This window comes from Strongylocentrotus purpuratus, unplaced genomic scaffold, assembly GCF_000002235.5.
Source record: "Strongylocentrotus purpuratus isolate Spur 01 unplaced genomic scaffold, Spur_5.0 spur5_scaffold_7, whole genome shotgun sequence".
Taxonomy (NCBI): Eukaryota; Metazoa; Echinodermata; class Echinoidea; order Camarodonta; family Strongylocentrotidae; genus Strongylocentrotus; species Strongylocentrotus purpuratus.
In genome coordinates, this window is record NW_022145613.1 from 26726238 (window position 1) to 26798326 (window position 72089).

Here is a 72089-nt window from a genome sequence, read left to right on the forward strand (position 1 = left end):
AAAAAATGAAATTGTTCTCGGATTGGTCAAGAGCTCTTTGTGTAAAGTCATATTTCTGTTTAGAAAATTCTCAATGACCTAATTAGAGCCCAATTCGTTAGTTTCACTACTATCAGACCGATGCCTTTTACCCAACAATTGACAAATACCCTGCATCACTTTTTCAGACAAAAAGTCATAAAAATGCTTTTGAAAATATGCCAATCAAAGGCCTTTATCCCTCCTGCGACAAGTCTTTCAGCTCCTCACGTCTTTCTCTATAGACGGGACTATCCCTTTTTTTATACAAGATATCATATGAGGTTTATTAAATGCCAATTAGATACTGTGAACAGGGGGACCCCTTGTTGCTCTTTAGAGGCAATCTAAGCTCTCTGTTGCCCCCTGCAGATTTATTAGACATAATTATGTCAAGTTCATATCTCCTTTCCATGATGTCGATTGATTAGTCTCTCCATCAACAGTCTCAGTTCATATTTCTGATTTATGCATGAAGCATATGTCGGTTGTCAATTTTTACATTGACTTCATATGTGCCCTATCTTAAGTTTTCTTTTGGGATAGAGTTGTGTTTTTTTTTATGGGTGGGGGGGGGGGGGTGAGATACACTTTTGAACCTAAATTAGGTCAGCTATGAAATTTCCCATGCTCAATTAACTGCAGAAAAGGTTCCTAGCTTCCTATCTTAGGATATGCACTCTGTAGACTCACATTTTGATAAAAACATGTTTTCGCTTGATATTGCTGTATATGACGCACTTGAAGTACAATCGATTGGCCGTCTTGCTGTATTTATGTATCTTCTTTTTATTTCTCTTTCTCCCCTACCTATAAAAACTTGACTATGTTATCAATATGCTTCCTCCTTTTGTTTTCATAACAATTGAATATGGCATGGTTACAATCAGTCATTTTATTCCCTTTGATATCATTGTAAACATGGTCAATAACCACTTAAGAGGGCCTAATTATGCTTTCTGTACATGAGTTGACAAACTTAAAGTCAATTTCCCTGTTATCTGTAAGAGTACCAGGTACCGGTAATCATATATTCATAAATTGGGCAACTTTGAAGGTTTGAAACAGATAAATGGCGCCTTCTTGCTAGATTCATTTGTGTTCCTTTTTTATTATTTCTCTCTCTCCTGTTTACTTATTGAAAACTTGACTTTATATACCATCATCATATGTGTCATTAAAACAATTGAGTTTAATATTGGTTAAATCAATTAATTTTATTCCCTATGATATCAGTGTAATTAACGTGGTCATAAATGCAGCTCCTTTGAATGTTTGAAACAGACAAATTAATGGCGCCATACAAGTGCTATGGATCATCATCATCATCATCATCATAATATAATGATCATTGAATGTTGCATTGTGTAGATTGTAAAAAATGTTTGGAGCCAGAAGAGCAATAAAACTGTAAAATGATATAACATAATGCCTAACCTGACCGACAAAATGTGACTAATTAAGATATGATTCTGTCAATGATTATGAAATTTGATGAGTCTTGATATTAAATGTTTTATCATTTTTTATTGGTCTAAACAGTGAGAACCAGCACAGTCAACTACGGTGAGTCTACAGTGTGATGCCCCCATGCACCCTCTCCCTGTTTTACCTGTGTGATATTCTAACTCTATCCTCCTTTATAGCTTCATATACTTTCATAAGATCTGTTTGATTTACTGATGATAATACAGACAATTCTCCACTTGATATTCTCAATTGAGAAGTTTTCAAGGATATGAGGTAATTCTATCTCTATTTCTTGAGACTTTAATACTTCTTTCATCACAAAGATCTTATTCTTTCGGACAACCTTGTGCAAAGGAATAGATTCCTGATTATTTTTGATTGAGCGTGTTCTACTTAACTGATTTCTCTTTCCTCTCACTTCTGTGAATGTAGTGGAGTTTCTTACACTCATAGTGCATCTTTCACTTTATTGGGGGGGGGGGGGGTTCTGTAAAATTGTACCAAATAAGTTCTTTTTGAAAATATTGATAACTGAGGTATACAAATTTACTTTTGGATGCTTTAGGTTTGATTTTTTTTGTTTAATCTATAGTAAATTTCATGATGTTAAATTTTAAAGATGAAAGAAAACTAAATCTTCAGGTTCACTTCTTCCTAGACAAATGTGACCATCTTTTTTCTTTCTCTATTCTTTTAAATTTTAATTTGCATATTATACATTCATCACCCAACACATTTCTCTTCAATGATCATAGCTTTCATTTCAAAGCTAGTGTCATACTCCATATCATATTTTTCCTTGAATACATTTTTCCTCAAGTTTATCACGCCTCATTTGTGCAGGCTCAATACCTCTCATTTTTTTCTGACCTAAGATTTTGGGGCATAAACTGATTTATCACTATTTTGGCAGAATGTGGAACATGCCTTAGTTCCCTCTGACCTGGGAGTTGTTTGTCTAACATTTCATTCCTTCTTTTTCGTTGAAATCGGGCAAAGAAGAAACCTCAACGTTTTCATGCTCATCATGAACCAGAAACAAATACTGGGAAACCTTTATCCAAGTACTACAAGTTACTCCATTTTATTGAACTCGATTTGGAGACAAACACATATCGAGAAAAATCATAACCTCTTTTAACATTTTGTTAGAATTTCATGAAATTGAAATTTCCATTAAAAGCCACTCAAAATATAAGTCACAAAAAGTGAAAGTATTTCATGCCTACTTAAAAAACTACTACATGTAAAAGATTGATTTTCACTTTTCAATGATAAAATATAACAACATCTGTTGATTTCAAATATATCTGCATGATCTTAAGTATAAAAAAGCATCCCCTCATTTGAAAGTGTGCATGTCAACTTTTTACTGTTTATCTGATTTGCTGTGCCTTATATCTTTGATGATCGACATTTCTATAAACATAATATTGTGATGTTACTACATATATGATCTCAAGAGTCATTAAGATCTACTTTTTTCCTTTTTAGTCTTTACACAAACTGTGTATTCATTGGTGCTTACTTCAAATTGAAATACTTTTACTACATGACATGTTGCCTAATAAGATTGATTTTGTAAAATGGAATGTAGAGCACTTTTCAAAGAAATTGAGGTTCGATTGTACTGAGCTGCGGTTCGCTCTTGTTTTGGTGAAGTTTTATTTTCGGGAGGTGCTGGAGCGTGAGAGATCTCTACATCCCCCTTTGAAAAGGATGGAACACTTGATGACTTTAAGCCCTTTAAGGGGCAGACCCTCCAAAATAAGTATACCCATCCCTCCATAGATAGATCTCCACCCCTTGACTATTGCTGGAGTCTCCTTTTATAGCCCCATTACATTCTCTAGTAAATAGGCCCACAGAAAGAGAAAGAAACAGTGGGTGATTTTCCTCTGTCCTCTGTCTTCTATGTCTTCGGTGGGGAATGGAGAGGAGAGTTCTTTCACTGTGAACCCTTCAAAGCCAGGGGCGAAAGTTTGGGTCATTTGGAGGAATTAAAATGGGTTAGTGGAAGTGGATTTGCTTTTGTTCACCTTTTCTGTAAGTGGCCATTGTGGAGTAAGCATTGACTCAGCTCTAGCTCTTTCTCTACATTGCCCACTTATTCTATTCCTCTGTATATATCATCTTCTTCAACCTTCTCTCTCCTTTGCTTCCTATCACTATGTTGTTATTCTTCATTTTCTCTCTAAATTCCCTGCACAGATTTTCCTGTTTCATTTGTCAATTTCTTCCTCTCTTGGTCACACTCTTTATCAATCTTGATCACTTTCTGTATTTTCATGTTCTCTGTTTTTCCTAATTTTTTCTTTAAAGCATTCATGTTAGATACTTGTAAAATAATTTATTTTAAGTGTAGAAAGTCCTAAGCTATCAAATTGTAACATTCAAGTATGTCTGTCCCAAGTGCAATAAAATCTATACTTTCTGCAGCGTTTCTCTTCCATTTGAGCAATCATGTCTTCATAGTTCACAGCAGTGGCACAGTTGTGAAAATGCCATGGGTTTCAAAAACACATCATTCTGTCACCATTGTAATTGTCTGCCAGAAGCTATAAACAATTGATTTTTTGGGGGTTGGGGGTTGAGTTGAAATTATTATACATAAATTTGTTGTTTCAAGCAATTTTAAGATAAATATGGGAAAAGGTTCATGAGCCCTCATTCTCTCTTCCTGTCTGTCCTTCTTGAATGTTTCATTCTCAATTTCCTTTCTCTTTCTCTTTCTCTCTGTCTCTCCATCTCACTCTCTCTCTTTCTCCCATCGTTGTCTTCATCTCTCATCCTGTCCTTGTTTTTGTTGTCACCTCTCTCTCTCTCTCTCTCTCCATCTCTTTTCCTGTCTTTCCAGGAACATTTCTCTCTCTCTCTTCCTCCCTCCCTCCTCCCCTCCCTCCTTCCTTCCCTCCCTCCCTCTCTCTGTTGAAGATGGGCGGCATTGAAGAGAAAATAGACAAAGGGATGAGGGTTGGTGGAAGATGAATGGTCCTGCTTCTCACATGGGGGTAGGTTAGGGTCAGAGTGGGGTGATGATCATGGCAGTCATGAATTCATGTGAATGGGTGTCAAGTCTTCACACATGGACCCTTCAACCATATTCTCACCGTCAATGTCACCTTCATACATGTTATCTCCCAAAAAGGACCAGGCATGGGTTCCTCCAAAAAGTAGAATACGTTTAAAACATAATTACGATCTAACATAATGTAATTAAGTCTAAATTGTATTGTGAGTAGCAGGTTTTAGATGGTTGCTTACAGAGTCTGACCATGTTTGGGTCTGAATGGTAGAACAACTCAAGTTTACAGGTGTCAAACACCATAAGAATGATTTGCTTCAAATCAACATTTTCCTGATATCTTGGGTTGCCCTCTGTGGAAGAATTATGAGATGTTTGGGGCTAAAATTGTAGACAAATAAAGCTATAGTCTAGATATATGTTGCAGATGGCACATGACTCTATGCTGTGGGAATGAATATGTGTGATAGAAAAACAAGCAAGAGTTATGATTGGCTGATGAAAGCCAGAAGGGTGTTAGCTCTGTGTAAATCTATTGGAGATAGTGCCCTTTTGGCTCTCAACAGACAAGCTATAGATCACATGTATGTAATGCCCCCCCCCCCCCCCATTCCTCCAACTTGATAAATTCATAGGGCATATACATGTTGGTTGGTAGTCAAGGTTTTGAAGAGGTTAAAAGTGATATTTCATAAAACAATTAGTAATTAACCTTGCCTTTAAATAGCATTTTATTGCATATAATGATGATTACTAGATATTAATCATCTGCCAAAAGAGCCCTGTGTTTGAATTTTGGACACATTCTGTCATGAAATAGCACTTTTCTCTCAAGGTCCATTTCTTCCATGATGACATGTACCCATGCATAAAATCTATCTAATGTTTACAAGGAGTATGTATGGTGTATGTCTTTTGCCTTGAGACACCTTCCTGTCTATTGATCAAAGCATCTTAACCAAATATGTACCCAGAGTATAGATAGAGAGGTTGTCATAATTAGTTTGGAATTCATTACAACTTTGGAATACTCCCCATCCCCCCTTCTTTCTTAGTCCCATTATCACCAAGACAAGATCTTTACACTCCTCCTTCTTAAAACACGAGCTGGATTTAAATGGCCTGACAATGGTCAACAAAACAGGGGTTAGCTAGGGAGGAGAAAGAAGGAAAAAAAGCTTGTCAGTTAGCTGTGAACAAACAAAAACAGACACTGCCTTCTTTTAACGACAAATTTAGAGACATAGCGAGCCCTGGGCGCAGTGAAAGAGTGATAATACGTTGTGGACACTAACCCTTTGGTTAGCACTTGCTAAAACAAACTGGATATGTACTGAAAAGAGTGCAGTAAGTTCCATATCCTATTTGTACACATTCGTGGACCGGTGATCTTAAAGCTGTGTAATGGAGAGCTGAATCTGGCAGACTTTTAGTTTAAATGGTAAAGGGATTGATGGACAAAAGTAAGGAAAATGTTTTCGTTTTGGCTTGAGTTGCTTTTGTTTGCGAGGAATAGCCTTGAAGAAACAGGTAGCCATTTCTAGAAACATGCTATGCTCAAATTGACTTTCTAAAAGCTTGCATTGAATAACATACGTAACATAATGATGACTCATTGCCTGTTTGGTGACGAATGTACAAAAATTGAGAATCTATTTGTGCTTGTGTTTGTTTTTACTTTATTTTGGGGGTACCTTCTAAGAATTTAGCAATAGGACAGATTATTACCATTTTAAAGTGCTATGTATTTGTGTCTGAATGCATGTGTAGCATCTAAATAGGCGTGGATATGGTAGCTAGATTCTTTGAAATTAGGAAAAAGAATTTGGGAGAAGGATTGTATAAACAGCCTCCAAAAAAGGGACAGATATAGATTGAGATATTTAAAGAAGGGGGAGAAGAGTAGGGAAGAGAAATTAGAGGCAGCAGAGAGAATGAAACAAGTAGACCACAAGGGGTTATCATCAAAATGAGTGTACCTCAAAAAATAACTACCATTTCTTTCAAGCAGTGACTCCAAATGAAGGAAACCTGTTCCCACCATCTTGGGATGTATTTTAGATGTCATACAGTAGCACAAGTTGTGTTTCAGAATCAGAAACTAGCGACATCATGTCCTGACAAGCTACCAGTAACAGCTAGCTACCTTCGTCTGCATGTAGTCCACTATTTACCCAACAAATTGACAATAAAAGGATAAAAGAAGCGGACAAGAGCATTCCTTTGGTCTATACCTGTTGTCTCCTGATTAACTGACCACTCACTGGACAATGCTGGACATGGTGTGTCTCACTTGCATGGTCCAGTTCACATTCAAATCTTGATTCGGAATAAGTTTTATATGTAGACATTTTTCCAAGACCGGGAGTATAGTTGTCTCGCTTGCATGGGCCGGTTCACATTCAGATCTTGATTTGGAATAAGTTTTATACGTAGACATTTTTTCAAGAACGGGAGTATACATGGTGTGTCTCGCTTGCATGGTCCAGTTCACATCTAGGATCTTAATTTAGATTAATGGTAGAATTAGCATCATTTCTTCCAATTAAGAACAAGACTAGACATGGTCTGTCTCACTTTACATGACCCAGTTCACATTTGGATCTTTATTCGCAATAAGAGTTGGAGTAGCAATGGTTTATCCATGCAGAAACTGTCGTAAACATGGTCTGTGTATTTTGCATGGTTCAGTTCACATTTGTATCTTGATGTGGCATTAGGAAGATAAGTAATGGTGTCATTCGTTTAGGAACGGTTCAGCCTGTTTCTTCAAGTGAAAGAAGTAGGCTTAGAAGATGGATAACAAAAGATGTGAGGTATTGGAAGGAGATAGATATAAAAAGATAATAATAAAATAAAACTTTTATTGAATGGTTGTACTGAAAGGTGGTAATACAAACATTTCAGGGGTGACCATGTTTTCCTTAGGCACATAATGTCTAAAAATTATCTTTCAAATGCAAAATGGTCCCTGTCCATGGCTGTGTTTACTCCTCCTTAATATGACCCTAATCACATCTATTGTTCCATTCTTCCCTTACAATTTGTCTTTGAATTTGATGCAGAATTCTCCTCCCCGTTCTTTGTTTGTTATACTGACTGGACCTAACTCTTGTTTGATGGCCTTGTTTACTTCAGGGGCTGCTGGAGTGTGTTACTGGAAGACTGGCCCCTGTATATTAATAAGAGTTCTTGTTCTTGGACTTACGCCAACAAGAAAGGTCTACGTGTGACCGGAGGATAGTAAAATCTGTGATATATATATATATATATATCGACTATTAGATATATTCATGCTACCTTTGTTAAGACTTTGACTTCAGTAAGACTACTTTACTAATTGCGTAAAATTAATATGACAGTAACCACTGCTTCTCCTGCTTCTGCTAAAATTAAGATGAATACTGCTGCTCCTGTTCCCACTACTTCAACTCCTAAAACTGGTTTTACCACATCTACTACTTCTACTTCTTCAACGTCTACTACTTCTATATCTACTACTACTTCTTTTTCTACTTCTACTTAATTATCTAAGACTACTATCAGTACTGCTATTTTTACTCTTACCACTGCTGCTAATACCACCACCACTACTACCACTACCACTACTACTACTTGTACTGGTATTGCATCTACTACTTTTTGGTACTACTCTTACTTCTAATCCTACTACTTCTACTGCTACTTGCGTACTTCTACTTCTACCTCTGTATCTACCAGACTACTTCTACCACTTCTGCTTACACTAAGTGCATTTTTACAACTCCCTCTTCTCCCACTTTTTATTTAACTGTTAAAATCAACACTAGTGGTATATATATGTTTACCACTCATATTATCACAACTCGGCTCTCATCTTAAAAAGGAAGAAATACACCGTATAAGATGAACATTTTGTTTGCTACCCATCCCGCATGCCCTAAAGTGTTTACTCTTAATAATTGCACCCCTACATCATCGGGGGAGGGGTGTAACTCTTAAATGGGAAGACTTCAATGGGGGCTAATCCCGCTCTGTTTTCGCCCCATACACAATGGGGGTTGTACTCCTCTAGTGTTTGGTACCTGCTGGGCCTGCTTTATTCACTCTTTTGGATCTCAAGGCTCAGTTCACACTTGATAATCTCATGATTTTTTTTTCTTGAAAAATGTAAACCGGTGTTAGTTCTTAAATGGTGTAAAAGACTTATTTGCTTTGATAAGGCATGATTTATATGTACGAATAACCTGAAACCTGAACCTAAAAAGAGATGCATATAGACATTAACTATGAATACATTTCCTTTCTTGTCTTGTGACCTCAAATACCCATAATGCTTCATATTTTGACATCCAGTTGTTTGATAGAAATATTGCAGTGTACTTAACACTATCCCATTATTGTTGTACCAAGTACCTTCATGCTTGTTCATGTATAGCAAAATAGAGATTATGGGAGTGAATTATCACTTTAACTTTCTCATATATACATATTCATTTAATGAAGCAGCATAACAGAGAAATGTCTTTTTTTAAAATAATTTATTTGGAAAGTTTGTTTGGCATGATCTTGTCTCACTCTCTGAGATCAAATCTGAACTTGAATATGTAGAGCTATATATAAAAGTTTTACAATTCATTACTTATTTCTCTCCAAAACAAATTAACAGTGGCTGATATGACTCTTGTCCCAACTCTCAACACAAATTTTAAAAGTGACCCTTGATATGTTGCTGTGTGAATAAATCTTACAAGGGTATTACAAATCTCCTCCTTTCACAAATGATGATTGGATACCCATCTCCAAGACAGCTTTGGTTAATATCCCGAGGAAGAGCAAACATACCGCTTGCAAAGCGAGCGAAAATTTTGGAAACAAACTCTTTATCCTTCCCCCCTTCCTCATTCTCCCCCATTCTCAAAGAATTCAATAGAGGAGGCAGCTTTGGGAAGCTTGTCTGTACACACCTTATTAAACTACAGTTCTTTTTTCTTTCTTTCTTTTTTTCTTTTAAATGCTTTCCTGCTTTTTTTATCCTGGATTTGTAATCCTTCAAATAGTGAGGAAAACAAGAAAATACCAGCATATATTGTGTTTGGAACAACCTTATATGACGTCGCCTGGCCAAGCAGACAAATTAATAGACTATACGTATCAGGGAAAGGGGGGAAGGGGGAAATGGTTTTCTATCCTTAATAGGCATGTATGGTGGTCATTTTGGGGGAGAAAGAAGCGATTTCAGGAATGATTACAGTGCAAAGAAAGGGAAGGAATTTTTGTCTTTTTCACCCAAAACGGGTGCAGGCAGATTTGTTTTGCTTCTTTTAAGTTGTTTATGTGGAATGAGCGTAATGAATTAATGAATTGGCAGAACTGTGGGAAAAAAACTGCTTTTGAACAAATATACGCTATCTTGATTTTCTTCTCCTTTTTTATTTAAACAGAAACACTTATTTTGTTGTTGCCATAACAGAATTCAAGATTCACACAGTGTTATCTGATATGGGATTAAAATATCTCCCACACTCGCTATCTTTCTCCCCCCCCCCCCCCCTCTCTCTCTCTCCCTCTCCCTCTCTCTCTATCTATCACTTTGTCTTTCCCATTTCAAATTTGGTACTTTCAAGCAACATGTATACTATAAGGGGAAGGAAAGAGATACATTTACAACTATTTCATTCATACTAATCTAGATCACATGATCAGATATAATATCAGAATTCAAAAGCAATATATTTTCTAAGCTGGGAACCTATCTCTAGTATATTGTTTACCTATTGAGTCATTTTTTATTCTGGATCTATCTATCGACAAATATACGTTTCAAAAGAATTAGATATATCTGTCAAATGATTCTATTGTATTATAGCTCAGGTTGTTTAGAATTTCCAAATAGAGTCACTTGAATTGAATGATATTGTCTGCTGAGAGCAACAAGGGTGTTTACTCTATACACAGAGGTAAGGCCCTTCTGGCATTCAGCAGATGATATGTACCCTCCTATTTTATTCAATGGTCTAGATATATACTTCTGCTAGAATCCGCCCGCTGTGAGAAAGAAAAAACTCCATGGAGATATAAAGGCTACATGAACAATCATATCACCTGAAATCTCATACTCACAAAGCAAGTTTGTTTCTGCGGTCACAAATCAATACCTAAATACCCACAGTTTGCTTTTTTTTTTTAATAGCTATTTATCATTTAAATGGTATTGAGGTTCCGAAGTTAACTCCCAAGCTGGGAAAGTTAAATTTTTGTCCAAAAATCAATTTTTAGAAATGGACAAAAAAATTACATATTGACAAATATTCCCCTATTTTCAATTAAATTTCACAATCTCTTCACACATTTTTTTCTAGATGTTATTGTCATTTTCTTGATTATAATGATTTTAGCATATTTTCAGTTCCATTAGTTTTGTTGAGATTAGTTTCCACTGCATCATACAGTTTATATTAAAATATCAATATTTCTGTCATTTTTTTCCTCTTTCATCTCTGCCAACAATCTCTCAATGTCTGTCCACCAGGCCACCACAATATGTCATTCAATTATTTGTGTAAAGATGAGGTGAAAATAACCTTTTTCCTTTTTTTAGCAGAAAAAGATGCAACCTTAAATTTAGGACAAGATGAATAGATAGAAAGAGAATAAAGTGGAAGGATGGCTAGGTGGCATTCAGAATTCTTTTCTTTCTCCAACAAAATTTTAAAAGCAATTGCTCTCTTGTGAATAGGTAACGACTCTTTTAGTGTTTATCCCAAATATTTTGAAATAGTATCGTTTGATTTCAGTTTCTTTTTGGTGAAAAGTAGGAAGACTATTTCTCTTTGTGTAGCCCATTGCAAAAAACAATACCTGAGAAATATGACAGACTTTTTGTGGGACTGAATTAAGACTAGAGGGCTACCTGGATGGTGGCAAAGGTCAAAGGTCGGCTGGAAGCTGTCACAGGTGAGCGAGTTTCGTTTCGAATCCTCGCCTGGGCTCCAGACCACCTGCTTCTGCAATCCAGACACTCGTCTTCTTCGGGTGAGTTCAGCAGGAATGGAAAACAAAAATTTGAAAGTTGTTTGCAACGTCAATTGTTTACAGTTGCCGTGAATCTCCTCACAATAATGTGGAAAATTAGCAACTTTGCTGCGCAGAATGGCCTATTTTCCTTTAGTGTGGTCAGTTTTGTGGCTCCCAACTTTTATGGAAAGGAAGAGATGTAAACTTTTCACCCCTTTCACAAACAGGGGAAGAAATCCCTTTGACTCTTTAAGGTTATTGTGAGTGAAATTGTGCGTTTGTTTTCATCCGTCTGAACATCTGAGAAAATAGACATGTAGCAGATGTCTTCCTTGAATCATGTCTTGATATGATTTTGTGTGTATATTCATTTATTAAGCATTATATTATAAATTTCAGTCTTCTTTGTACAGGGTGGCCTCTTCGATAACAAATATTGTGCTGCTAATGGGCTATGTTTGTACAGTACAAAATAAAATACTGACAAATATGTATTAGTGAAAAACCACAACATGGTCATTCTATAAGAATAGGGATAAGGTAACTCTTAGATAAAATTCAATCCGTATATACAGCTAAAGCTACAGTCCCATACGTCCCGGACCGTCCCGGTCCGTGGCGGCTCCGTGCTGGGTCTGGAATGATCTGTACTGCTGCCGGGGCTATGCCCGGACGGTCCGGGGCGGTCCGTAGTGGTACCGTGTTGGGTCCGGGGAGACGGTCGGCGGTTGCGATTTTTTTAACAAAACGTCCCGGACCATCCCGGATCACCCCAGACCATGGTCCGGGATGGTCCGGAGTGGTCCGTGCTCGTCCGTGCTGGTCCGGCTTTATATGGGACTGGGGCTTTAATAATTATGTTTATATACATTTATAAAGATCTATTTTATTTCTTTGACAAGAATATTTTCTTCCCTGTGCATTAAATAAATATTTCAAGGAAGTGCTCATTTCTAGTAAAATTTATTTGCATTTGATTCCGCAAATTTTAAGGCTATGCAACAATCTTACTTGTAAATCAAAAAGTTCAATGTCCCTGTTCCTTTCCTTATATATCATTTTAATTGAGGGGGTCACTGCCCTCTTTCCTTATATCCTGCCTTTGATGTACGGGGGATTCCCTCTCCCCAGATAATCTACAATATATTTAGGATTTTTCTCAACAATGCCGAAAATGTAATTTTCTTTCGCATGTCTGCGAGCTGTCAGAATGATAAAAATGCTCTTATTCATTGAGCATTGCTAACAGTATTTTGTATTCATTTTGTTTGAATTAAGAAACCTTGAACTGAAAGCAATGCTGTACTTTGTAAATGATGTACTGAATCAGCGCTATTCTCTATTTTCATAATTTCTATAAATACGCACCAAGCATAGAACTTTGTTAGCCCCAGCACTTGAACCCCATCAATTAGTGATATTGTGTGATATATATAGTTCAAGCATTCAAAGTGTATGCACCTGGAAAGCCTTTGTTGTTTTCCAAGAAGTCTCTGTCCAACATCCTGTTTCATTTTTTTTAAGAGAATAGGGCATGGTCTTTAATCATTCCCTGGTTATCATTCTACTTTCATTTTTTGCTACTTGTATCATTTTAAAACTGCTTTCAAGAAGAAAGAAAGAGATGATATTTCAATCCAGTCATTGATGCTTTCATCAGAAATCTGCCCCCCTCCTAGAAGATACAAGCTTGGGAATTCCCCTCCCCCACTAGGTACAAATAGATGCTATTAATACTTTGAAACTATTTGAGGTATCACATATTGTATTGTTACTTAATATTGCTTATCTTAAAGAAAAATATAATCAGTTCTAAAAGAAGATAGAAGTAAATTCTAGGAGGAGAAGTATGTAATAGTGTATTCTGGGTCCCGGATTATGATTTGCTATTCAAAGAAAATCTTCCAAGCAACTTATCCCGTCTCTGGCCATTCAACTTTTATTGCTCACAGCATTTCTATGCTTATGTCAGATCAAATTACACTATTGATATTCATCATAATGTATTTGCATGACCAGTTTAATATGGATGATTATCTTGAAGCTGCCTCTTTTGTCGGTCTTTATCTTAGCTTTATGAGCCATCAAAGTTTCAATGCTCCTATATGCAACTTAGTAACCAGGTTTTGTTATTGTAAATATTGCTCCTGTCCAGGTCATAAAGTTATGAAGGGGCAGTGTTTTCTGAAGAAGTATTTTTCTTATGGAGTGGCTAAAAATATGCAGCTGGATACTTAGTACTTGAAATTAAGGCAAAAGTTATGTAAAGCAGTTTAGATAAGAATGAGTGTTTAATACAGCATCTATTGATATGAAATATTAAGGAGAAGCAGTAGAAGTAGAGGGTGATTAAATAAAAAAAAAAATGAAGATGGATATAATCATATAAACAATGACACAGAGAGAAAGAGAGACAGTGACAGAGACAGCAAGAAAGAGACAGGCAGGATAGATAGATAGACAAAGAGAGAGAGAGAGAGAGGTTCCTCAAACAGACCGACACAAAGAAAGAGAAACAATGAATGGAAAGATGAAGAGAGATGAAGAGAGGAGCTGCAATGCCATGGTCAAGGAAGGCATCATAAAATCCTTCGCTGTTTACTAGTGATGGTCTTTAGATATTCTGTCCTAGTACATCTGTCATCAGCAGTAGATGGACCATATCCCAGTATAGCTCGTTAGAATACCTGCAAAGAGTCAGCCTCAAATTCTTTCATTCTTCAGACCAATTTTTCCCCAGATCGTCTGCGATAACAAAGTTTGGCTGGACGACAAATCAAATCCGGTCCAGTTCCATTACCCTGGAAATACCTGTCCAATCTTTTTCCAATTTTTGTTGCGACGAAAATGATCCAAAATATCCCCATTTTGCCCCAAACTCTGTCTCGGTGTTGTCCATTTGAGGGCAGAGGTCCCAGGCTTGTTAAAGCCAGCGTAAAATGAGGATTGAAACTGCCCTCTCTGGGGGAGAGAGCCATGCTGAAAAGATTGGCTAGTTTGGAAGCTAAGGCTCGTAAACATTGTCAATTTGTTTTCCTTCTAGACCTTTCCACCCTTAAAACTACTTTTTATCCCTTTTACCAAACCATAGCTCCCACAAAGACGATGAAGAAAGTTTTAGGTCTGATTGGTCATCAGTTATTGGTATCATGCACACTGGTAAATCGATAAGTATGGGGTTTTGTTGAAGTTCAAATGGCATTTTTCAGACCCTATGTCTGATTAAGAGATGAATGATGTACTTCTTTATTAAAATGGAGAAAGGAAAAATAATATTTTGTTTCTGAACTATAAGTGTTTGTCCACTCCACAGAATATACTGTTGGAAATTATGATAAATTGTGATAAATTGTTTATTTGTTTGAGACTGAAGTATAACAGCTATGCTTCAGTATTGGTCTTTTATTGTGGAAATTGTTTAAATACAGTTAGCCGAAATGAACTTGCCATTATGGGGAATAGTAGTTTTGGTGGTATTTTGAACTAGTACTGGCACACATTTGTAATAATTCAATGAGCCATTCAAATTGTATCAATCTATATTCTTCCTGTTACCATTTTAAAAGTGATTTACAGCATAGACTTTTGACAGTTCTGCGTTCATAATAATGAACCAAATTTGACCTAAAAATTTGGCTTTTAATATGCTTCACAATAATAACTGTAGAATATATTCCTTTCATGCTTGTTTTCCCAGTTCACATTAACAATACAATCTTCTCTCCCACTCCCTCCTCTCTCTCTCTCTCTCTCTCTCTCTCTCTCCCTCTCCCTCCCTCTTTCTTTCCCTCTCTCTTTCCCTCTCTCTCTCTCTATCTATCTATCATTCTCTTCTCATTTTATCCTTAACTCAATATCTGCCTTTCTAATTTGCTTATATGCACTTTAATACAACTACACAATGCTTATATACATATATTCAACTTGTATAATCATGTTATGGATAACAAAGCTTGTTTTCCATCAAATAAATAAATACAACCATTCTGAAATTGGAAAAAAAAATGAACACATCACCAGTCACTTTCCAATGTTGTATTGTCTGCATCCAAATTTGAATTTTTAGGATGTGTAATCCTGGAAAAAAACAACATACATTTAGGACAAAGAGATACTACATCTCTTTGGTTAGGATACCTATTTCATATTCAGTGTAAAGAGCACCCCATTGTTAGGATGTCAGGCCTCATTGAACAGCATCAGAAAGGAAGATTAAAGTGATCCATCGCTGCTACTACTCTAATTTGCGTAATTGAATAGCTGCTTTCTCAACAGTTGTAGATCGAGCCATCATCCAGCTTTGAGGGTCGATACACTTTTTAACGCCAATTTAATTTCCCATCACAATGTCACGCTTCTTGGTGCAGTCCCTGAATGTGTATATTCCTGTCAGTAACAGTTTTTTTCCCCCAAGGTCATAAAATGCATGGATGCTAAGCAATTAATTACAATTTGTAATGTACCATATTTAGTGGGGTGTGTATTAAAGCCAAGCCGGAAATGGTGGCAAAATGATAAGATTAAAGTGATATTGAAGTGCAGTTGTGATCCCCTCTAGTTTTTATTTCATTCCCACATACCGGTACTGGATTATATTAAATAGTATAGGGAGGGGTTACATTAAATTAATCTAGATGATGATATTTAATTCTAGTTTTCTGATTTCAGAATTCAGAGAGGGATTAATAAGTGATTTCAAACTACTTTTGTATAAAACTATCAATATTTGCACAGTGGCCTTCAACTTCTACATGAATATTAAACTGGGAAATACAGGCAACTTTAATTTTGTAAAACTAGAAACTCTTATGACTGGGTAATATGATGCCAATTTGGGTGTCTAGAAGCTTTCATGAATTTAAACTTTTTTCATGATGTGTTTAAATCTTAATATGATATTTTTGGTGGCATGAAACTTTTCTGGAATGTTCACAGATGTTTCTGGTTTTACAGGAGATAACATATACATGTTCATGTGAAACGGATGGGCACATGTAATGGTTGTCATACGTGCCAGTGTGCTTCACGCTGGGACGGTGCACAGAGACTAGAAGAATGTTCCATATCTCCCGTAATACCCCAGTTGCGGCTGGGGTACCGGTATAAATCCAGCCCTAATTCAGCTCCTCCAGTAACAGAGTCAATTCATTCCTGATCCCGTAGTCTCATCGGGAGTTGATTGTTGGAAAAATATGGCTGAATTGGAGAAATCCTAGTGGGAAAATGGGTCTCCCTACGCGGCCGGCCTGCCAGGCTCAACCCTGGATATACCAAATAGACAGATGTATGTAGCTTTGATCTGGTGTGAGGTTGGTTGTAAGAGGGTTAACTTTGCTTTGGGTATGTCTGTTTGGAGTGCCAGCTGCTTTGTGAGCTAGCTGAGTCACAACATATAGGTGGGAGCAGTATCCAGGAGGGAGGGGAGGACGAAGGGTAGAAAGAGACAAACAGACTGAGACATGGGGATGGAGAGAGAAAAATATAGACAGGCAGGGAGAAAAACAGACAGAGAGATGGGCAGGAAAGGAGAAAAAGAGAGAGAAAGAGAGAGAAATATAGACAGAGAGAGACAGACATACAGATAGAGAGATGGAGAGATGAGAGTGAGAGACAGAGAGAAGGGGAGCAGGTGAGAGGGCTGATCATGAATGAATTAGTGATAGAGAGGTTTTAGTGTGAGGAGTCAAAGGCAACAAGGATAGTCGGTCAGTGCCTCTCTCTCCCCCTCTCTCTCTCTCTCTCTCTCTCTCTCTCTCTCTCTCTCTCTTTCTCTTGGTAATGATCTATTGTATGTTCAGTTCACAGTCATCCTTTACTCATTATTTTCTTTCACATGTGAAGAAAGCAAAAAAGCTAATGTAGGTCCAAGTTCTAAGAAATGAAGAGCTTTCCTGTAAAATGATGCTTAACTTTTGACCTACCGTATGTGGGACACAAGTCACAAGTTTCATGAAAGATAAAATTATTCCTTTAACTATCTTTGTTAGATAAACAAGATCTATTGTAACCAGTCAGTCTGTAGACACATTTCCTGGAAACATGCAGGTGTTCCGATGTGTCTTTATTTCCAGGTTTGGTTAGTTAACCCTCTCAGACTCCATTCAGGCTCTGCTTTCTTACCTTGCCGCTCTTGTCACTATTACCACACATTTGTAAGAATTCATGTTTCCCAGACTTCAATCGAAGACAACTGATTGGCGAATGGTTCTAATCCATAGACGTATTAGTCCTACCCCTTCAACAGGCTGGATCAAGTAATAAGGCTTTTTGTTTAAATTCACATTCATGGATCTATCCATCAATAACTGCCACAGCTTGCTTGAATTCATGTTGCATGTCAGCGATGATAGAAGCCCTCCTCCATGTTGTATGTGTGATACGTGCGACACGATGACGGGGCCAGAGCTTCTCGGGGACGGGCTCCCAAAGGAACGCCTGTGCAACCCACTCCAGGTCCCAAGGAGGGGGCCAAGGGCTTAAGCTGGTCTGTTGGACTGAGAAGCCAGCCAGAGTCGGAGAGCTTGTCTTAACGATGATTGGTCTTGACGGGATGGTGATGGGGCTAATTTTTGAGAGGTGTGAGAGGATAAACGAGGCCAGGAGACATCCCAGAAAATCAAGCTTTTTTTTTTCCTTTCCTCCTCGATCGTTTCACAGTATCTGCGTTGTCGTGGTAACTTGAGGAGCTTCATTAAACCCTAAGCCGCAGATGGTGTACATACGTGATGATATTGGGGCCAAACGGCCCGGTGTTAAGTGACTGAAATGTGGCAAAACTTCACACCGGTCTCAAAGGATTGGAAACAAAGTCTTCTTGTGAATGAAGATTTAGTCCTTTACCGTATATCTGTTCTTGATTCCAACTACATTCTCACTTGTATATCTTCATTCCTCAACTTCATTCCTCTTCTTTTATTTTCACTCTTTCCCTCTGTTTTCAATTCTCTTTGTGTTTTATTTGAATCTTTCTTTTCACCTTTATTATCTAATTCTCTAATATAATATACAGACCTTTCTCTTTTATATCCTTTTCTCTCTTTCTATATTTTTCTATCTTTTTCTCCTCATCTACTGCTATTTCAAGAACTGGATCCCTGATATTTGCTGTATAGTTATACCTCAAATGTCTGCATGTGACAGAAAAGGAGTTTCTTTTCAAACAATTTTTTTTCAAAGGAGAAACACTACTTTCTCATGACACAGAAACCTTAGAATAACCTTTTGTAGGTAAACAAACATGTTATTTTATATCTCCTGTGTCTTACACATGAATGTAAAAGATAAAAAGCATTCCCACATGTAGCTAAATATTTAGTTTGAAAACAAAAGGAAGCTCCGTCAGCTGGACATCTAGAATGTATCTAGTTCTGATGTAGTCTGTTGGACAGACCTATTGAACATTTTATGAAAAGAGCAGAGAAAGAAAATAAAATGTCTGAGTGGAAGAGATGAGAGAGAGAAGAAGGGCTTGAGACAGAGCATTTAGTTGCTACTTAATTCGTCACTGTTTCCAATTCGAGCATCTACTACAAATCTCTCCTTTTTAATTATATCCTGGGCTATGAAAACACTCCAAATCCAGCAAAAATAGATTGTATTTTGGAGACTAAAAACAGTCGTTGAATGCTACTTTTTCATGTGAGAAATGGTGCACTTTCACTATGGGATACCAGGAAATGTGATCCTCTATTTGTCTTACCCAATGTTAGGGTGCCGAAGACAAACTTTAGATGACTTCTGGACAAAACATGGCATAACTCTTCCAACTCGGGCAAATCGGAGAGCCCCCTCCAGCCGTCAATCATAGCCCTTTTTCTTCATGTTCTCAACATATGCGCCGATTTGAGTGACAATGTAGTGGGGGGCATGAATATACCCCCAATCCGTTATAAATGTTTCCTGTGCTATGTTAGCAGCGATCCAAAACATATTCTGCGAACCAAAGGCAACACGATCATGCATTTTATGTCAGCAGATACCTGGATTAAATCCATTATAGCGTACCCTGATACGCATCAATAAATATTCGTTTTGCTGATATTCCCAGGGAATGGGTGCAAAAAGGTACTAATGTTGAGCAGTCATTCTTCAAGGCATGTCGTGTTTCTTGGGGGTATCAAATGGTTGTTTATCTGCATTGTACATGTACATGTATTTCCAGATTTTATTTTTCAGAGCTAACAATTACTGGGAGTCTTGCTACTATGGTTTTCAGGTGGCAGGTGTCTTAAAGTGTCATTCATTTTCTCTATCTCAAAACCTTCTTCATGTTGTCCTTTTGAATTATCTTTTGCCTGAAATTCATACATGTATGCCCAGTGACATTTTAATGTTTATTCAGTAGTATCATTACGTCTAAATTATTGTTCTGATTGTATCTTCCATGTACAGATACCAGCAGACACCGTTGATCTACCAAGCCTCTCCATACTACGTCACCCAGCCCACGTTTGCTACCGTCCCCGCCCACTCCCCGACCGCTACCCAGCCATTCATCGACTACACCTACGCCGCACACCAACAATACAACCAGGCGGGAACCTTCGGTGACCAGTTCAGCTACGCCAGCACGCCCCACGGCTTCGTCACGCCTGCCTACAACCTAGCGGCAGTCCAATCGGCCGGCTCGCTTCCCACCGCCGTCAACCAAGCAGCGCAGTTCTCGCAGTTCCAGGCAGCCCAGCCTACAGTCGCTGCAGATCATACATGTTTGCAATAACTATGATCCAATGCCACCGCGATCGCCTATCTAGATTCTTCTTTTTATTTTTCGTTGGAAAGGGAATTTCATTTCTTAGATTTTTGATGGAATCTCTTTCGACTGGAGGACATTTGGTTCTGAAAGCATCTTTCAATTCTGTTTATTAGCCACATTCACAGGTATTGTTCGTGAACTGCGGAGGGTTGCAGCGAGACGGCCAGGCTCTCCTTTCTTATCGACTTGGTGAGTCGTGAGGAGTGTGACACATGGAGAGCGATACCTCTGCCGTTAATCGCCTTTTTGTGTCGTCCATCTTCAAAAAGATGTATAGAGGACACGTGAGAAAAGAAAGGATGTACTGCCATATTGCACTGTTATGCAACGTATAGCATTCACACAATTTGTACAGAGAAATTATGAGAAGTAAACTTGTTGGAAAAAAAAATGTTTGTGATTTTGTCTACGTCCTATGTCAGTGCACCTAATGTATTGTGTATTCATATTATACAGTCAAAAACTGTCTCATATTTGTAGCTATTTAAGCAAATGCCTTCATTTTTGTTGTTGTCATTGGTCGTTTTACATGCGAAAAGCAAATTCAATTTGATATCGTTTTTTCTTTTGTTTGGAAACTGTTAACTACAAAGTCGGTAAACCTCGTTCGTACTCTACCATATCTGAAACGGGTTCCTTGTGCATGGTTATGCTTGTTGTAGTAATGGCTTCACCTTGAAGGAGGTCTTAACTGACATAGCACCAGTCACTTCTCTCAAATATATCTTCTAAAGAATTGCATTTACTACCCACTATCTTATATTCAACCCAATTTATCAAACCACGCCTAATTTCTTGACAGAAAATATGGCTTCTTCAATTTCAAATTCTACCCTATGGACAGATCTGTGAGGTAAAGAAGAGAACAAATTATTCATGTAGAAAATCTAGCCAGCATTTAGTAATCATTACATTATATTATGTACTTATTGGTCACTTATATATGTCACCTTGAATACATCTATTTATTTGCGTGACGAATATTAATACTCCGTCCAGCTGATGATAAGTTGTAATTATAAAAAACATGAATTGAAATGAAATGTGCAAGCATGCCAAAATAGCGGCTGATTTGGAGATGAAATTCGTGCTAAATATCTGCTTTCAGAAAATGAAGAGAAAGGCAAAATGCAATGTGTATTTTTTTTTTGTTCTTAGCATATAATGCGAGACTCTAAAGTATATCTATCCCCCACTTTTTTTCCTTTTCTTTTGTAGATCATATATCAACCAAGTTAGATCCCCTTTCCCATTTTATTTTTGGTTTCAACAATAATCACCTTTTGCACCTATTTTAATTGGTATCACAGCTAGATACTAGCAGGAAACATCTGGGGTTACTTTTAATTTAGCCCCTCCTACCTGCTGCATATGCATGATTATGCTCTTGAGTGACTAATTTCTATCTTATGAGCCAATAAAGCTACAATTTTTGTTGAAGGAAATCTTTTCTTTTCTTTTTAACCTTTACTTTAGCTCATGTATGAAAAACATGCACTCATTTTTATTCAGAGAAATAAAAACAAGATTGTTAAGCCAGTGTTGGTTAAAAGCTATACTGGGGCTAGTTCCTTTCACAAATGAAAATGAAACAACTTTACTGGCAAAATTCAATCAAAATCTTCCCTTTTATTGAAGTAAAAAAAAGAGAGGGAACCAAACATGACAGTTTGTGGGGGGAGGGAGGGGGGGGGGGGGAGGAAGTGCCATGTTGCGATGTCATGTGACTTCTTTTATTGGATAATCCTCCCAAGTAGTTTCCAGATTAAAGGATTTAGGCCTTAATCTCGGGTCCCCCCTTTACCCCGGATCAAAGAGCGAGTGATGGGTTAACGATAGAAATTGACAAATTGTGCCCTCTTTTTTACAACTCCGGTTGTTGAAACTTGTCATCACGGATTTCGTCCAGCCCTTGTTTTTTTCTTCTTGTGAAATCTTTGGGGTGGTGAATTTGGTAGTTTGCTCATAGTATCCAAGAGTCTGGTTGGATGGAGGTGTTGATTACATGTTTGACATTACTGTGAGGGGGAGAATGGTGGTATGGGAACAAGAATAACAAACATGTTAGACCGTGTTGGCCTGAGTATGGAATGGAGAGGCCCTACCACCTCATCCTTGTGCGATCGACTGCCAACTTTGGTAGACTGGAACTTTTCCTTCACATGAAAATTCAAGAGTACCAAAAAAATCTTTTGCATCCCAGCGATCTCTCTTCCTTCTTTTTCATTTCATAAATATTGCCTTTATTTCTTTTATAAAGAAAAGGGTTATTAATGTCCTTTGGAAATATTTGTGGGAATTGTCAGTACTAATGGTGGAGAATAATAATGACAATTTGGAAAAGTACTTAACAAAATGTTTTCTTGCTTAGTTTAGGTTTACTACAAATAAGATTGCGGATTGTAAAATGACAGTTATTTGAGGGTCATTTATAGCCTTTTCAAAGTTGAATCGTTATGAAGTCAGCCTAGAACTATTTGCAGAAATGCCATCAACTTAAATTGATTGATTAGGGGGCTCTAAGAAAACAAACACAAGTAAAAGCATGTGCTCTTAACAGTATTTTACCAATCAGCATCGAATATCTGCCCTTGGTGATGAGAATACTATTTGCTGAATGACCTATTTCTTTTTCGAAAAAATCAACCTGAACATAAATAAGTGTCTCTTCTATGTTCTGTCCTGTAGTAATGTCCTTTTTTTGTCCTCTGTACTTTGGTCGGTGCACTATGATTGTATCTGTGCATTTTATGTATAGCAGAGAGAATCAGAGAATAAGTTATATGAATGTTTTATGACATGAATCCAGATTGTTATAACAGAGATTTACATGTAGTACATGTTTATGTCCAAAAGGGTGAAAGATTGTAAATGCTGAGGACAAAATTGTTTAGAAAACAAATCACTTATGATATGAAAATTTCAGATTCAGTGTACTATTATTATTACTATTATGGATATCTATTTGGTATGATTAATTCTCATTTTCATATTTAATATTCAAGCATTATGTCTATCAATATTATTATTACATGTTAATAACTATGAGTAGTGTATATAGATAAGGTCGATGGTTTTATATTAAACTATGTAGATATTCAAAATGCAAACTTAGAGTAGTTTTAGAGCATATCTAGCTGTAATAGATATTGTACAAGTAATATATATGAATGTATTCTTGATATAAGTACTTGAATATACACCATGGGGTTTTTCTTATGGAACATGCTTTAAGAATGTATAATTTTGAATTTTTCTGAGCAGTCTTTAAAACTAAATTTCCTACATAATGTATCAGAGAGCTATTTGTTACAATATTCTTCATACAATTTGGCTGATTTTGCCGACGTGAGGAATATTATTCAGTCCTGTGCTGTACCCCATGTAAGCTGAAAACATTGTACAAAGGATGATACAACAAAAATGTCACTATCTATTTGTTTTTCTTTCGGTCATCAAATCTTTTCATATAAAAATGAATTAAGGTATATCAAACCTGTTCTTTCAAAAAAGAGAATGCTTGATGCATCTAATCATGAAATACTTTTTTTGTATTGTTTGGATAAAATGAAAACAATTTTTTTACAGTGACTTATGGTGTCTTGTAACTATCTGCATGCTTAAAGTAAAAGACTTCAAATGGGCTTTGTCCTGTCTTAAATCAAAATGCTTTTATACCATCAAAGAGAGGGAAGGAATATTTGACATCTGTAGCTGACGATCTTTCAAACATTTCTTTGTGTAACGAGGGACTTCCTTCTGTCTCTGTTCATCGAAGGATTCTAGTTTAACATGTTGTAGGCCTAGCTAACTGTTCATACTGTTTAGAAGAGTAGGATAAGAAAAAAACAGAACTGTGCATTAATTGATAAGCTGTCAAATTGTTTTATATATATGTCGAGTAAAATATAACGAACAAAATGTCTTGTATAAATAGTTAGCTTAACAAAGGAGGTTAAAGGGGTAGTTAGATATAGATATCAATTGTTAAATGTTATGATTCGTACTCGTTATCAGATAATTACAAGAGCTTTGGCGTCGGACAAACTAGTGTCTTTCGAGGACAAAATAGCAATTAATGTAAATTGTATTAAAGTACCAAGCATAGGCCACTTTTAATCTTATTGATTAATTTTATTATAAGTATGGAAATTAATTATGTTTTTATTTAATCATGTAAAGCTATACCTAGTGCATTTATGTAAAATATATTTTAGAGAATACAACAGAAACTAAGAGGGTCTAAAAAAAATTCTAATAGACATTCACTAACTTCGTAAAATCATTCTTTGATTTTTGAGAGGACAGCAGCAAAACAAAAAACACTTTTCTGATTTTTACAAGCAGTCATAACCAACAAAAATGTTGATGAAATGATGAAAGCTAGCTGATTATGTATTTATCAAAAGCAATAAAAAGACGTGAAACGAAAGTCGAATATCTGATGGAATAAATATGACAATCTTTATAATTGCTTTCATTTTCTTTGTACAGAATAGTTCTCTCTTTTCTTTCATTTTATACCAATATAATCATTTTTTATTTGTTCTTCTTTTTCTTTTTTAAAATCCTTAGCCCACTTTGTCATCTGTTTTTTGCGTAGTGTCGGTAATGAACAAAAGAAAAGCAAATAACCGCTGTACTGTACGTTACCAAGATGGCCTATGCAATTCAACATGTCTTCCAATTATACTACATGTACTGTAAATTAGCATCGTATTTATAATCGTAGCTCTCTTTTTTTTTCATTGTTAAGACTTGAAGGGGCTGTTCTCATTACCAGGTATTCACGATTCACTCCGTATAACACACATTCAATGCAGTTTGGAGTAGTGTTATTGGAGGAGTTACAGGTGAAAGTCTGGATTGTGTCAACATGCCCCATGTAGGAGAAAGCTGTTTAATATGGAAGAAAGAAAAAAAAAGGCAAAACTATTACCATGTATATTCAGGGTAGGTTATCTGTTATGCCACCATGTATGTCATAGCTTGGCAAGAATATAGTAAATGTAATATTAAGAAAGAGAAGAAAAAAATGACATCGCCAATAAATTACAAGGAATAAATATGGAACAGCTTTTTGTTGGTGTGTATTATTAACGGTGTGATATGAAGGAGAGTTTTGATTTTCATGAATGAATCAAGAGGTGGTTAAAGATGGAGGAATATTTGTGATTCAGGAGAAAAAAAGAATTCTATTTTTTTTCCAATTAATGTATGCGAATGAGTTCGACCGTGATAATGGTAAAGAAAGTGATTAGGATGATCGAGTTAGTTAATTATAAAGAACGTGATGATGCTAGATGGTGATGATGATGAGGCAGAGGAGAAGGAGGATAATTTTAACGTGGTGGTATTTATGATGAAAGATGATGGTGGCGGTGATGACATTAATTGTGCCGATGATGATAATGCTATGATGATGGTGACGATAAAGAAAACAGTGGTGGTCAGTATAATGATAAGATGCTGGGGATGATGATGATGATGATGGTGATGATGGTGATGGTGATGATGGTGATGGTGATGGTGGTGATGATGGTGATGGTGATGATGATGATGATGATGATGATGGTGGTGATGGTGATGGTGATGATGATGGTGATGGTGATGATGATGGTGGTGATGATGATGATGATGATGATGATGATGATGATGATTATAGTGATATGTGATGACGAAGATAATTGTGGGAATGTTAAGGATGGTGAAAATTGCAATTCTAAAGATGACAATGATAATGGTTGTGAAAATAGTGTGACCATCACCATCATCACTGTCATTATCTTGAAGAATGAGGACATTAAGAACAAGGATGGCAGATGTTCTATTTAAAAAAAACATTGTGTAAGTCAGCAAAGTGACCTACCATCAAATATCTGGGCATTGCAAAAGATGCTGCTGAAATTAATACCGTTACAACACTGGGTATAACCTTGCATCTCGCAAAAAGAAGAATGGGATTCAAATTTCAACTTTTGGGGGACGATGAGGGTGGCCTCTTGGTGCATGGAGTTGTTGAACATCCGATCTGGATGCTTGCAGGAGGAAAGACGATGCGGTATGTTTGTCTATCAACAAGTTATGGACCTTTGCGTCAACTGGCCTACATGATATGTTAGGGGCTCCGGAATAGGGATGAGTCGACGACAAATAGATCAAGATACATGCATTGCGGGCAAGGACGATGGTGTTGGTGAAGATGACATTGATGATGGCAATGTTGATGATCATGATCATGATCATGATGGTGATGTTGATGTTGATGATGATGGTGATGGTGATGATGATGATGATGGTGATTATGGTGATGATAGTGATTATGATGATTATGGTGATGAAATTGGTGATGATGGTAGTGATTATGATGATGATGGTGATGAAAATGGTGATGATGATAGTGATTTTGATAATGATGGTGATTATGGTGATGATGAAGATGGTGATTATGATGATGATGGTGATGAAAATGGTGATGATGATAGTGATTATGATGATGATGGTGATGAAAATGGTGATGATAATAGTGATTTTGATGATGATGGTGATGAAAATGGTGATGATGATAGTGATTTTGATAATGATGGTGATTATGGTGATGATGAAGATGGTGATTATGATGGTGATTATGATGATGATGGTGATGAAAATGGTGATGATGATAGTGATTATGATAATAATGGTGATGTTGATGATGGTTGTGATGATGGTGATTATGATTATGGGATGATGATGATGGTGATGTTGATGATGGTTGTGATGATGGTGATGATAATGATGATGCTGGTGGAGATTGTGATATCATGAAAGAGATGACAGTATGGTTGATACTATTCTGATTGTTGCGAATCGACCCCCTGCTTATGTGTTTTCTCTTAAGTTCCTGATATTTGGTGGGACGGTGATCGAGTGCAGGTTCCAAGATAAATCTCAAAAAAATTCTTCTCTTCCACTATTTTCTATCTCTCCTTGTCCATTCTCATGATGACTCTTATTCACTCTTTGCTCTCTTCCTATTCTAAGATCTCTCTCTAACACAATCTCTGCCCCTTCTCTCTCTCTCTCTTCCTCTCTACCTCTCTCTCCTCTCTTTTTTTTTCTTCTTTCTTTCTCTCCCTCCACCCATCTCTGTTCACATTTCATTTATTGCATGTATCAGCTGATAAAAAATTTCTTGAATAGGCAACCACACCAATGTACACTCAGAAGCACTAGAGGGCGCTAGTCCACAACTTTGATTGGGCAAGTTGTAAGTTGTATCGTTCTGAAAAATAAAATCTACTGATATGAAGTCGATCAAAATATCGATGAATGGATAGGTGCCAGTATGGATAAATAAGTAGTTTGACAGATTATTAGAGAAATGGTCTGGCCTGGGAGATAAAGAGAGAAATGAAATATATCTTAATACACTTCGTAAAAACACCACTGCAAAACTACTAATCATTTTGGCAAATTTTCAGCAAAATTAAAATTGATACACAGGGTTTTAAAAAATTCCAATCACTCTATACATTATGGTTACATTGCATTAAATTTATTGCATATCTTCATGAATTATATTCAAAAATACCAAGTAAAATATATGGCTTTAAATCATGATTTTTCTGCATCTTCAAAAGATATTCAACAGTACAAAATCTTCCAGCTGAAAGGAATATATCACAAACATTAGCTAAATCAAATATTTCAAAAGTCTGTTTTCTTACAAAACGTAAACATGAAACTGAAATATGTTCTTTACATATCATGCTGCCTCAATCAAAACGTTTTTAAAAATAATGCACATAAAAGAAACCTCCTACGTGCAATCATTATACTTAGAGTTGGTGGTTGTGGGACTAGGACATCCAGGGTTCAAAACCCCTTTTGAATACTAGTGCTCATGTTTACAGCTTTTAGGCTTGAAGGTGAAGTCCATCATGATATCATATGACAATTTCAAAAATTCATAACTTTCCTATTCTTGATGAGATATTGCTCAAACTTTCACTTTTTTGTTTCACTTTTTTTTCTACTTTTAATAAAAACAAATTAATATCAGGGTGGACTTTCCCTTTAAGCCTCTATTACCTCGTCTCTTTGACGGAACTTAAAAACAACACCGTGGCTTGATTACAAAGCTAAGAGCACCATACATTTCTTCCTTTGTATCTGGAATCTTGTCCATAGATTCATACATGTCAAAAAAAAATATATATATATTAATAATCACATTTTTACGAGACACAATTTGACTTCCATAATTATTTCTATGGATTATTGACAAGAAAATAAGATATTTTAGCAAAATGCAGTTTTTCCCACAGCATTTGATTGAACTGGGCTGGGGCAGGCATGCAAAACGGTCAAATTTAATACGTTTGGTACCTGCCATGAAAAACATACATGTATAAATGCATAGTAAATTGTAAAATGTAATTATATGCAGTATGATTGATGACCTAAATCCTACGAGTATTTGATTTTGTTGTAATTATTTTTGGGAGAATGGCCCTCTAATCTAGATTCATAGCATAAGATAATATCACAAAATGATATATTTCAGATCAAAATTTAAACAATAATATAATTCTTCAAAAACTATTGCTGTCTAAACAAACTTGGCAAAGTCAAGACTTAAAACCCTTTCAGATAAAACTCAAAACAAAAATATGATTCTTTAAAATTACATAAATGAACTTTGCAAAGTAAGGGTTCAGGCAAATGAATGGCGAGGTTCATACAACATTTTGAAGTTGATGATGTATTTATAACAAACACACCAATGCTATACTGTCTTTGGTGTAATTTGAATTAACATAGCACGTTAATGTCCACACACATACACACTTGGCACATTACAAGCAAGGTACACTTACATTTTCGTATAATTGATACAGCAGCTTTGGTACATCAGCTTGGAAGCATCCATAGATCCTCATGCACACATAAATATATGTCAAAATTGATAGGCTATTTGTCCATTCCGAGATACCATTTGGTTTTCACCTGTGCTGGCTTAACCAATATGGAATAAAATAAGTAGGAAATAGCAATGATTCACAGTGATTTTTTTTCTTTTCTTTTATCAGTGCAAGGGCTAGTTTTTGGTACGTTTCATTTACTTTTAACAAAAATTATAATTTTGTTAATGTTTTGGCCCCAATCAAACTTAGCCCATATATATATATATATATATTTTTGTTGTACGTATATTTTGCATGAAATTGAATGACTGTAAAATGTATTTCACTCATGTATTTGCCTTCCATTTCATTTCAAATTTCACAAAGTGCACTCAATTAATTTCATACATTTCTTAAGAGAATTAACTTTCAGTAAGAATAGTGACCGCAGCACAAATGCACCCACAGACTGAAGGCTAGTTCTTGGCTGTCAGCTATTCTATATGAGAGATGTCCACTAGCGTCCATCCCCCTCGACCGTCTATGACGAGCTCGGCGTCATGGAAGCGTTTGAGCGTAACATGATGACCTACGCTGATCAGGGTCATCTTTGCCTCTCGACAGAGACTGTAGAGCTGGGCCTCCTTCTCACTCGGTACTGCGCTGGTTGCTTCGTCCAGCACTGCAATGGTGAGATAGAAAATAAATGATGACAATCATGATTGTCTCAAGAATACAAATTATACATATTATTTTTGTATCCATTACTATTTTTAATTTCTTTATAAAATGTTAAATTTATAGATATACATACCCTGATTAATTCTGATGTTAAAGGTAATACAAAGTTTTGGAAAATTTTGAAAATCGGCTGGATAGTGATTCTTTACAATTTTGATATATTTGGATGCCGCTGTGGATGTATTATAAGCACTAGAAAATTTAGCCCCTAAAACTCTTCCGCTTTCGAGAAAAATTGAATATAAAAAATTACCGATGCTCCCGGGAAATTTTGATGAATTTCAAATAGCGCCTACGGCTGTACAATGGTAGCTGCGACCATGAAAATCTCAGAATAAGTAGTTGTGATATATAATTTCCAAATGGGAATAGCTAATCGGTCGGTTTTAGTTGAGAAACATTGTTTTATAGCTTAATTAATATCTTGACCTTGAGAGGGAGCTATACAACATAAAGAGTTTATTATTTACAATTTCATAACTTTAGACCCGATTTCAACCGCAACAACGACCACTGAATTTGTAGGATTGCATATGCTTCCAATTTGTTAATTTGAACCAAATTCATGACCCCATACCAAAACTTTGTATTACCTTTAAAAACAATCATTTTGAAATATTGTACTCTTTAGCTTACATAATTTTATTTGATAATGTGTAAATTATTTGATTTTAGCATACCGTTATTCATTTATTTATGTATCAGACTCTAAAGTTTCTTTGACTTTGTGTACATTATTGTTATTAATCTGTTTGTATTTTTATTTAAAGGCCCGGTCACATATAGACGATGCACGGCCTGCACATTGAAAATCAGAAAAGGTTGTGCGCCCAACTTTTGTCAGGATTTGGGAGGAGCTAGCAAACTGACACCGAATGTGAGTGTGTTGCTAGTGCGCTGCGCGTATACAGGGCGTGTGCTCCACGTATGTCTGGCGTTGGTCAAGGGTCTGGGGTCCATTTGGCGTTTACATTCATGCGTTGAGCTCTGCGCACATTTTTGAGCATGCCCAAAAAATCCTGACGCACACAGTGAATGACGACCAATGCATAGCGTTGGTCCAGCGCACTCGACAAACGAGTAACGAAGGATGACGCACACCTAACGCACAACAACGCACTGGCAAATTGCAAATTTTCAATGCGCGGGCCGTGCATCCCTTACATTTATCTGTGTTTATCTGAATACATCTTGCTAGTCCCAACAACTTACATGCATCTGTAGCAAAAGTAACAAATCACAAGAAGTAACTATTATTCTGGAATTTTTCTGGAAAATTGAGTTCCATTACCAAAACTTAAACTAAGCTGCCACATGAAAAATTTGACAATATTGATCCTTCATAAATTTGATAGCCGTTTGCCTTCAGATTTTGTTGCAAGGATATCGTACTGTGCAATGGGTGTAAAGGCAATACTACTCACAAGCAAACTTGGGTCTCTGGTATAGCAGTCTTGCAAACGCCAGACACTGGGCCTCTCCAGGAGTTAACACATCGTACCAGTTCCAGGAGACCGGCGTATCTAGCCCATCACAGCGATGGACCAAGCCCTCGAGGCCTACCTGGTCCAGGATCTGGCATGGATCTGGGTCCTCATCAAGTAGACTTCTTGAAAATCTCATGGAGTTTTTGGATGGGTATGTTATCTGGAAATCAAAGAGGATCATATATAGTTGAGGTAAGAAATAATTATTTTTTTCTCCATTAGATCAAATATTCTGCTTACACAATCAGTATTTACTTACCTTGTAAGATATGATTGTGTATTCACAACATTTTTTCATCACCTCTAGTGATTAGATGAACTTCTTCAAGAATAATTAGTTGAGTTCTGGTCATGCGATTGCATTGTGAAAGAAATGTTGTGGAATCGATCAGAAAAGGTTAATCATCTAGCATGTAAGTATTGGTGTGCACTGAAAGGTTCTGGAATTATCAAAATTATAAGAAATTTGGCCCAGTCTTGGTAAACTTTCAAGCACTGTACACAGAAAGATGTATATGGGACTAGGTGATATCAATCCAAGCCAGATAGATATGATAATTTACCAAATAAATCAATTAGTAGGCAGTATCCCGGCAAATTTTGTATCATCACGTATTAGTCAAAACATACTCTTTCACATGATTGGTAATAAGAGCTTCCATTTCATGTTTTGACAGGGGGGCGTTTCCAAAACTGGTCTATACCTTTAAGGATATTTATCATTGTCAGCTTAAGTATTGTTACAACCATTGTCAGCTTTGGTTTTAGGGTTGAAGCTAGGAAATTACCACAGAGAAATTGTTGCTGGAGCATGCATTCTGCGATTGACTAAGGTATTACAAATGCAACTTCACCAAGTCATTTGAAGTATTCGTACCTGTTCCATCAACGTTCCATCCGATAGGTAAGCTTTCTGCGGTAGGAACATGATGTCCCGTGGACGTACCCCTCTCTGCTCCACCGTACCACTCATGACTGGCCACAGACCATGGAGAACACGGAGAAGTGACGTCTTACCACTCCCCGTTGAGCCTGTGATCAGGATGTTACGTCCTTCTACCACTTCTAGGGTCAAATCTGGACAAATGACGTTGATATTAAGAATACAGTACGGGTACACTTTATTCACAAGAATTCTATTTTTGTGAACTTTATGACTGGTTGCAAGGTTGTGAATTTTAACATTGTGTGAAAATGAGATGGCAATGGATGTGCAAAAATGTATTGTAAGTAGCCGAAGTTAATTATCACGAAAATAACAATTGTTAAAATAAATGTGTCGCTTTATCTGATAAATATCTGAACATGAAAATATTAGCTAATACAGTTTTGGGCTCGTATAGTCAGAGAAAAGTTAGTCAATCACAAGTCTGCTATTAACTTTGTTTTTAGGTTTCATTCTGTATTTGTATTTATACTTCATCATGATAAAGCAAATGAAGAATAATTTAAGGTTCATTGTTTCTTCTGAGCCTGCTGAATCTGGATTTCATAAAATTGTGACCTACCAGCTCCAAAACCTTTTCGGTAGTTTGTTTGTTTGTTTGATTGATTGATTGTATTTCTGAATTTTTCAACATAATAGAAAGTAGTATACAAACTAGGTACATCTATATTATTAACAAAATTCAAAATACAAATATAATCATATTGTAATATAAATCAATGCAATAACCGTACCTTTAAAAAAAAAACATAGTTAACAAATAAAAAAAAAACACTCTGCGTTTTATGCACTTCCTTTAAAGGAATAGTTGAGTTTCGTTTTCAGACCACCCATTCTCTTCAAAGTGCATGGTTATCGCTCTTATTTTTAACTATGACATTTCTAGTGCCTTTTTAGGACCTAAAATTGCTATGAAGCTAATTTAGACCCCAAAATGTGTGAAATTTAGCCAATACGATCATACCAATTCAGCTCCAATTTCAAAAAAATATGGTAACTGTTAATTACTTAATTAATTAAAAATAACAATACATGGGCCGGCTGGTTGTGCGAAATATAACCAAAACAAAAAAGCCAACATCAGCATTGGCTGAAATACAACGTAAAAGGCGTTATTTTGTGTTTTCAACGGCTTTTTCAAATTATATAATATTTGTGGTGGTACACAAATAGTAGAGATCTTTTTTTTTTCTTTCTCCATATTTATGGATATTTCAGCCGTCTCTGAACCGATTTTGATCAAACAAAGATGATTTTGTCATTTAAATTGTATTTTCTTTCAAATTTGACACTCAGTTTTTCACTATCTCACAAAAAAATTATTTTGTGTAGCGCCCTCTGCAACAGAACTCAACTATCCCTTTAAGTTTCGAGCAAGTTTTCAAGTCCCAGAATATTAGATATCAATACGCCTCTGGAAATGAAAACATTAAAAACCCTTTTGAGTTTCATCTATCTTCACAAACCTTTGATGAGGATGTCCTCCTTGGATGGAGTCGCCACGGCAACCTGGTCCAGCTGGAATGCAATCAGACTATCCACGCTGCTAACCTCCTCCTCCTCCTCCTCCCTTCTGGTAAGCCCCTCCCTAGCATCCTCCGACAGGTATTCCCTGTCCCGGTCCATCTCCGAGATGAGGAAGTGGGTGTCAGAGGTCATGGTCGGGGTCATGTCGCTGTCGGGATCGAGATGGAGGATGTTTCGTCGCGATGATTCATCCGTTTCAGGAGACTTCTTGGTGTTGGGCGACAGCTCTTCTAAGCTTTCGAGAAGCTCCCCAATCCTGATAGAGAAAATGGTATGGAGGAGATGTATGAAGATATGAAGTCACCCAGAATGTAGCCTGTAGATCTGTTCACTACTGATTTACACCTGTAAACATGTTGCAGTATCATGATGAATATTAACCATTCCTGATTAATGGAGCTTACAAAAAAAATTCATTTTACTAAGTCTAAATCACTCTTGTTATCTTTACATTGTCTTTAATATCTTGTCTATATTTCTATCTCTGTCTGTCTCTCTTTCTGCTTAGTAATTTTCCCTTCTAACCTCATGTCAAAAAGCCTTTCAATTCATCAATGGGTTTATAAGGCGCCGCTCAGCACGCTCCACAAGAGACAACAACTAGATGTCTATCCGAAATTTGTTTCACTGAAGAAATGCCCAAAACATGCAAGGAAACCAAGGGGCAAGTGGGGGAAAAGGAGCCTGGGCTGTGTGGAGGAGGCAGGGGGAAGGACAGAGGCAAGGCAGACCTCACCAGGGTCTCCCCCCCCCCCCCCAGAGGGGAAAGAGGCAGCTGCAAGCCCAGGCAGCCAATGCAGAAGACGACTCGGATAGCGACATGGAGGACAGGGACAGCCACTTTGGGGCGGATGAGGACCTAGCTACATTGCAGCCAACAGTCACTCAGCTCCAGCAGGACCTTAACAGATCAAAGAAGAGAAGACAGCCCAGTTCTTTGAGGACAACACATTCTTTTATGACATGGGGGACAACGACTACAAGAATAAGGTGAAGAGGAGACAGCTGCTGGGGGAGCTGGCCAAGTCTCTTGGGTTCAAAGGTAAGTTTTTAAAAATTTTAAACTTTTCTTTACCATTCGTTTTTGCATTCAAATGTACATTTTTTGGTCATGTATATTTTCCTGTGCTTTGAAATGTACTTTTTTTATAAGGTTTCCTGTGGTTTTGTGTGCAGCCGAGATGGCTGACAAGTTTTACAAGAGCTTCCGCAACATCCAGACATATCAGACTATCAAAAGCTGAGAGAGAGGGAGGCCAAGGGCAAGTCCGTCTCCAGCTCCTCCAAACCCTTCCCCCTCCAACAGTGGAAGCTAAAGAGATACGCTCTCCTCCAGCCATTCTACCGTGGCAACAAGAAGCTACAAGCTAAGATTTTTAATAGGTTCCTCACATTTCACTCTGTATAACCTTCTATTCATTACAATTAATTTTGACGTCTTTTCAAAGAATTAATTATGTAATGTGACACTTTTTGTATATTTCATATTATGTTCTATTTTTGTCAATTATGTAAATTCTTTTTATTTGTGAAATGTGAAATAAACTTGAAACTTGAAACTTGAACGTCTTCCTACGTCCTTGGTTCGGTAAACATCTGCAAGGATTAGTCTGTCTTCATACTTTGTCTTCTTGCCTTGTTGCCTTGTTGCCTTGCACTCTTACCATTTGGTTATATATATTTTGCTGTATTTGACATGGAGATTTACATTTTTGGACCTATCCTTGTTTATGATTCTGATTCCGCAGCCAGAGACTTCAGACAACCAGGATTCAGACTTGGAGAGCTTGGCCAGGAGGCCAGACATTAGCTCTGTCTCTCTCTCTCCCCCATGAAGCCATCCAGGAAGGCGAAGGACAAGAACTTGACAGAAGTCCTGGTCAACCTCATGTCGGAGAGCAAGCAGGAACTAAAGGAGTCCCAGGCTGCGCTGGTTCAGGTGCGGTTGTACGTTACATAACATTTATTATGCTACAACTAAGTCTTCCATTTATACAATTGAAGTTATTCTTTCTTTTTTACACCAAGTCTCATTAAATGTATATTGTTTGTTGTTTATGTTTTAGGCGAGCGGCACATCCCAACCCACAAACACTGCCATGAGCCAAACAGAAGCGTGGACGCAGGGGATGGTCAGCGTCCACCACAACATCCCCAAACACCTGTGGCATCAGTACCAGTCTGAAGCTTTTGCCCTTGTCATGAAGTATGTGGCACGGCCCAGCAGCAGCAGCAACAGCCCCAGCACATCTACGCTCAACAGGCCCAGCCCAAGTACTATACGCCTCCCCGGCCTGCTCAGCCAATCCAGCAGCAATTCTACCCTCCGCAACATCAGCAGCATGTGGTCCACTCAACACACCAAAGGCTACAAAGCCTGAGGAGCAGGCACAACCAGCTCGGAACTCCGACTCAGACTAGTAGATAGTGAACTTTGTGATCTGTTTTATAGTCAGGTGGACTGTAGACTGTGATCTTTGTGGCAGTTATGTTGACTGTGTAGTATGATATGATGTTAGAGATGAAAAATAGAAGTTTTGATTGTTATGTTGACTTGTTATATGGTTTCATTGTTTATTTTATAAGTACATGTACAATCTTAGCTTCTATTTAATTCCTATTTTCTACTTTATATCTTGGGTTTTCTTTTACAACTGAGGTTGATAGTTTGTAATGTAATTCTTTACTTTGCAATTTTACTTTACCTTACAAAAAAGGAGTAAAGGTTTTTTTTCTCACCTGTGAGTATAGCCACCTATATCAGAGATCTTGGTGGAGAGATCAATCAACTTTGAGAAACAGCTGATCAGGTACATGGTCTGGAAGGAATACTGGGAACAAAGAGAAAGTAATGAAGACAACGTTATTACTGCTGGTGTATACAATTGATGGAAATTGACGCTGATGGAGAAAGAGAGGGAAATAAAAAGAAATGTAAGAAAGAGTTGGTTATGATGTGATTGAAGTAAATGTATATTTATTTTATGATTATGACGATGATGATGATGATGATGAAAAAATGATAATGTTAGTGATAGTAATGATGGTGATGATGGTGGTGGTGGTGGTGGTGGTGGTGAGGGTGGTGGTGGTGTTGGTGGTAATGATTATGATCATGATGATGCTGATGGTCATAATGGTGTTGATGATCATGATCATGATGATGGTGATGATGGTGGTAAAGACGATGATGGCGTTGTTGATGATCATGTCAATGATGATGACAATTATATTCATGATAATCATGGTGATGATGATGATGATGATGTTGGTAATGGTGATAATGATAATGGTGATGTGATGATGGTGATGATAATGATGATGGTGATGATGACTATGAAAATGATGCAAATAATGGATGAAAATTAAGATGCTGCAGTTATTGCTCAGTATGTTTACAATACTGATGATCATTACACTGATGATGACAAGATAATCACAAGTGTGATACTAACAATACTATGGAAAGATGAATACCGGTAGATGACAACAACAACCAAGCTGGTGATGATAAGACTAATGATAATTTACAAGCAAGAAAGAAATTATGACGAAGGAGATGGCCTTTCTACTTACAGCACTGATAAGACCCGATATCTCTGAAGCAGGAACCCCATTGTAGACTCCAGCAAATATTGGTATAGCAATAATGACGTAACTCAGAATACTGCCAAGGTAATCAAACAGATTTACAGCAACTGAAATTAAAAAAACACAATAACAAACAATTAATTAAAATGCAAATTGTTGAAAATACTTGATTTGCCAAGCATTTAATTCCTGTTTATATCTTCATCAGGCATGCGTTTTTTGGGGAAATATTTGTAAGCCAGACATCAGCATCTCTTCTTTCTTTGAATGTTTGAAGAAAAAAAAAAATCAGAACTATATTGAGATATGATATTGATCGACTTGAACTTAAGTTGTTGTTTTGTTTGGACATGGTTCCTTTCCATGTAAGAATAACTAAACATCAGCATCTCTTCTTCCCTTGAAAGATAACCATTTTCCCCAGAACTATACTAAAGTAATAATGCAGTTCATTGATCTACTTGAATTTAGGTTGTTATTTTTCATACCGGGTACAGGGTTCCTTTCCATGCAGGAATAACTAACTGTCCTTAAAAGAATATCCTATTAGGTATTAAATTCTTGCACTATCTTCTCATCATGAAACATACAAAGAACACATTAATTGATAACATTGGCTGACCAATACAGCTACCCACCATTGAGCCAGAACTCCCAGTTGGTCAGTGTCAGCTGGACATCCACAAGACTGAAGAGCTTGCGGTCAGCGTTGTCTTTTTCCACTCCACCAGCTGAGTAGAAGGCTACCGATTCTGAGTTGGCCCTCAGCTGGGCATGCTTGAACCTGATGAAGAAAGGTGAACATCATCTCCTATTTCATCCCAAACATACCACCAACTCATCAATACAAAGTTTTGGGTCAATACATTATACATTCAAGCTACTGTGATAACCTGTGTATAACAGACTACTCAGTGGAGAAAAGAAAAGTGACAAGTCCACAGGTTGTCATTATGTACAGGAGCCTTTAATACATATTTTCAAATAGAAATACTGTCCACAGACAACAACAAAATATGGCTGTATATTGAATTATCTGTAAGCCTTGAAGCTACAACAAAATACATTGGGCCAAACAGAAACAAACAGTGACTAGGAGAAGGCAAGATATAGATGCATCAAAACAACCAAAGTCATGTCTTTACTATTGTTTTGATCAGTACAACAATATATTTTTCTAAGATGACACACTACGTTTAAATAATTTCCCTATATAATCGTAAGTCCAATTAATCAACAATTGATGGGCAAGTCCAAACTACTTTGTCCTATACGTTACTTACCACATCTAAGATATTAGTAAAACATCTTATCATTGTCTGACGTTAATAGCCCACCTAGAGTTTGAGTCAGACCAAATATAACGTGGAATGCCACATTTAATGTTAAGTGATGATCAAAACTCCACAATACTTGGTAAATAATGGGACTCCAAATGACTAAATACCTTGGACTTGCCCAGGTCATGTGAATTGACTACTGACAGACATACCTGAATATCCCTTCTTGTTTCTCTTGCTGGTAGGTTAGATTGACCACCGGTGACATGATGAATTTATTGATGACACTACCAACGATGAAATAACAATAGATGACCAGAGGCCCTAGGTAGCCGGTGCTGCAAAAGGACAAGAGGGAAACGATTTATTCCTGAAGTCCAAAACAGTGTATATTTTGTTCAAAAATATGAAATTGTTTCTATTGGCTCACATTGTCTTGTGAATATATCATAACGATAACAATCATCAGCATCAATGCTCTTATTTCTGAAGGCCCTGTAATTATTACTACAGAATTTGTCAGGTACCCATTAATACACCCACCTAGGTGGAGAGTGGTAATGTCACGGGTTGTTAGTATTGGGCTGAGTCTTGAACTCTCAACCCTATGACTGAGAGTCAAGTGAATGAACCACTATACCATGACACTGTCAAAACTGTTATTGTCCAAGTGGCTCAAAGAGTAAACTATATCATAATTGCTACAAGGAAAATGTGCAAATACCTGGTATAGATTCAATTGGGTTGGATTGAAGAGGAAGAGGAACAAGGAGTGAGTTGAAGAAAAAAAAGCAACAGCGAAAAAAAGTAGAGGGGGTGAACAATATTGAGATTGAGAATAGACTAGAAAATAAAAAAGATGAAAAGGAAGAAGAAATGAAAAAAGAAAAGAAGGCCAAACTGAAACAAAAAGGAAAGAAAATTAGAAGGAGAAGGAAGGAAAATAAGTAAGGAAATAATGAAGTCAGAGATAACGAGAAATGGTTTATAAATGACAAAGAGGGAGAGTTGCGAAAGCTAACAACTTTATCTCTTCCGACTTACATTTCATATGTGAGATAGGTGTAAGTAGCAATAGTGAATGGTGACACGATAAGGGTTGGGACAACCAGACTCAGTTGATTACATAACCTCTCCACATCCTGGGTGATACGCTGATCTCTGATTGAAAAAAAATATGGAAAGACGATATGGAAACAATGTATATCCCTACGATACTATACTAATAAATTTCAGAGAATTTACCTTGAATGAGCTTTCAAGAGTCAAATTTTTAGCTTTTAATTCACTACTTCGTTGTCTGAATAGGCCTTCAATATCTTCTTTGGTATTCTTTACAATACTGGAATTGTTCTGTTTCAGGAAAAAAATCTATCTATCTTGGCAGTATTTTTCTCAATAAAAAGTAAACCAGTACTGTTGCCTGGCAATAAATTCAGCATCCTTGATCCAATACATAATAGTGCATGGCCCTTGGCTCTAGAACAACATGTTAATAAAATAAATAAGCCATACAACTAAGACTTCAAAAATACATTCATTCATATGATTGAATATATATCTCTCTCAGCAGAGACAATTATATTCATCCAAACTTTCTATATTTCTTACTACCAAATGAACCATTTCCTCCTGTTTTATTCTCATTTAAAAATAATCATGTTGTGAAATGTTTGAGAACAGTATCATTATCAGTAATGAAAAGATTAAATCTGAACACTGTGGCCTGTATTCTACTAATGTTTAAACCTAACGATAGGTTAAGGCTTTGGTCCAAAATCAAATTTAACAAAGGAAGTTAGTCTGAAGTCTAAGTTTTCCTTTTGTTAAACACGATTTTAGAACCCAGTGTCAGTTTTAACTGCATAGGTAGGATTCAGACCTTCATGTATGTACTTACGTGTTATCGACGTTGCCCGTTTGCAAGACATTGAGTTTGTAGTAATTAAAAGCCTTGAAGTAGAGTTTATGAAGATGTGCTGTCATTGCTTCTCTCCATCTTACATACAATAGCTTGCTGATGTACGTCTTGGCACTCTTTATCTGAAGTATAGAAGTAGACAAGTAAGAAAATGTAACATCAAACAAAAAATGTTGAACAGAGATCAATTTCTTTTTTCTTCACTATCATTGTATCATTAATCATCACTATCAACAAAAAAAGAAATACAGTATAAATGATTGTATGAAATTAGAGGAATAGAGACAAGCCCAGGCCATGTTTTATTATAGATGATGCAGGGCTGGTCTGAGAATTGTAGCCTCCTTTCCCATTACCTTGCTCATTTATCTCATACTTTTGAAGAAGAAAACTAATTTAGGTTTCTTTTTTTTTCTTTCAATCTTGTTGATGATAAAGATTTGGACCTATTTGACATTATATATTATCACATATTTATGTTATTCCAGTGGTAAGGAGTGGTACACAAATGTTACCTGTCAAGAAAGACTGTTTTTCAATTGTAAGGGGGGGGGGGGCCATTCCCACAACATTTATTTGTATATCTATTTCCTCCCCTGAAACAGTAGCAGGTATTTTAAAGGAGAAATTTCACATCCATCCATAAAATATCTTATGCCACATAAAATTTTTCTTAATGACTGCCATGAGTTAGTATGTGCAGTTAGACTTGCTTACCAGAGAAATCAGTACAATGTAGAGCAGAGATTGCCATAGGACTGTAAGGAAACCAGACCAGTCTTTAGCAGGGAGAACCACGTAGAATTGACTGGGGATCAAGCCTACAAAGTAAGCTGCACCTTGTTCTGTAAACAACAAAAAAGGAGAATAAATCCTGATCAGGGCCCTGTTCCATCAAGCTGGTTATCAATAACAAGTTTCAATAACTGTTATAAGCTACTGAAATGGTGGCATCCGATTGGCTGAGAGCTACTTAGTTGTCATAGAATTTTAGCATTTGTGATCGATAGGCCTGAGTCATGTCGGGATTTTCATAAACCGGGTCCCGACGGCGTTGCACCGATCGGGACCCGGTGTCCCGAAATCAGCTCGCAGGATTTGTCACTTGCCTCTATAAAAAGCGCATATCATCAGTATGTTCCTTAAAAGTGACCTTTTTTATCAATCAAATAAATCAACACATGCATACCTCGGCTCAGATCGGTATATTCTTCCATTTGACATTATTTTCATCCATGATTGGCGATGTTTAGTGCCATTATCGTGCCTCTAAAAGTAAAAAAACTGGGGCAGAAATGGAAAGACAACATTCGAGCCGCCATTTTGATTTATGCAGGTTGAATAAATCTGGTCAAAAAATATGAATGTTAGGATAATAAAACGGCTTTCTAAAAAATTCTTCTGTACAATATACCGATCATATAATATTTTAAAGACAAAATAAATATTTATCTCTTATTTTAAACATCGCATGCTTTTTTTTAAAAGCTGAAAATTACTTGGTAATCACAAGAAGTTTCGATACGGATAGCTGTTGCAAGGCAAGTTGAGACTAGTCTCGGAAAAATGCGCAGTGCTCCTCGTAATTAGCTGTAATGTGTGCCAGAACGAACCCAAACAAAGACGTGATCGTTACGAGAAAAAAATCATTAAAAACTACGAGAGCACAATTGGAAAGACAACTACTGCTCAAAATTACCATAATCAGATACATAACTTGGACAAAAACATAATAATCGCCCAAGAAATGCCACAGAAATTGTGATAATCGAGGAGTAACTGCGTACATTTTTATCGCAAGGGGCCTGCTGCAAATACTCGAATCCTTCGTTATACTGCTTTTTACCGTAGAGGGCCTTATTTGGTTTCTAGCCTCGTGTTCAATTTAAACACGTGTAATTTGGATATCGCAGCAGCTAGGCCCTTCCGATAATGATTGTACCTACATGTATAGTAACTCCTTAAATATCACTATTTATGTGGCTTTTCTTGGACAATTAACTATTGTACGATAATTTTGAGTAGTTGTCTTTCCAATTGTGCTCTCGTAGTTTTTAATGATTTTTTTCTCGTTACGATCACGTCTTTGTTCGGGTTCGTTCTGGCACGCATTACAGCTAACGAGGTGCACTGCGCATTTTTCCAAGACTAGTCTGAACTTGCCTTGCAACAGCTATCCGTATCGAAACTTCTTGTGATTACCAAGTAATTTTCAGCTTTTTAAAGAAGCATGCGGTGTTCAAAATAAAAGAAAAAAATATCTATTTTGTCTTTTAAAAATTGTTTGATCGGTATGTTGTAAAGAAGTACTTTTTAGAAAACAGTTTTATTATTCAAACATTAATGTTTCTTTCAACCTGATTTATTAATCCTGCCGAGAGACCCGGCCAGTACAGTAGCTAGCTAGCAGTAGCTAGCTAGCAGCTAGCTGGCAACAACAACCCCATGGGGCGAACTGCTTTGCAACCCATATTTATATCAGCAGTTCGGATTGATTCAGGATGAGCTAGAATATGATTGGTAACAATTAAATACTTAAGTTTTAAGGTGGATTGATTTTAGTGGTGTGCAAAACTGCAATTTCTTACATATTTCATTATTTTTTTCGGAGCGTCGGTTCTCAAAAAACGAAACCGGGACCCGACGGCAACGGTCAGGTCACGGTGTGATCGACCGTACCGACTCAAGCCTAGTGATCGATAACAAGTTTTATGAAACAGGGTCCTGGTTAAGGTTTCAATCAACACCAATGATATGACTTTCAAGAAGTAATATTGGATTCTATGACAAAGTTAACTTGGCACTATGGACATGGACAACTCGAATACAGCATAAACCCAAGCAAAATTATCAAGAAAGCTGAAATTGATTGCAAAATCTTGCAATGAATCTTTGCACTGAGCACGTATTTTTAAGCATTTACATAGACGATGATTCAAATGGAATGTGTGGAAAAGTTATTGAGGAGCAAAGTACCAAGTAGTAGAAAATATAAAATGTAAGGCTATCTAAAGATCTATCATTTAGAGCCATGGCAGTCAAATGCCTTGTTTGCCCTAGAGCTGAGCTAGCCTGATGCCCTAGATGGCATTTCACATTGTGTACTTCTTGCATCAGGTACCACAGTAGTTGCTAAATTAAAGTTTACATTAAATTAGAACAATTCAAAATTCAAACCAATTTCTCTCAGTTTTTTATTTTAAAAAAAAGGCTCTTTACTTTTAGATAAGGTTCAGAGGCAAAATTGTATCATCCTCAGGAAACTTTTATCTCATATGGAGGAGAAAACGGTTCGTCTCTGAAACTTATAATACATTTAAAAGTCTTTCCTTAACCCATTGCCTACAGGGAGCAGGTGGTCCCTGTATAAAGCCTATGAGAACGCAAGAATTCAGTACTCAACAGGTTAATAACTTAACTTTAAACTGTTGTGATGGACTTTTGACCCTCCTTCCTTCCTCTCATGCAATCAAGTGCATTGTCAGAACTCAAGATAAGCATTTTAGGCATTGTTTAACAATGTTTCCAGTTGATCTGGCCCTACATATTATCAGTGTCTGTGATATGGTGAATATTGAAGCCCTAAAAAAAATGCGCTTCAAAATGATCACGAAGTGCCTCAACTTTTCTTCTCTTTGAGTGACCGGTTTTACCATACTCATTTTCCCCAATAGACTGTAGAGTTATAAAAACAGTTGGGAAAACGGTTTTTTGAAATTTCAATCATAAATATCTTGATAATCAGACAGGCTTGTAAAAGTCATGGGATTCCTGACTGACCTACATGTAAAGGTTTATAATTATGATTGCAGCATGAGCTAAATCCAGGATTTTTTTTAGAATCTGAAGCAAAGATACCCAATCCCTATAAAAGTTTGTTCACCAATCTTGCTTACCTCCACCTGCGATCAGTAGTAGCAGGAAGAAGAGAATTGTCTGAGCAGACTTCCATGACAGGAAGAGGACGGGCAGAAGATGACAGAGTCTCTTCATAAACACCATATCTAGCTTGTACCTTTTAAAAAAATGACAAAAAGGGTAAGATTCTTGAAGATAAACATTTATTTAATGAGATAGTAAACATGATGGCCTGTATTTGACTAAAGTTTAAACCAGTTGCTGGGTTGAAGATTTTGTCAAACATCAGGATTATCAATATTACAATGTTAGTCTGAGGTCTAACTATTCATTTTGACGAATTCGTGATTTTAGACCAAAGGTTGCATTTAAATGAATTAGTACAACATAAACCAATGACTTTTTAGTTCATCAGAAAAGAAAGTTCAATGGAGTATTTCTTTTGTAGGCCATACACTTGTCATTATATAAATATAGATTCAAGTACAGGCATTTATTATGTGTAGCATGATTTAAAGGAATGTCTACTCTGATATTAATACAAGAAATGGATCAGGGAAAGTTTGAAGAAAATCTGATACATCAATGATAAATGATAATGTCAATGATATGTATTTCAAAATTGGCAACTCAATTGCACATACACTTTGTGAGGACTTCTCCCAATACTCCCATAATAAAAAATAATAATTATATTTAAAAAATCCCAGATTTCCATTGTTATCATAAGAAAAAATATATTTATGATATCAGTGTCAAATGTGGTTACTGAGGGAGTTAGATCTAGGCCAATCAGCTAATTACTCACTGGGGGAGAATTAGACCGAATTTTCCGTCTCTTTCGTTCGTTAGCCTCTTATTGGGGTAGGGTCGGCCGGCTCACTCTTTAGAGACGGAAACCGTCTATACACATTCCCTTGATAACGCCACGGCCATTTCAGGTCGTAGCGTTTTGCCCCCAAAATCCCCCAAAATGTCATTTTACCTCGTGTATATCCAAATGTAAATTAGGCCTAGGCTATAATACATCGGTTCCACTTACTAACTTGATTGAAACAATCCGTTTAATGGTCCCTTTTAAGGAAATTATGGGTCAAAATCGACATCCATGTTGAAAATCTTGCAAGCCGGGTTAAACTCTCGCTGCCGGAGTCATCTAAATCAATCTCATCCCTTCTAGTCTACGCCGAAGGCAAAATGATTATGAAGGAAAAACTGTGCGCCATCTACACGTTCGTAATGGCGTTATCACAGTTTTTCCTTCATAATCATTTTTGCCTTCGGCGTAGACTAGAAGGGATGAGATTGATTTAGATGACTCGGTTTCCGTCTCTAAAGAGAGAGCCGGCCGACCCTACCCCAATAAGAGGCTAACGAACGAAAGAGACAGAAAATTCGGTCTAGGGGAGAATGAACCCGAGGAATCGGGATCACAGACTCACAGTGATCGAATCATTCACTTCACTTTTTTCCTTCCAGTCACTGACACTGGTGAAGCCAAATACTCTAAATGATAATAACATAAGTGACAGACAGAAATCGAGTCGAGATCTAAGTTGTAGTGGCACATTGCTGTTTGCTTTTATGATAACAAAAAGTGGGCATAGCCACAGCTCAGCCAGGGCGCAGACTGGCCGCCGCGGCCCTGCCTATGCCGCGATCAAGTTTACGCTCGTACGCGGGTGCAGATCATGGTGCAGATTCGACTCTTTTCGAGATCTTCAATTTTGTTGATTAAGTAAGAGAATTGTGTTCAAAATCACTTGAATTCAATGAAATGGGAAAACATAACAATACCTCTTCGAAACAGTGGACATCTCCTTAGGCCTTCTGCAGCATGAAACAACCATCGCACAAATTTAGGAGGATTTCTCAGTTAGGATCACTGCATTTGCTTGTCCATCATTAACATCATCACACACGCTATGGAAATGTAGACTTCTTCCTGACGTTGAGAAATATTTTATTACATAAAATTGTGTAATATTTCTTTATAATCATCAAAATGAACAAAATGTTAATATTTGATAGTATTCCAATAAATTAAATATACTTAAATCATTTTCATATAGATGATTGATGCAAATTTCTCAAGTTATTTTCAAAAAGAGAAGATGGTATCTCCAGAATTAAGACTACAGAAGAGAGGTTATGCAATAGGTCGAGAGCTACATAGACTAGCACAGATATAGCAAGGTAAATTGCTAGTTTTTACAAATTATCGAACGGTCCTAAATTACTTACAACCTATCAGTTCAGTAGTACAGCTATATATCAATTAGTTCAAATATGAGATAAACAGCTGTAAAAACAATTGCTCCGCATTGTTTCCTGCTCTCATTGACACTGACTGACTGAGTGAGTGCTCAAGTCAGATTCTTCGATTGGATTCCCGTTCTTGACTTGAGGAGCGTCTTCGAGGGTTCTGTTAACGTTCTGTTGCTGAAGCCTCAACATGCCTTCTCATCTTGTCATATCATCAATGGTCACTGTCACCGCCGGAGCCTTGGCCCTGCTTTCCTTCTATTTATACAAAAGAAAGTAAGTCCATGAAGAAGTGAAGTTGTATCTGAAGCTAGATCGAATTGAAGTAATGTCAAATGACAGATTGATTGAGAGGGACGAGGGGGGGGGGGGGGGTCTTCAAGGTCCCAGGGTAGTGTTTAATTAAACTCTCATTAAGTAGTAATCAGTGTCAATTGTTGAAAAGCTGAAGCGGGGTAAATTTTAACTTGTTTTGTTGACCATATTTTTGATGTCGAGTCTTCAAAGGCAATATCATTCATGTGTATTATGCCTGATTTCATACATAAGTATACAGTACTTGGTAAATATATGAATAACAGATAAGCAAATTATATAAATTTTCTGATTGATTGAACGAACAAAAATATCTGACAAACCTACTGTATAATTTCACAAACTAGTGTATTTCAACACTGCATCTTTGCAACCTTCCACATTTCTTTTTCATTCACACAAACAGCTTAGTCAGGAGTTCATAAAACTGTTGATAGAACTCTATACATATATTTATCTTTACCCCCCCCCCCCCCCCACTTTTCCCTTTTATTTGTATATATTATTTGTTGTTGTTGTTGTCTATTTACTGCCAGATGTAGGAGTATATCGGCATCAACGGATAAGATGAAAGAAGATATCTACCAGCCTGTCACAGATGTTGAGCACTACGACATATTTGTCATTGATTCATCAAGCGCTTATCACGAGGCTGTAGAGAGCTTTGCAGAAGCTACCAAACAGATGAAGGTATATGAATTTTTTGTTCATCCTTTTTTCTCAGTTATTGTTTAGAGCTCATGTAATGAAAATACATTGTTTGGACATTCCAGCCGCAAGTGATCTATCAATACATGAGCCCACCATGATTAGCTGTATCTATAATTTCAGGATTTTGTTCTTCTTCCAATGCAGGGAAGTGAATTTTTTAAAAGATTTTAATGTCTACCTTGAAGTTGAATGTATGAGAAATTACGCGATATGACTCATCGGTTAGAGGAAAGGATTTGATCCTGATTGATACTGTCCCTCTGATAGGATTTTAAGTCATTTGCTCCACGGACTTACATGTAGCTTAAAGCCCCACTTCACTACTTAAAGCTACGTACGCCCTCTATATAGCAAACAATGCCTAATTGGTGCCTGTTTGTCCCCCATGATCCTCTTTCTTATGTTAATTGAGAGCTGATTTGATGAGACACCTGTCAGTGACCGTGCATAGAGGTTTAATCCCTCCTGGCCAAACTAGACGTGCGGTGGGGCTTTAAAGAATACCTGCTTCATAAGCAGTCAAATAATCAATCTGAAAGCCAAAGAAGGTGGACAGGAACTACTGTACATGAGTGACCTTTCACCCCTGTGCTATGGATTGACCCATTATATTCATGTCCCATTGATTCCCAGGTTATAGGTCTGGACTGTGAATGGGTGACCAAAGATGGTCAGAGGCAACCCGTGGCACTCCTGCAGCTCTCCTCCCCTGTAAACCAATCCTGCCTCCTGTTCCGTCTCGACCAGCTGGATGGAGAACTTCCAGAGAGTATCCTCACCATCCTCCAAGATCGCAAGTAAGATTTAAAGGGATTGGGTAACTTTGTCTCAGATTCTGAAAACAAAATCCTGGATTTAGCTCATGCTGCAATGATAGGAACCCCATGACTTTTACAAGCCGATCGCCTGTCTGATTATCAAGATACTTATTATTGGAAATCGAAACCAAATTTTTCGTTTTGATAACACTACAGTCTATTGAGGAAAACGAGTATGGTAAAACCGGTCACTCAAAGATTTTTACCTTTTTGAGGCACTTCTTGATCTTTTTGAAGCGCAATTTTGTTGTGGCTTCAATACCATATCACAGACACTGATAACATGTAGGGCCGTGCAGTTCAGATTTAACATTGTTAAAAGTTTGGCATGATAGGGATGGTGTCGTGAGGCTGCTGCCAAATGGTGCTTACAGAAATGACACTGGGTGATGACCTCTCATTCAATATAGCCTGCATATATATAGTCAGCAAACCTTATGTCTCACAGCAGAGGAAACAAATATTGCTGCTCAAATTTTCACTTCATTTTCCAAATTTCTTGAATATATCGAAAAAGCTGTTCACCAAAGGAAATAATTTAAAGTGAGATTCTAATTTTCATCTATTTGATCTCGTCATTTTGGTGCTCATGGGCTTCTCCAAGCATTACCATCTGACATTTTCAGAGAACTTTCAATAATGAAGAAAGAATATTATAGGCATTCTGAAAACAAGCAACAAATTAATGATATTAAATATAAACTTATAGGAGTTACATGTGCTTTCACAAACGTTGAATTTTGAATAACTTTGTTACAGAATGACAAAAACATGACCTACATATAAAGTTAACAACTAATTGTTCATACCCCTTGTAAACTTTATGTTTTTTTTGTTGTAACTCCAGTAATAAAGGTGGACTGGTTGAAATAGGTCCTTTGTTGTATATTTTAGATTCTGTAACAAACCTGTATATTTTGCTTTTTCTGCAGCTTCTTGCTAAATGAATGACTATACTGGAGTGTTAACACAATCATATTTTGTTCTCTGTTTTGATAGCACATTGAAGGTTGGTGTGGGAGTGATTGACGATGCTAAGCGCCTTCTCAACGACTACCAAATCATCACCCACGGATGCCTGGACCTACGCCACCTTGCACTGCGACACCTGTCTCGGACCTTGAGAGGGCGCTCCCTTAGTTTACGGGAACTGGCCAGCGTCGTCCTACAACACGAAATGTCAAAGGATGATAGGGTGCGCTGTGGCGATTGGGAAGCAGTGCCATTGTCTAAGGAACAAATCAATTATGCTGTGGACGATGCAGTTATCGGGGCGGCCATATTCTTACGAGTCGTTGCCTACAAGATGAAATTAAAACAGTTCGAGTCATTCCTTCAACCAGAAACATGGAAGAGCATTTCGTCCATGTGTCAAGGAATCATTGACATGTACCCTGATATGAAACAGCTCACAACAACGAACTCGTCTCCGAAGAAAGCAACGAAAAACTCAAAAGGCGTTTTTGATAATCTTGAAGAGCGACCCCTGAGTCGAGCATATAAGACCAGGAAGTCAGTGATGTACCACAACTGCCGCCTCCTTGCACCGGACGATACGCTTCTCTGCACGTGCGACAAGAGGAAAGCGTTGTGGTACATCGGGAAGGAGATTGGGGAGCTGATATGCGAGGAGCCCTTGACGGTGAGGCTCTTGTTCGAACCTGCAGGGGTTCCAGGACCGGATAGAGAGTACTATCAGACTGAGAAGAAGAACATATGCGTAGTGTGTGGCCGGGAAGACTCCTACATCAGGAAGCATGTAGTTCCGCATGAATATAGAAGGTGAGTCTAGCCTCATTCTCTGACACATGATGTGGTCAACCACCTAAAAAAGTCTGCTGTGTTGAAATAAAAATGACTTTGGCATATTGCACTTCATATTTCTGTATGGTAGAACCCATAGATGATTTGTTAGGAAAAGACAGTTTATTCACCCCCAACTTGTCATTTGTTTGCACAGTGTTTTTGTTTTTTTCTTCACCTAGGCCATGCCGTTTATGAACAGAGATCAATGATTTTCAAATGAAGAAGTCTCAGATTGTTTGATATATATATTTACAATATGTACCAAAGTGACTTAAAATACAAAGAATATTTTTAAATAGTGATCACTTTGCTTGAAGCTCTTCAAAATATGTCTGTCTTTCACAACATTATTGAATTAAATATGACCATTATGAAATACAGTATCTACATTTTGCAGATATTGACTGGTAGGTTGTGTAATATAACATTCTTTTGGGCCGCAGAAGGGAGTTATATTTTCCACCCGCATCTCTGTATCTGTAAAAACATTGTTTAACAATGCTATATCTGAGATGAATGGCCCTACATGTTATCAGTGTCTGTCATATGGTGTAATATTGAAACCATAAAAAAAATTGTCCTTCAAAATGATCATGAAGTGCCTCAAAAAAGTAAAAATCTTTGAGTGACCGGTTTTACCACACTAATTTTCCCCAATAGACTGTAGTGCTATAAAAACCAATCATAAATATATTGATAATTGGACAGGCATTCGACTTGTAAAAGTCATGGGATTCCTGAGTGACCTGCAGGTTTATAATTATGATTGCATCATGAGCTAACTCCAGGATTTTGTTTCAGAATCTGAGGCAATGTTACAGAGTCACTTTAAGTTTTGTGATACTGGTCATCTACTTCCTTTAACAGACACTTTCCAGAGTACCTCAAGATGCATTCCTCACACGATGTCCTCCTTCTGTGTCTACGATGCCACCAGAGAAGCAGTGCATATGACAACTACGTCCGGCAGAACGTGTCTGAACTCTACCATGCTCCCATCAGTAATAAGACCAACGCCAAACGCCTTGAGGATCCTCAAAGGGTTCAGGTCCGCTCAGCTGCGAGGGCGCTAATCCGCCACCAGAAAGTGAACAACCTTCCAGAACATCGGATCCAGGAATTGATGGATCATCTCCAAGAGTTCTTCGGGGACGACGAGATAGACGATGCCCTGCTGCAAGAGGCGGTTTCCATGGAGACGAGAGTGGCCAATGAGGATTTTGTTTCGTCGCACGGTTTGAAGGTCGTGGAGGAGGTGATGAAGGAGGAGAGTGGATTGCGGAAGTTTGAGAAGATGTGGAGGCAGAACTTCCTGGATACGATGAAGCCTCAATATCTCCCGGAGTTATGGTCTGTTGATCATCTACATGAAACGTTTGCGGGCAAGAAGTGAGAAAGGCTTCAAACAGATGTACAGCAGGGGGGCAGATAAAGCCCAGGATTTTTTTTTTAGATGACGTAATCTAGACTGGACTCTAGAGGAATGTGCAATGTAATTAGTTTTTTGTTTTAATTACTTCAGAACAATTCATTCCATCAAACTACATACATGTAAATACATGTTACTTGAATAGTACTATTAATTATTATTGGTGATATGAATAATGTAAATGTTCATGTGTATTCTGTTTAGTTGTTTTGCCTGTTCAAGGATATTCTGTTTGTATTCTATCAACCATAATATGAAGTCAGTTATCTACCATCAAGCCAAAACTTCTTAGAAATGAAGTGGCATCTTGTTTATAAAGCGACTTATTTTTAATCATCATTTCATATTTTCATTTGATCATGTTCCAAATTACAAGCAATTGAATTTCAGGATGTTGTATTCATCAAAGAAAGGTTATGTTTTTAATATTTCAAATCACTGTCAAACACTTTTTGTCTTGCATTTTTTCTAGAATACAGTGTATATTCATCATTGAATTTTAAATTATTTTTGTTTACTTATCTTTTATCAACTACGTGTGACATTTAATACAAAATTGAGTGAAATTTTGAGGGATTCTTGCTGCAATACACAATGTTTTTCTTGTTCTTGATTTTAACAAGAAGCTACCTCTTGAAAAATGTAACTTCACTACAAAGATACTACATTATGTCAGGGACATGTAACAAATATATTCTGTTTGTATTTGAATTCTTTATGCAGATCATCATCACTTACAAATATGATGATGATTAGCTGATGTAATGATTGAAATGTGCCTTTTTTTTTAAAATCTTGGTATTTATGCCATTTCTCAAAAGTATGTAGGTTGATGTGGGAGAAAAAAAAAACTTGAGGATTGATTAATAAAAGGAGAGTGGCTAGATTTCTCACAAAATGTTTTGAAAGAAAGACCGTTTTATCTATATCCTTGAAAAATGAAAAATGTAAGGATAGTTAAAGGAGATGAGGGAGAGTTGGATGAGAATTGGACTGAGATGGACACTTTTGAAGATGAAGAGGTTTGATGTAGATTGTACAAGTGAAACGGGGGGGGGGGGGGGGGGGGGGGGGGGGGGGGGGAGGGGGGAGGGGGGGGGAGGGGGGAGGGGGGGGAGCATACATGTACACTGCTGCAGAGATCGGAATGTTATGAGAAAGAGTGTAGAAAAGGAGTGAGAGAGTGACAGTGAGGAAAAGATTGAGAGAGATAGAGGGTGGTAATGGTAGAGAATGTGAAGGACTAGATAAAGAGCAAGGAAGACAAGGGGGAGGGGAGGAGAGAAAAGGGAGAAACAGTGACTGAGAGAGAGGGAGAGAGAATTTCTTTTACTTGTCTTCTGTCATGTGTAAAGTCCCTTATACAGTCAAACCTGTCTATAGCGACCGCCCAAGGGAAACACAAAAAGTAGTCTTTGTAGACAGGTAGTCTTTGTAACTAAAGCAGGTTCGACTGTATATATATTTGTGTACCTTGATTTTCCATTTTGGGCGGTATTCAAGAAATTGTATCGACCCTGTTATCATTTCTTCAGTCACAAAACCCCAAGGTCATGCACTCACACTCATTTGTTATGCATTTAACAATTCATAAACATTTTCATTCAAAATGGAATGGCTCCGCAACACTCAACAAAACACTAACTTGAGTATAAAATTCCAGACCTGACCACTCAAAGCAGAAATACACAGCCTATTACAAGGCTACAAGCTATAATGTTTGTTTATTCAACAAATTATGATAAGAAAAAATATGTTTTGACAGTTGAGACAGCATTGCTTACAAATTCATAATTATTACCGGTATGTTCTTTTATTCATGTACAAAATGCTCTAAACCAATAATGCATTGCTCATGTAAGATTCAAAGAGACAAACTTGTTGGTGTATTTGATTATACACGATGTATACGCTTAGACATACTGGTTAGAATTATGCAAAATACACATGTACACTGATTCTTATGGTATGCATTATGATTATTTTGCATGCTATCTGTGTATAGAGCCATATTCATACATCATGCAAGTAAACCGCCTCGAAATACAAAAACAAAGTACCAGTGACAAAAGGAAATGACAAGCATCGTGTGCTACATATACAGGTAACAACTAAATTATTATTAAAGACCCTTACCAAGTTTTACAATTTTTCAAGTATGTGAAAAATCGATTTATCCTGATTTTTGTTTCTTGAGGTGACATATGAAAGCTTACAGCTAAAAAGATTCAACAAAGGCACTGTTTCAACCAGTCCAATTTTCGTTCTTGATTTACAAACAAAAAAATCTAATTTACAATGTGTATGAATAATTTAGTCGCTAACTGTATGTATCTTGTAGCATGCAGATCACAAAGTATGCTAAGGAACTTTTGTTGAATACATCAACATCTTGTACCTCCATCTGCCATTCAGTGCATAAAATGCTTATATTTGCCACGTTTTTTTAAGGGTGGTTAACTGCATTGTGAGTGAAGCTTAATAAATAAATGTACATGATTGACCCATCTTCTGACTCGTCCATTGCTTACTCATGGGTCAAGAAACCTTTTAGCAAAGATTTAAAACATACATGGATTCCCATTTTGAAAAGTGATAAAGATGTCACATTCAAAACCGCAAAATGAGTCTTTAGTTTGAAAATGATAGGAACATAAATAACATGATGAAGCATATACTTGTATATACTTGCAATTAACATTTTGCTTTTCCTTTAATTTGGATCAGAATGGTACAGAGACTAGAGTGAGAGGGAGAAAGGGAAATATATCAGTATAGACAGACAGAGAGAGAGAGAGAGAGAGAGAGAGAGAGAGAGAGAGAAAGAAAGATTTCTCTTACATTTGATTTCATTCTAGATGACATTGTGAATAAGCGGAGAGACACACAGTTTTCTTTATCAACTGACAGCAGCTAAGACGGGCGCAGATGGACAGCTTTATCCTGTTGTTGTTCGGTATTATGATGAACATCTCAAGAAAGTTGTTGGTGTGCTACTCACAATTGCAACCACAGAAGAGAGATTGACAGGAGTGAACATTATCAAACTTCTTGACAATGTTTTGAAAGAAAAGAAAATGCCATGGAAGAATTGTTGCTTTTCAGCTGATGACGCTTTGGTTATGATGGGTATTCACACAGGTGCTGCTGTCCGTGTGAGGAAAGAGAACCCAGCCGGGTTTGTATTGGGGTGCCTCTGCCATCGTTTTCACCTAGCTGCTAAAAAGGGAGCAGCGGCCACCTTGCCTTTTAAAGCCCGTCTGTACTAGTTTGGCCAGGAGAGATTAGACCACCCAGCATGGTCACTGACGGGTGGCTATCTTATCAAATCGGCTCTCAATTTACATAAGAAAAAGAGGATCATGGGCGACCAACAGGCATCGCTTAGGCATTGTTTTTTATATAGAGGAAGCAAGTAGCTACAAGTAGTGCAGTGGGGCTTTAAACCTGCTGATTTGCTCTATTACTTCTTGGAGAAGTCATTGAAGCGCCACGAAGACCTAAAAGAAGTGCAAACACTCTGTGGCACTAGCTGCTAGCCACAGCATCTTGAAGCATGCTGTACGCGCTGGTTATCACCCGAGTCAACACTGAACAGGTTGCTTAAAGCCTATCTGTACTAGTTTACAGGAGGGATTAGACCACCCTGCAAGATCACTGACAGGTGGTTATCTCATTAAATCAGCTCTCACTTAACATAAAAAAGAGGATTATGAGGGACCAATGGTCACCGATTAGGCATTGTTTGCTACATGTATATAGAGGGCGCAAAAATAGTACAGTGGGGCTTTAAGCAATGAGAAGCTTTGGTGATGTACTTTGGGGCAGGAAGCTGGTAATGGATTAGAAGAAGGGTCGAGATGATGCTGGATGCTCAAATCAGTCAAAGAAACTGAAGGTAGATACAGCCTTAGGCTGAACTGGAAAGTCAAATCCTACAATGGATCAGAAGTGGAGTCGAGATGATGCTGGATGCTCTTGCTCAAAACAGTCAAAGAAACTGAAAGTAGATACAGCCTCAGCTGGAAAGCCAAACGCTACAGTGCCAAAGGAAAGAGTAAAGAAACATACCGTTCAAGTATCTTCTGTGAGGAAGACAAGTTGTACTGCCCCAGTGTCAAAGCCAAATAGAAAGTTAGAAAGAAAGCACTCTTGTAAAGTCAACCAGCAAAGGACAATTCAAGCTGAAACCATTGTTTAGTTGTAGAGCATCTGTTTAACACTAAAGCCTGCTGCAGAAACTTTTACCAAAAAAAAAGGCAGTTTCAGCATCCTCCTCCATCTGAACTAACAAAGGAACTAGTAAGCAAAAGCCATCAACTAAAACAACCATGGCATCAACAACTACTAAAGCAACAGCACATAACAAGCCTGCTGTATCCGAAGCCAAAGGAATTCATGCTGCTCTTTCAGTCTACAACAAAACATGTTGCTTATTTTTTAAGCATACATTACCGTTGTTTTAACATATTTGTGGCTTACACCCAGTAAATAAGATTGATTGATCGATCTGTAACATTACCATTGTTTACCACTCTAACCCTAAAACTTCAGAAGGATGCACCAATGGTTCACTTACTAGATGACAAACTAAACAGTCTTCTGACTCTTCTCAGAGCCATACTGTCAAGCCAGTTGTCATCAAAACTTCAACTGATGTGAAGAAGAGTCAGTACAAAGACAAAGGCAATCAGAGAAGCAATGAAGACTTGATGCTTGGTCATGAAGTTGGAGAATTTGTTGGCAGTCACACATTATGTTCCAACCAATTAGACAAGTTCTTTACAGCTGTCAGGACATATTTTAGATGTAGAAGGAATGAGAAAAAGTGGAGAGAGACCGACATAAAACAGGAAGACTTTGGAAGGCAATGGATGAAAATGTTAAGTTTTCAAGTGTTGATTTTCTTTTTTATACAGAGGAACCTTGTATTCATAAAGTACACTTTGGCACACACACACACAAAATAATACTATTGTTACTCTGAAAACACAGTTGAATGCTAAGAGCTGGGACTGGACCTTGATCTATACCAAGAGATTGTTTAATAATAGCAACCTTCATATAATGAGGTCCTACTGGAGTCATTTACATATATGGGGGTGTTTCACAAAGATCCAAAGTCGAACTTAAGTCTAATTTAGACTAAAACATTATGGAGAGTCATTTGTAGCCTTAAAATGAAATCTCCTTCATAAAAAAATAGAAAATATGAATGATTTGAATCAACATTTTATGCCTTCTAAAATAACTTTTACAAAATCTTTTCATAGATGCCAACGGCTTTTCATAATTGTTAAGTCCAGATTAGAGATAAGTTCAACTTAGCTCCTGAAATGGTGGAATTTGATTAGCTGCCCACCTCCCTGCATAGTGAGGAGAGGCAGAGGTCTGTATACTTACACCAGATATGGGTAAAGATAACAATTTAACCCTCATTCATGCATGATGCAATACACTGCCTATAAAAACTACTGCAGTTAAAAGTAAATTCAAATATAATAAGTGGAGCGTGGTTCACACTTCCATATCTTGTAACTCTAGTACGCCTCGAGGCATTTGTTGCTGCATGCAAACATCCTTTTTAACCTCCCCTTGATTTTGTTTTGCTGCAGCTTTTTTTTTTGTAGGTGATTAACCACATTATTTGCAAAGAAGGACCTTACAGTCAAATTATCTGACCAACTAATGAAAATAAGCGTAAAATAGCCGAACCATGAATTTTCTTACTGACTAAAATACGGGGCAACAATGACGCTCCGTAAAAATAAGAAAGGAAGAAGTCTGAAAGAGTTATTTGAGCGTATTTGTGCGAATAATGGCCGTCTACTGATAGCTTAGCATACATCACATATGTAATACCTCCTCCAATCGCTCTCCTCATACGTTCTAGCTTGCTATTATACATGTATGTAAGATGACAGAAACAAGACAAGACTTGTTAGTGGCATATCACAAACTTCACTTTTTCAAGACAGAAAATTAGCTAAGGAAAACGATTCTGTGATCAAGATCATGGGCCAAAGTGAAGAAGATGAAGTTTTAATAGTTTCTTCTCTCGCCAATCTGTGTACCTTGAAGGTTTAGTATTATCCTCCTTTCACCTTTGACCTTCAGTTCACGATGCATGCTTCATTCTCGTCCGTATTCAGAAAAATATGTGGCATTCCAAGCACAGAAAGTTGTTTCTCCAATCGGAAGGCACTATTATACATTATACAGCTTAGGTCTATCAGCATATTAAAGTCTCTTTATTAAATTTGCAGTGAAAATCGTTTCACTTTGATCTGCCTCTTCCTTTCCCCTTGGCTGGTGCTTTCCCTTTGACTGGGGCTTTCCCTTTGGCAGGAGCTTTGCCCTTTGACCCTCCGCCGCGACCTTTGGCCCCTGCAGCTTTTGGCTTGGCCTGTGATGCAAAAAGAGAGGGAGTAGTGGAGAAATACTTTGAATGCAGTGCATTAAAATCTAAAGCAATAATGATCACCTTAAGAGCGTTACAGAAAAAAAAAATGTGTGCCTCAATGAGAACACCTTAAAATAGCCCTAGAATACTTTGATTTCAAAATCTGTATGAGTTCTTGTTTTCAGTCACTTCTTACTCTGTTATAATCTACATAATCAGTAAATTAGAAAATAATATTGAAATAAGTACATTTTTAAATCATCAAATAGCCTCTAACCCCCACTACCCCTCAACTCTCACTAGTGGGAAATAGGGGGAGCTATTAAACATAATGGTACTGTTAACTTAATTGTGGTGGGAAAATCCCTTCCAAGCAACACATTCAGGTCTGAGCACAACTAAACAAACACATCACAAACGTCGGCGGAGAAGAAATCAATTGTGTAAGTGCTTACCCTCAATGCACTGACGTCATCATCCTCGTCGCTACCTTCTTCATCCTGTTGTGTTCCTTCGTCCTCCTCTCCTTCCACTTTCATGAGACCATCTTCTACCCCTGCCGCCCCTCCTCCGCCCTTTCCTTTCTTCTTCTTACCCCCCGCGTCCACCGCGTAGGGGGTCGCATGTGCCTCCTTGTTGTACAGTCTGGTGAAGGCAGCTTTTACCTTAAGGAGGCAAGAGAGAAAACAATCTTAAAGGAGGCAAGATAGAAAACAATGAAATACTCAAATGTTCTGGCCTGTTACGGTGCTAATTGATTGGTTGTTAAAGTGTTATAGAGTGGTGAAGTGTGACGTCATCAAAAATCTATTTTTGAAATTTCTAAATTTTTTCATTATTTCCGAAAGAGCATCAAAAATAATGTCCAAATGTCGAAAACCAATTGAATATGTTAAGTATTGGCTGAGATATGACCATCTGAATAAATCCATTTCCTATGGGAACTCAGTGTTATATTGCTCTGGTTCATTACATTACAAGTAACTGAGTTCCTATAGGAAATTCCCAAAATAGATTTTTATGAAGTCACAGCTTTGGTACTCTATTATCTCATCCACCTGTGACATTGACAATTTTACAGATTCTAATTTCAGTATTTAAAATTGGCAGTAACTAAAGTTTGAACATCGTAGTGATACCCTTCACAGATAAACATGAAACAGTTCACTACAATTCATCAACTATATTTTACTGGCCTTCTGACTCGAAAAACCTGTCAAACATCCATCTGTGACTAACCAATCCGGCTCATTTTTAATAATGTATTAGTTAGTGAAATGGTGATAAAAGAATGTTAAGTTTCCCACAGGCAGATGGGTGAAAATAAGTGTAGAAGGAGATCTTTCTACCACTGAAGAATGTGGTGTATTAATGGCTCCGCAATGGTATAATACCATACAAATAGGAAATGATATCATGACTGATAACGATTCGTGATGGACAGGGGTTACTGCAATTTCAATGATTATTTGCAATTGAGCATTTCAATAAACTACCGACCATCTTCAACCTCTAGTAAGCCCAATAGACCAGTTCACGGTTAGCACATGTCCCAAATGACACCGAATATCAACAGATCTTCAAAACATGAAGAGGTCCCACTTTGTACAATTTGAAACAATCACTCCTACAGTGATGGAGGTGCTACGTAAATAGCCTTTGTTTCCCCTTTTCAAAGAATACTTCCACCTGTGTATCATGGAGTGCACTGCTTGTGCATAGATGAATAGTGATTACATAACTTTCATGAGCACGTATCCAGTATTTTGTCTCCATGTATTTCACAATTTGGTCTGTAATGACCTTTATCTGCTCATGCTCAGACTGCAACTATGAACTGGCTTATTCTGGAAACAACATCAACCCTTAACAAGCCTACCTTAGGAGCCACTTTGCCCATCGGGGCATTGAAACCAGAGTATTGCGTCACTTCCAACAAGCTGTCAAAGTCCTCCCTCAGTAGATCATAGCTATGCATCAGGTTGACGGTATCCGGCACCCCGTCTGCCTCCCTCTCTACCATCGGTTGCGTCAGGAACTTTCGAAGGCGAGGCAGGTACTCCTGGTTCAGGCTTCGAATTGAAGCCGATGTGCTGTCAGAGGAACACGAAAGAGAAAAACATCAATATTTCTTCTTATTTTTTAAAAATTGAAGGAATTCTCTACATCATCTTGAAATAGCCGTAATTCAAATGTAGGTACACATCCATGTAAGGATGGATATGATTTGGTCCCAAGTAAAGCTTTAAATAAAATCTGATGTACTGTTGGAAGGACATGAATGAAAATATTCAATGTTTCTACAGTGGACCTCTTTCAACATCATTTATGAACAGCTGTACATTTGTTTAGCACATGCCTCTAGCATGCAAGAATCTGCATCCAGGATGTAAATTTAATTTTATGTCTAATCTGTTTAGTATTTCATGTAAGAAGGGGGATGGGTCTTACCAATACTTTACAAGGGCTTTTAAGACAGGAATATGTCTTTTAATATGTTAATTAGGAATAAGCTCTATGACACATCTGCAAGGCATTTAACTTTGACAATTTCGATGTCTATGGTTCAGGCACCTTCCTCCGATATGTACCGGCAAACTTAAGTTACCTGCCAGTTTTTCAATATGTAAAACTGATGCATAGTGACTTAAGCTATCCTGATGATCTTGTTCAAGAAAGGAAATATCTCCATTCTATTACCTTTTTCTCATGTGAACTTGCAATTCTTGTAAGAGTCTGAAGTTCTTCCCTCTTGTCGAGTTCTTTCCAAGCCAGCTCGGGAAGTTGATCATGCCTCCCATGTAGCCTTGCATAGTCGTGCCTGGGATCACACTGGCAAATACAGCCTAAAAGGAGAGAAAGATGTACTAGAATGCAATAGGCTAATCTTGTAATGTAACCAAATTCAATGCAAATGTCTTTGTGAAGTGCTTTGATACAGATTATTTCATTCACCTGGTACAAATAATTGTATCTCAATAGTAAGAATGCAAATGTGCATACAGTATTTGTTGCTAGGTAGGACAAACATTATGGATTGCCCATTCCTAACAACACATAATATATACAGTTTGCATTCTGACTATTGAGATACAATTATTCTTAACAGGTGAATGAAATGATTTGCATTGAGGCACTTCCCAAAGACGTATGCATTCAATTCAGTTACATTATGAAAATAGCCTATCAATCTTCTTTCATATACATTCCACAACCAGCACTTATGACAGATGTGGGAGCACATGTTTGTCACTCTCAACCCAGGTGAATCAAAAAAGCGTACCTGGTAATGCCAAGTAATAATAATTGTAAGGCCTACAGGAAGCGCAGTATTCATACTGATGTGGCCACCAAATTATATTTAATTATTCCCATTTACGACACTCATAAGAGTACAGTGTCAACAACTCTGGCTATAACGTTTTATTTACCCAGGGTAGCCACTTCAGTTATAAAACTGCTCTCCCAGCGGGCCCTGCATAACATAACATGTTACTATTACCCTTCTCCAATCCAATATGCTGAGCGCCTAGCTAGAAGGCAGAAGGTCCCATTGTTATAAGTCTTTGGTATGACTCGGCCGGGGATTGAACCCACGACCTCCCGTTCATGAGGCGGACGCTCTAACCATTGAGCCACCATACCCGGCTAAATGTATACATGCTGCAAAACTTCTCTTTTTTGACAGATGCGCAACCAGTTGTAAAACATGATGTGTTGTAGTTCATGATTTTTAAGGCATTATACTTGGCCACTTTTGAAGTACATGATGAAAGTAAATTACTGGTTGTCCAGAATTCTAAGAATCTCTTCCATTTCTCGTAATACAAGATGTATCATTCTTCCTTGATGAAGGATTCTATAAAAGGAAATAACTTTCAATTTAAAATTGTTTCAGCACAGACACACTAAAAAAATAAAAATAAAACAACACTAATATGTGAGGAATTCATGAGAGTTGAAACAAGACAGAAACAACAAAAAGTTTTAGCATGAAATTTTCTCAGCAAGAAGGAAAAAATGACTCAAACGAATAGGACATACCTGTGTTGGTAGCAATCTCCAACAGTTTCTTGTCCTGATGGCTTTCTCCACAAGGTCACTTTGGCACATGCTGTCAGCTGCTTTACTCACCAAGTCTAATTGCTTTTTGATGTCTCCTCTGAAAGGAAGTGATAGTGAGAGAAGACATTGCAGCAAAACATGACTTCTTGGAAATGTCAAGTGTAAGAGAAATGCGCATACATCTCATCTTTAAAAAAGTTGAAATGATGATAATGATGGTGGTGATGATAGTGGGGGTGGGTGGTGGTTGTTGTTGTGGTGATGGTGGTGGTAGTGGAGGTGGTGATGATGATGGTGATGAGGATGACGATGATGATGATGGTGGTGGTGATGAAGATGATGGTGGTGTTGGTGATGATGATGATGATGGCGATGATGATGATGGTGGTGGTGATGATGATGATGATGACGGTGGTGGTGATGATGATGGTGATGATGGTGATGATAATGATGATGATGATGGTGATAATGATGATAATGATGGTGACGGTAATGATGATGATGATGAAGATGGTGATGACAGTTTTGGCAAATAAGATGTTGAAGATGAGGAAGGTGGCTATGGTGATGATCATGTGATCAAATTGAGAATTGTGATAATTACACAAATTAAATTCCAATATCATCTCATCTGTTTCTTACCTTCCTTCATCTGGTATGACATGAAGATAGTTCTCTTGCACAAAGAGCCCTGCAATGGAGTAGTCGTGGAAGAACAAGTCCATCTTATCGTTGAAGCTCATCGTCTTGAGGTCTTTGGAAGAGAAGACTTGCCTGGCTACATCCCAAGGGCCCTGCACGGAAGAGGAGATATATCAATTAGTGGGACATAAGGGGAACAAAGATAGGGGTGAGGAAAGGACAAAAGGGAGATGGAAATATGTAAACAGTGAGAAGGAAAGAGAGTGAGAGAGACAGACAGACAGACAGAGACACTTGAAACACATTGGTCTCTTTGCCGATCTGCCGGGTTCGAGAGGTCCCACGGGTCTCACTAACAAGCATAGCTTTTTGGGGTCCTAATTTGGATCATATTTGATCGTCATGATTGCCATGTCTGGTGTTTTTTTAATAAACTGAAACTGGATCTGAGACAGATCTAAACACAGACAGACAGATAGACAGAGGCAGACATACAAACATACATGAAGACAGAGACAGACAGAGAGCTGGAGACCAAAAGGAAACAGAGAAAGTGACAGACAGACAGGAAGAAACAGACAAGATTGAGGATTAGAGATACAGAAAGATATAAGGATAGAAAGTCCTCACGGAAAAAGACAGTGTATCATTAGTAATTTGCACATCCTTGGCCAACGTCAAGAACCAAATGGCAACGTCCAATGAGCTACTAAAATACTTGAAGAATATATTTTCACATGAGGGAGAAAAAGATACAAGATAGAGAGCAAAGTATAGCTCTGTACTTCCTCTCAGGCCAAGAGTGCTTAACATGTACAATTTGTTTAAGAATGTGAAATGATAACCAAAACAAGATTTGTTTTTCTTCTTCCTCTTGTACTCACCAGTTTTAGATCTTTCTTTGCATTCCTTGCATCTGTGTTCATCTGTTCAGCGTTCATCTTCTTCTGACCTGCACTCCACATACTCAGGTTGTGCAAAACCTGGAGAAAATGCAGTAAAGAGGTAAAAAATAGGTCTAAACACTTTTTCTACTTGGACTGGTATTTGAAAAATTTAAGGCACATGGATAACTTTGTTGAAATATTAAAAAGAAAATTTATTCAGGGATGTATAAAACTATCCATTGATATTTGCTCATCTTGCTATACTTCTTTCGCAGTGACTGTGAATTTAAAACGATACAAAACTTGAGATCAAACTGATACTCTAAATCATAGATTACAAATTGTTATCATTTATAAATTCATAAAATGAAGATAACAAAAAAAAAGAAGATTAAATATATCAATATAACAGATTCCAGCAGCAAAAAAAAAATTCTTGCTTTGGAAAAAAATAAAAGGGTCAAAGGTGAAAGGTGAGAGTTCAATCTAACCTGTCTGACATCCTGGTTAGCAGCCATGATCATGCCGTCTAGAGCGGCAGGAGGAACGGTCAGACCTTCTTTGTAAGCGATGGACATCATGGCAGACTGTTAGACAAAGCAATGACAAAGTATGGAAATACTTTGTTATTAATGTATTCTTCTCCAAAGATAATTTCAATACGAATACATCGTAAGAATATTTACACATGAAAATGCAGTATGCATACACTTGTGTTCTTTACTTTATTGAAACACATGATACGCAGAAAAAACAAAATAATAATCAAGGAAATTGTAAATCAATTCATTTATTTCTCCAAATTAAATTGTCATCCTTTAGACTTGAGTTACATTATGGTAGTCATGAAAGTGATGATAATGTCAATAGACAATCAAGGTGTTTCTTTCAACTTAGTTTCCTCATCTAAATCATCACCATATCATTCACATTGTCATTATCATCATCATCATACTTCTAATATAATAATCTAATCGTCACATTCATCATCACCAGCATCACTAACATCATCAAAATCATCACCATACCCCGTCGTCGTCGTCGTCATCATCATCATCATCATCATCACCACCACCACCATCCTCCTCCTCTTCCTACTTACCTTTATCTGAGGAACCCTTGGTCTTTGGAATCTCAGATCAAAGCAGTAGTTTACTAGAGATCTGATCTTGGGATGACTTCGATCATTGCAGATACAGATGATTGGTGTTCTCGTAGTCTTGATCATCTGGATGAGCTCCTGTAGGTGCAAATCAGAGGTTTTTTTCATCAAAGATGTATTATATTTTTCTCATTATTATGGGTGGAGTACCAAAAAAAAGGGGAGTGATTAGAATAAAATTCTGATACTTCACAAATCACTAAATCCAAGGCCAACATGTATGTACAATAATTTCATTTGCTGAAAGCCAGAAGGGCCATGACTTATATTATGACACATAGTTTACACCATTATGGTTCACAACAGACAATATCAAAACCTTAAGGCCATAATACTATCTTCCCTGTAAATAAGAAACACTTTAATGTCCAGATCACACTTCATTTCATGTCACATGATGCAGAGGTCCTCAACTTTACCCATGATAAATAATGCTTCTATTCTCAGACGCCTTGACCTCTACACTCTCATGCCCTTAAGTACCTATAGTCCCACATACACATCCTTCCTGAAAATCATGATCAAACCTGGATTTCCTGCAACACCATAATGGACATCCTCCATGATCAGACAATGCTTGTAACTCTTGTCTGTTGTCTTTTTGTCACTAGAAACCCCTAGTCCCATCTACAAATCTCCATGTCCAACATTCAATACTTTAGTCCCACATATTCCTTTCCCTGCTATCAAAAACTTTGTAGTTCTACACATAAATCTTTCCTGTCAATTGTAATCATACCCTGGTCCCACATATCCCTTTCCCTGTTATCAAAAACGTTGTAGTTCTACACATAGATATCTTCTGTCATTCGTAATCATACCCTGGTCCCACATATTCCTTTCCCTGTTATCAAAAATGTTGTAGTTCTACACATAGATATCTTCTGTCATTCGTAATCATACCCTGGTCCCACATATTCCTTTCCCTGTTATCAAAAACTTGGAATTCTACACATAGATATCTTCTGTCAATCGTAATCATACCCTGGTCCCACATATTCCTTTCCCTGCTATCAAAAACTTTGTAGTTCTACACATAGATATCTCCTGTCAATCGTAATCATACCCTGGTCCCACATATTTCTTTCCCTGCTAGCAAACACTTTGTTCTTCTACACATAGATCTTTCCCATCAATCGTAATCCTACCTGAATTCCTCCTCTATCTTCATTCCCTGCTACACCATCCACTTCGTCCATAATCAGACAATGCTTGTGACCCTCTTCTGAAGTCTTCTTTCCACAGCCCTTCTTGAACATGTCGGCAATAGATTGGTTGTCGAGCGATTCTGCAATACCACCCTGCAGGCTCTTTTTCCCTCTAGAATCACTTGCATTTTGTTCAATGAAGGAAAAGCCAAGTTCCTGTGCGATAAGAAATAAAGCTATAGTCACAGTATGGTATCTGTGGTCCCAGAACCACCTTAGAAGAAAAACATTTTGGAACAGTTTAATTCGCGAGGATTCCAGGCTAAGAATCAAATTTTACCTTGAAATTCTTCCCCAACTACCATAATAAAAACAAATCTCATCTGATTGTGATATTCACAACAACAACAAAACATTCAAAAAAAAAATTGAAAAAGTCTTTAGTAAAGATTTCACGTGTCTTACAGGCCAACATGGGGCTGAAGAAATGTTGACAGCAAAATATTCTAAGATATCTTCCAATAATTCAGTTTGTGATAATACTTACAATAACTTTGCACTCTTGAGTTGGGAGTGTGCAGGATTAATACAACATATTTAATACGCAGTATAGAATGAATTCAATCGATATACATAAAGGAATGTTGCCATCAAAGAAACAAAGATAGAATTTTGCCATAATACTTATATTCCTACCCTCCTACTTGTTCCTATGCAGTAACCAATTACAGCGACATTTAATCCATAACTTTTGTACTGTTTATATGTATTTGGATACACACATGTATGGAAATTTGAAAGGAAAAGATATAGAAATTCATCTACAAGTTCACATAACAGACAAATTGTGCTCTTAAATACATGAACATGAACAGTCAAACCTGCTTTAGAGAACACTTTTCTACAAAGACCACATATTTCCCTTTAAAATCGTTTCTCATTGTAACATGTACTATAGGCACCTGTACATAAAAGACCACCTGACTATAAAGACCACTTTTCTTGTCTCCCTTGGGTGGTCTGAACAGACAGGTTTCACCGTCGTTGCTTCCTACTAACCTGGCAAACCAGAGTGGCTGTTGTTGTCTTGCCTACACCAGGGGGCCCAGAGAGGAGAGCTGCTCTGAATGCAAAACCCGCATCCCTGTTGAATTTAGCTGTGAAACAAAAGCGATTTTTAATTATCTTGATGCAGGGTTGCGATGCTATAGATCATATCATCATCTCGTAGGAACCAGAAGGATGTCAATCAATTTTTTTTTTAACCAATGCAATATCATCCTTTTGATCTCAGCAGACAAAAAATAGGAATGTAGGCTAAGACAAATAGTATGCACACAATATTACAACAATAGTGGCATCTTAGATATAATCAAAAAATGAGTTATCTGACTTATCCCTATTTTAACTGGGCTATTTCAGACCGGGTTTTTACTGGGGGGGGGGGGGGGTCAATTTGATCCGTTTCACTGCTAATCGCCGCGAAAATTTGCATACATGTCAAGTGAAGTGTATAGAATACTATGGTAATTTTCAATTTTTTGAAAAATTCACTCATTTGCATATTTATGGTAATTTATGCAAATAAGGTCATAAAATTCACATTTTTGCCCATAAATCAAACATTATTAATATTTAAGCATTCTTTTTCACTACATATATTTGTTAGACCATTTGGAATAATAATACAACAGTAAAAAATTGGAAGAGCCAGGTTATTCCTTATGTTATCTCTTGTTTTGATAATTTCTTATGTATTTCATTGCTTTTTAACTTATGTATTTTATTGTTTTTGCTGTTTTTGTTGTTTAATTTCATTTATAACTACAATTCAACTATTTTGACCCCAAAACAAACACCTAAACTCTAAACAAGACTAAATAACCAATGTTTTATCTCTTTTTAGAAAAAATTACATTTCCATATGTTTTGTACACAAATCACAAAAATAAGCGATTTTCGGGCTGACATGCGAAGACAAAAGGTCACTTGACTTTGTAACTATACGTCCGATTTTCGAAAAAAATTGTTTTAAAAGATGCATAAGACTCAAAAGAAAAAAGTCATGAAAGGAAATTTTTATATCTGCCGCGGTTTCGGAGAAGTCACAAAATTTCTACAGGGGGGGGGGGGGTCAAATCCCCCCCCCCCCTTCCCCAGTTAACATAGGGTTAAACTTGCCCCTTTTAAACATGACTTGATTAAACAAAAAAAGTTACGGTATGCATTTTTCAAAAAAGCAAGGTTTTAAGTGTGTTTGTGAAGGAAATAGGTTGATGAATATGCCATTTTTCCTTCTTATTTTCTCATTAAAACTCTTTGAGTACATTCACGAATACTCTACCTTTTTCTTTGTTGATCCCGTAATTGTTGTCGGTTGATGAATACACAATTTTCCCTTCTTATTTTCTCATAAAACTCTTATGATTACATTCACGAATACTCCACCTTTTTCTTTGTTGATCTCGTAATTGTTGTTGGTACATGAATACACAATTTTTCCTTCCTATTTTCCATAAAACTCTTTGAGTACATTCACGAATACTCCACCTTTTTCTTTGTTGCTCCCGTAGTTGTTGTCGTTCCACCTCCTGAGCCAGTTGAGTAGTTTCTTGGCGTTGCTCTTATCTCCCTGCTGCCCGATGATGTTCTTTGTGCTGACTGGTTTATACTTATCCACCCACATCAGGCTTTGGCCTCCCCCTGCTGCAGACTGGCCTCTCCCTGGTGCAGGCTTTGAACTTTGACCTGATTGACTGACATTCGATGATGATGATGATGATGATGGGAGAGATGACGGTTCCTTCTTTATTGCTGTATCTTTTGAGGATGGGATTGGTTTCATACTTGGTGTGTCTGGTTTTGATATTGTCCTCTCCGGCTTTGTTTCCTCATGCTTTTGTCAAACATGAATGAACAACAGGAACAACAGAAAGCATAACTAATGTCTCGTAGATGATAATATGTACCTTTAAAAAAGTTGGATGCTTAAGCAAAATATGGTATACATGCGTACATTCAAGATGGTCTGGCATGTCCTCCCAACAACTACTCCAGGCTTTATTTCATCAAGGACTCAAGGTTGCAATTAGGCTTAAGGTTAGGTTTAGGGTTATGATTACCTTAGTGTGCATGTGTTATACAGCTTCACTCAATTCTTCAATAAATTTAGCCTCAAAATAAGAATGGAATGCTAAAGTTATGGTGTTAATGCAGTGTTCACCTAAACTTATTTATTTATCAAAGGCATACATCTGCACATTTTGCATGCTCTGTTTTGTTATAGTGAAATGTATACATGTGATTCTCAAATGGAAAGGGAGAAAGATAAAAACAGACATGGGTACAAAGAAAGATGTGTCAATTAGAAAGGTATGCCATTGTCTTACCTTCGCCTGCTGCTGAGGTGCTTGACCTTTGGCCTTTGACCCTCCTTTCCCTGGTCTGGTTTCTATCATTTCATAGAGTTCTTCCTCCTGGATCTGTTTGATTCTAAACTCTTGTGCCTGTTGTAAGAGAAAGAGATAAAGAACATGGCTAGTTTAATAGATGATATTAATTCTCAATAAAAAATATATAATTTTCTGCTAGTGACTCGGTAACATTGCTTCAGATTCTGAAACGAAATCCTGGATTTAGCTCATGCTGCAATCATAATTATAAACCTTTAGGTCAGTCAGGAATCCCATGACTTTTACAAGTCAATCACCTGTCTGATTATAAAGATATTTTATTTAACGGTTGTTATAACACTACAGTCTATTGGGGAAGATGAGTATGGTAAAACCAGTCACTCAAAGATTTTTACTTTTTTGAGGCACTTTATGATCATTTTGAAGCAAAATTTGTTAGGGCTTCAATATTACACCATACCACGACACTGATAACAGGTAGGGCCATTTATGTCAGATTAAACATTGTTAAACAATGCCTTTAAAGTATGCCTACACTTCCATGATAACATATTTATCAAATACTATTGTTAGAATACTAAATCATTGTGTGTGTCTTGTTTCACTGACCTTTGCCACTTTAGACTCGCCAGGTTCTCGACCAATCACAAGATGCGATGTCTTTTTGCTGACGCTAGTAGTGAGTCGACCGCCGTGCTGCTCAACCATTGTCTTGATCTGATCTTTGTCAAAGTACTCTATAACTCCAGTGAGCACGAAGGTTAAACCAGACAGACAGCCATCAGCACCCTAGGAAAATAAAATATGGAAAGATGTTTTGCTGTCTTTCATATATCCACCTGAGATAAATTCATACTTCTACTCATCTCCTTATCATTCTTCTCTTCTTATTAATTTGACAACAAGCTAGCACAAAGATTTTAGGTTAGTTTTCATGATTGTCCAAATATCGTATTTCTTTTACTTACCACCAACTGTATTGAGATTCAATTCATGATTTTTTTTTTTAACCAACATCATATTCATACTTCCTTTCTCTAAACCACTTACATGAAAACACACTCAGCCAACAAATCTTTCAAATTCATATTAATTACTGGTTTCAAATATGTGGGATATACAAACATGATTAAAAGTGTGTCTTCCAATGCCTTCTATTTAGCATACTGTAAGACTCAAGTTAAGACAATAATTAAGATTAATAGTTTCTGTGGGTGGTGTCAAGGTTTCCCAAAACATGCTTGACGGAGTATTATGAGTAGGCATGCCCATGCCAAAACCTTCTATAAACAGAAAGTCTTTTTCTGAAAACACCCCCCCCCAAAAAAAACACACAACAACAACACACTTCTACCCACCTTTGGTTCTTCTCTCGAGCCCAATGATCTTGGCCCTTCCCGATTCAAGTAGCTCTTATAGCCTGCACTACCCCTCCTCTTCTCCCCCTCCCCACCAGGGGGGCTGGTCACAGCCTCTTCCTTCTTCCTGGGAGGGGATGTGATCTCTAGTTTGGCCTTGGTGGTGGACTTTATGGGTGCACGTTTGGCTGGTGGGGGCTTGGTGGGGGTGGATCGGGTCACTCTCTTTGTTGGACTTTCTTTCTCATCTTCTTTTGTTGAAATCTGTATTCCCAAATATCAATTCAAAAATGTTGTAACATGAAGGTTTGGATAATTCTACAGCTTTCTTTACAGGCTGTCTGTACCAGTTTTGCCAGGGGGGGATTAGACTCCCTGCAAGGCCACTGACAGGTGGTTATCTCATGAAATCAGCTCTCAATTAACATAAGAAAAAGAGGATCATGGGGGACCAAAAGGCACCGATTAGGCATTGTTTGCTATATAGAGGGCGCAAGAAGCTATAAGTAGTGCAGTGGGGCTTTAACGTTTCAACAATATTGTAATTTTAACAGATCAACCTGTTGGAGACAAATAGTAATTGTATGATGTATCCTCTGTAAACTCGAGCTCAAGCTATGTCGAGTTCAGTATACTACTGGTTAAACATAACTCATATATGATACAGTAACTTACTGGAACAACCTGTAAAAAGAAGACCACCATAAACAGAGAACAGCCAAATGATACTAAAAGTTAAGCTAGATAATATTGTATTCAGCCTCAAACCTAACATGCTTCGTATTTCGGATCCTCTCTTACATTGTACATCCCTCGTGATGTGTTCCTGTGAGAATAGACTAAACTTAGATCCTCTAAAACACAGGCCCCTGGTTCAAGCCTTATTCATATTGCATTCCCTTACACACACATATAACTGACCCTTATGATTTTAATAAACAGTCAAACCTGCTTTAGTGACCACTTGTACATAAAGACCACATGTCTATAAAGACCACATTTTCTGTTTCCTTTGAAAGTGGTTTTATTATTAAAACATATGATAAGGGAACCTGTACATAAAGACCCCCTGTCTATAAAGACTACTTTTCCTGTCTCCATTGAATGGTCTTTATATACAGGTTACAATGTACTCTGTAAATCTCAAGATTTTGTAAGGCATTG

At 37.3% G+C, this 72089-nt stretch overlaps 3 protein-coding genes and 1 long non-coding RNA gene across 6 annotated transcripts in view; 2 read left to right on the forward strand and 2 right to left on the reverse strand.

The window, feature by feature from the left end:
* Positions 1 to 1460: 1460 nt before the first annotated feature.
* Positions 1461 to 25337, forward strand: LOC115920054. Its single transcript, XR_004062147.1, has 2 exons — positions 1461 to 1584; positions 19901 to 25337. It is a non-coding gene; the product is annotated as an uncharacterized LOC115920054 (long non-coding RNA).
* A 4110-nt stretch (positions 25338 to 29447) lies between these two features.
* LOC590006 (ATP-binding cassette sub-family D member 4) lies at positions 29448 to 46454 on the reverse strand. The gene is made up of 13 exons (XM_030974787.1): positions 46301 to 46454; positions 44542 to 44660; positions 41363 to 41490; positions 40625 to 40767; positions 39769 to 39885; positions 38937 to 39062; positions 38083 to 38228; positions 37430 to 37551; positions 36593 to 36684; positions 33793 to 34109; positions 32258 to 32457; positions 31318 to 31540; positions 29448 to 29834 (listed from the first exon to the last, which is right to left on the reverse strand). The coding sequence occupies exons 1-13, from the start codon at positions 46351 to 46353 to the stop codon at positions 29647 to 29649; spliced, it is 1974 nt and encodes a 657-aa protein (XP_030830647.1). The 5' UTR covers positions 46354 to 46454; the 3' UTR covers positions 29448 to 29646.
* A 200-nt stretch (positions 46455 to 46654) lies between these two features.
* On the forward strand, positions 46655 to 52746 carry LOC593371 (exonuclease 3'-5' domain-containing protein 2). The gene is made up of 5 exons (XM_792848.5): positions 46655 to 47044; positions 47620 to 47773; positions 48428 to 48591; positions 49612 to 50394; positions 51286 to 52746. Exons 1-5 carry the CDS (start codon positions 46959 to 46961, stop codon positions 51809 to 51811), a joined length of 1713 nt encoding a protein of 570 aa, XP_797941.4. The 5' UTR covers positions 46655 to 46958; the 3' UTR covers positions 51812 to 52746.
* Positions 52747 to 57188: 4442 nt separating this feature from the next.
* Positions 57189 to 72089, reverse strand: part of LOC593379 (replication factor C subunit 1) — a 19726-nt gene continuing 4825 nt past the window's right edge. The window contains exons 6-20 of one of the 3 annotated variants that reach the window (XM_030974432.1): positions 70926 to 71189; positions 70177 to 70356; positions 69544 to 69660; positions 68705 to 69053; positions 67214 to 67311; positions 66155 to 66370; positions 64947 to 65084; positions 64336 to 64431; positions 63842 to 63940; positions 62958 to 63109; positions 62295 to 62412; positions 60951 to 61096; positions 60130 to 60343; positions 58706 to 58915; positions 57189 to 58253 (exon numbers count right to left, since the gene is read on the reverse strand). In XM_030974432.1, the coding sequence (XP_030830292.1) occupies positions 58125 to 58253; positions 58706 to 58915; positions 60130 to 60343; positions 60951 to 61096; positions 62295 to 62412; positions 62958 to 63109; positions 63842 to 63940; positions 64336 to 64431; positions 64947 to 65084; positions 66155 to 66370; positions 67214 to 67311; positions 68705 to 69053; positions 69544 to 69660; positions 70177 to 70356; positions 70926 to 71189 (2526 nt within the window). In that variant the 3' untranslated portion in view covers positions 57189 to 58124. The remainder of the gene's footprint in view (positions 58254 to 58705; positions 58916 to 60129; positions 60344 to 60950; positions 61097 to 62294; positions 62413 to 62957; positions 63110 to 63841; positions 63941 to 64335; positions 64432 to 64946; positions 65085 to 66154; positions 66371 to 67213; positions 67312 to 68704; positions 69054 to 69543; positions 69661 to 70176; positions 70357 to 70925; positions 71190 to 72089) is intronic. The other 2 variants (XM_030974431.1, XM_030974430.1) reach the window with 2 other exon arrangements.

What these genes read in the sequence shown, in the direction of transcription:
- LOC590006 (XM_030974787.1), bottom strand. Translation starts at nt 46,353, where the DNA reads ATGGTTGTTTCATGCTGCAGAAGGCCTAAGGAGATGTCCACTGTTTCG. An exon ending in ACTACTGATCGCAGGTGGAG is followed by an intron (nt 41,491 to 44,541) that starts GTAAGCAAGATT and finishes TGTTGTTTACAG; the next exon opens with AACAAGGTGCAGCTTACTTT. An exon ending in ACATTGTACTGATTTCTCTG is followed by an intron (nt 40,768 to 41,362) that starts GTAAGCAAGTCT and finishes TCTATACTTCAG; the next exon opens with ATAAAGAGTGCCAAGACGTA.
- LOC593371 (XM_792848.5), top strand. Translation starts at nt 46,959, where the DNA reads ATGCCTTCTCATCTTGTCATATCATCAATGGTCACTGTCACCGCCGGA. An exon ending in AAGCTACCAAACAGATGAAG is followed by an intron (nt 47,774 to 48,427) that starts GTATATGAATTT and finishes ATTGATTCCCAG; the next exon opens with GTTATAGGTCTGGACTGTGA. An exon ending in GTTCCGCATGAATATAGAAG is followed by an intron (nt 50,395 to 51,285) that starts GTGAGTCTAGCC and finishes TTCCTTTAACAG; the next exon opens with ACACTTTCCAGAGTACCTCA.